The sequence below is a fragment of the Triticum urartu genome, chromosome 7A (genome assembly GCF_056163025.1).
Source record: "Triticum urartu cultivar PI428250 chromosome 7A, HENAU_Tu73, whole genome shotgun sequence".
Classification (NCBI taxonomy): Eukaryota; Viridiplantae; Streptophyta; class Magnoliopsida; order Poales; family Poaceae; genus Triticum; species Triticum urartu.
The window spans coordinates 457,337,617-457,409,422 of record NC_141879.1 but is presented as its reverse complement, the minus strand read 5'-3'; the positions used below and the strand labels follow the sequence as shown (position 1 = coordinate 457,409,422).

General features: G+C 47.8%; 2 protein-coding genes, 1 non-coding gene and 1 pseudogene across 4 annotated transcripts; 2 read left to right on the top strand and 2 right to left on the bottom strand.

The window, feature by feature from the left end:
• Positions 1-24,662: 24,662 nt before the first annotated feature.
• On the top strand, positions 24,663-28,250 carry LOC125524621 (kelch repeat-containing protein At3g27220-like; annotated as a pseudogene). The gene is made up of 7 exons (XR_015611582.1): positions 24,663-25,051; positions 25,146-25,349; positions 25,932-26,161; positions 26,615-26,785; positions 27,015-27,120; positions 27,429-27,636; positions 27,758-28,250. The product of XR_015611582.1 is annotated as a kelch repeat-containing protein At3g27220-like (transcript).
• Positions 28,251-30,293: 2,043 nt separating this feature from the next.
• On the bottom strand, positions 30,294-32,098 carry LOC147959929 (uncharacterized). The gene is made up of 2 exons (XM_087533043.1): positions 30,848-32,098; positions 30,294-30,686 (listed from the first exon to the last, which is right to left on the bottom strand). The coding sequence occupies exons 1-2, from the start codon at positions 32,096-32,098 to the stop codon at positions 30,294-30,296; spliced, it is 1,644 nt and encodes a 547-aa protein (XP_087389169.1).
• Positions 32,099-40,405: 8,307 nt separating this feature from the next.
• Positions 40,406-43,423, top strand: LOC125528716 (zinc finger CONSTANS-like protein (DUF3537)). The gene is made up of 4 exons (XM_048693149.2): positions 40,406-40,997; positions 41,803-42,234; positions 42,330-42,642; positions 42,810-43,423. Exons 1-4 carry the CDS (start codon positions 40,479-40,481, stop codon positions 42,980-42,982), a joined length of 1,437 nt encoding a protein of 478 aa, XP_048549106.1. The 5' UTR covers positions 40,406-40,478; the 3' UTR covers positions 42,983-43,423.
• Positions 43,424-43,696: 273 nt separating this feature from the next.
• Positions 43,697-46,709, bottom strand: LOC125528717 (uncharacterized). Its single transcript, XR_015609973.1, has 3 exons — positions 46,628-46,709; positions 45,039-46,241; positions 43,697-44,958 (listed from the first exon to the last, which is right to left on the bottom strand). It is a non-coding gene; the product is annotated as an uncharacterized LOC125528717 (transcript).
• Between the last annotated feature and the right edge of the window lie 25,097 nt (positions 46,710-71,806).

Sequence of the window (71,806 nt, the reverse complement as noted above, 5' to 3'; positions counted from 1 at the left end):
TTTCTGAGCTTCTCTGATTCTATCCATCAAAGTTGACTGAATCTCCAATGCTGCTACATAGCCTCTCGGAACTATTTCCAAACATAGTTCACGAAGATTTTCGGCTAACTCCCTTGGTATTTCTCCCATCATTAATGTATTGACATGGCTCTTACGGCTTAATGCGTCTGCTACTACATTAGCCTTTCCGGGGTGATAATGCAATTTCATATCATAATCCTTGATAAGCTCCAACCATCTCCTTTGTCTGAGATTTAACTCCTTCTGTGTGAAAATGTACTTCAAACTCTTATGATCCATGTACACCTCACAATGATTTCCAATGAGGAAATGTCTCCATGTTTTCAAAGCATGCACTACGGCTGCTAACTCCAAATCATGCGTAGCATAATTCAATTCATGAGGCTTCAGTTGTCTTGAGGCATATGAAACAACTCTCCCTTCCTGCATAAGCACTGCTCCAAATCCTCGACGTGAAGCGTCGCAATACACCTCATAATCCTTGGTCTGGTCTGGCAAAATCAACACTGGTGAAGTAACCAAACGTTTCTTCAACTCCTGGAAACTAGCCTCACACTCCTCTGTCCATGTGAACTTGGTATCCTTCTTCAACAACTCAGTCATAGGCTTCGCAATCTTTGAGAAATTCTCAATAAATCTCCGGTAGTATCCTGCGAGTCCAAGAAAACTCCGGATCTCTCCAACTGTTGTTGGGGCTTCCCACTTGGTCACGGTTTCAACTTTAGCGGGATCTACTGTTATACCTTCTCCAGATATAACGTGTCCGAGGAATCCTACTTCCTTCAACCAAAACTCACATTTGCTGAACTTGGCATATAATTGATGTTCTCTGAGCTTTCCAAGTACCAAACACAAATGTTCCTTATGCTCCTCCTCATTCTTCGAATAAACCAGGATATCATCAATGAACACTATGACGAACTTATCCAAAAACTCCATAAACACTTTGTTCATCATGTTCATAAAATAGGCAGGTGCGTTAGTCAGACCAAATGACATAACGGTATACTCATACAGCCCATACCTGGTAGTAAAAGATGTCTTCGAAATATCCTGTTCTCGAATCTTCAACTGGTGGTATCCTAATCGCAGATCGATCTTGGAAAATACCTTAGCTCCTTGCAATCGATCAAACAAATCATTGATCATTGGTAGTGGGTACTTGTTCTTGATTATTACTTCATTCAATCCTCGATAATCAACAACCATCCTTAACGATCCATCTTTCTTCTCCACCAGAAGTACTGGCGATCCCCAAGGCGAAGAACTTGGGCGAATATATCCTTTATCCAGTAACTCCTTAATCTGCTTCTTAATTTCCATCAAATCCTTTGCTGGCATCCTATATGGTCTCTTTGAAATTGGCCCTGTGCCTGGCAGTAGCTCAATCAAAAACTCAATATCTCTATCCGGTGGCATGCCTGGCAACTCCTCCGGAAATACATCGGGAAAATCCCTTACCACTGGTACTTCCTCCTGCACAACTCCTGTTAGGCAATTTACTTGAGTCCTCTTTGGCACATGCCGGGATACATACTTGATCCTTCTCCCTTCCGGTGTGGTAAGCAAAATTGACTTACTAGCACACTCAATATTCCCTTCATACTTTGATAACCAATCCATGCCTAATATCACATCCAATCCTTGAGATTCCAATACTATTAGGTCTGAGGGAAAAACATAGTTACCAATCCTTAATGGTAACCGATCACACCATAGACTAGCCACATACTCTGCTCCAGGCGAGGTTACTAACATGGGTGACCTAAGGGCTTGGGTTGGTAGGTTATCCTTATCCACAAATCCCCTTGAGATGTATGAATGCGATGCACCAGTATCAAAAAGAACGAGTGCAGTAAATGACTTAACCAAAAACTTACCTATTACTACATCGGGCTGAGCTTCAACCTCCTCCACGCTAACGTGGTTCACTTGTCCCCTGTTAAAAGGGTTCGGCTTCTTCCCAGAACTTCCATTGCTATTTCCATTTTGTAATTCAGGACATTCATTGGCATAATGTCCGGTCTTCGAACACTTAAAGCAATTGACTTGGCTTAAGTCCTTCTTGGCTGGGGTTGATGGGTTGGTGCGGTTCTGGCCGTTGCTTCCTCCATTGCCATTACCATTTTTGGTGCCATTGTGATTGTGCGAGCTACCTCCTCCATGGGTATGCTGAAAATGTCCTCCCGGTCTAGGGGTAAAACGTGGCTTCTGCTGAGCTCCTGAATTGTACTTTCCTTGTCCATACTTCCTCTTGCGATTCTCAATTTGCTGCTGCTTCCCTTCAATCATAAGAGCACGATCTACCAACTCCTGGTAGTTGTTGAAAGTTGCTACCATCAACTGCATGCTCAACTCATCATTCAGTCCTTCCAGAAACTTCTCCTGCTTAGCTGCGTCCGTAGCAACGTCATCTGGGGCATAGCGTGCTAGCTTACTAAATTCCTCCACATACTGGCCAACTGTCCGTCCTCCTTGGCGCAAGTTGCAAAACTCACGCTTCTTCATGGCCATAGCTCTTGCTGAAACATGGGCAGTACGAAAAGCCTGCTGAAACTGGTCCCATGTGACAGTGTCGACAGGGAAAGTGGCAGTGAAATTCTCCCACCATGATGCTGCGGGTCCTTCTAACTGATGTGCGGCAAACTTCACCTTCTTCGCATCTGTGCATCCTGCTGTGGTCAACTCCCTAGCTGTCTTGCGGAGCCAATCATCTGCTACTATCGGCTCGGTGCTACTAGAAAACACCGGCGGATTCAGCCTAAGAAAATGGGCTAAGTGGTCAACAGGTGGTGCTGGTGGTGGTGGGTTGTTGTTGTTCCCCTGATTCTGATTCTGGACTAGCAACTGCATCAACGTGTTCTGCTGCTGGATCAACTAGGTGAGCTCCGGTGGGAAGGCAAATCCGGGGTCACGTCTCGGAGGCATCTGAGGGTTTAGAAAAGATGAGATGTAAGAATAGAGGGGGTCTAAAGAGAAAACACTACCCATATGCACATGAGGCAAAACAAACAATTCACTTCAATCAATCAAACAAGGGCATACAATCGATCTATCTATCACAAAAGTGCTCGGACTACTATATTTACATGGTGGGCTACTACTACTGATGAGGTGGTCTACTAGAAATATTCTTCGGTCGTTGACTCCATAATATCTGCTCCAGCCTCATCAACATAGTCATCATCGCTACTATCTGGTTCCGAGTCGGTGCCGTCGATGATGATGTAGTCTTCCGGGCTAATCTCCTTGGGTTCTTCGTCTTCATCTACTGGTGTAGGGCCTCCCATAAATATTCCAATCTTCTTGATCATGTCGTTATTCTTCTCCACCAATACTTCAATTTCCTCTTCATAATCTTCACGTGTAGCCTTGAGTTCTTCCTCCAGTTCCTTGATTCTTGTCTTAGCCTTCTTCAGATCTATCATGTCGGCGCACATCTGGTTCTCCTGTCGCCGAATGTGCTGGTTTAACTCCTGGATAAAAGCTGCAATTGATCTATCCTTTCGGGTGCTGATCATCTCCCAGTGCTCATCTCGGCGCCCACAAATCTGGTAGATAGTATCCTTGAGATCCTTGCGGTAGACTTCTCCAATGCGTCCCATGGCGATGTGAGCTGCCATGCTCTTTCCTAGACTCCAAGTTGGTGCATCAAAAGAAAACTCTATGGGCTCGGTGACTGGCATGAACGTCCTTCCTGGAACTTGAACTTGAATCATCCAACGCTCTTCTTCAGGTAAAGTGGCGTTGTAGGTTCCTGTGAAGCTTGGTACTCCTATATTCAGGTATCTAGTGACTTCCTTCAAGTGTCGTCCAAAGGGTGTATCTTCATCCGGTTGTGTGAACTTGTTCCTTGCATCCGCCATCCTAAAGAGTAGAAAAGATGAGAGGTCAGAAGAGAAGAGAGTGAATAGTGATCTAGGTCTTTAGCTTAGTGGTCGTGTCCTACAGTCAGCGTGTGCTCTGATACCATCTCTGTAGCGACCAGACCTCAAACAGTCTGATCTCTGTGCTCCGGTGTCATCCCTGGATCAGTAATGCTGACACCACACAGTACTCGGAGGATTTATAGCAGAGTAGCAATCACACACTTATTACATCTAGTGTCTCAAAAGAGAACTTATTACAATAAATATGGCTTAAGGCCATCTAATAACGATAACAGCGGAAGGCTTGGAAGATAAGTGAGTCCATCAACTCCAACGGCATCACTGAGTATAGAACCACGACCTAAAAACTCCTTAATCGTCGTCTGAAAAGTCTGCAACATTAACGTTGCAGCCCGAAAACGGGTCAGCACATGGAATATGCTGGCAAGGTAACACATAGAGAATAATGGAATGAAACAGCTATACTATATGCATATTTGGCTGGTGGAAAGCTCTATGGTTATAGTTTTGCGTATAGCCAATTTTTCCCTACATCAAAGGAATAAATTTAATTACTATCATGGTGGTTGTTAAACATTGAGAATGGTTGACAGCATTCTCAATCCCAATTAAGCATCATCATTAAACAAACCCAACAAAATTTATTTAGAGTAACATGTTGAGATTCACATGATAATCCAGGTACTAGATACTCAAGATGTCCATAACCGGGGACACGGCTAACCATGATTAGTTTATTACACTCTGCAGAGGTTTGCGCACTTTCCCCCACAAGACTCGATCGCCTCCGTTTGGTTTCTCGCACTACATGGTGTTTGAGAAGACGGATGACCGAGACATAGTCTTTCAGAAGCGCTAGCACCTTACGATTGGGTAGACCGTGCCACCTACATCCCCTACATCTGCTAGTCTACCACTGTAAGAGTTCGCACGACTTAGTCAACTATGCTAGAGCCCATAATAGCTTGTGGCTACACACGGAAGTTTCTAGTATGAATAGTCTCATGATCCCTTTGAGCCTGGGTGGCGGTCCAAAAAAAATAGGCAAGTCCTGGAATACCCAGGTGCCTTAATCCACCCAGATGTGTGTTTAAGTTGCCACCTTAGATAAACCATTAATTAAAAAACTCACATCTGTCATGGATAACACTCACCCAATCCACGTCTACTAGCATAGCATGGCATAATAAGCAACGTAGAAGTAACTCCCAAAGGTTTGATAATAACAGGTAATAGGTGCTACCTCATCCACTTCCCATCCCACAATTTAATTAGATCCTAATCATGCAATGTGTGAGGATTGAACTAATGCAATAAAACTGGGTAGTAGAAAAGGTATGATCAAAGTGTTACTTGCCTTGCTAATGATCCGGGAAACCTAACGATTCGAAGTAACAGGCGGCGCACTCCGGGTATTCTATCGCAAACAAACAAACAAGCATACAATAAGTACTCATCTAATGCACAGGTAAAACTCAAATAAGAGATCTAACTAGAAGGTTCAACTTAAGAACTCTGGTTGGCAAAAAGAATCAAATCGAACGAAGCAACGAAAGTCAAACGGCGAAAGAAAACAACTTCGTTCTAGTAATCTGGATCTAGGGCAAATTTTACAGTAGCAAAATCTTGTTTAAGTTGGTTAAATGAATAGAGGGTTTCGAGACGAAACTCTAGGCGCTTGAATCGCCTGATTCCGATAAACGAGCGAAAAGTTATACTAAAACAAAAATCGGATCAGGAATCGCGATCAGAAAAATCGCGGATTTAATCCGAGAAAAAACGACGAACGCCGATATTTTTTTTCTCTTTTTTTGGCACGGAAAACGAGGCGCGACGAACCTCGGCGGCGGGATCCGACGGCGGCGGCGGCGGCGACTAGGGCGGCGGCTGGGCTGGGGGCTGGCTAGGGTTTCCCTCGGGGTGGGCTGCCTCAGCTTATAAAGCCCCCCCCCCCCCGGTCGGTGTCCAGGTCAGACACGGCCCGTTAAGTCGGTTCGTTTTTTTAAATTATTCCGCTCGAAATAATAATAAAAAGAAATACTAAACGGACTCCAAAAATTCCGAAATAAATTTTCACGGGCTTCTAAAATCAAGCCGCACAAGGTGAACATTTATTTGGGCCCTAAATGCAATTTTGAAAAACGCACTTTTTTCCTAAATTCAAATAAAACACCGAAAACTCCGAAATAAAATCTTATTTGATTTTATTATTAAATCCTCAATATTTCTTTATTGTGGGAAAGTCATTTTATTCCCTCTCTCATATTTTTGTAATAGAAATAATTGATGATAAAATAAATAAAATCAAATGAGCCTATTCTCAAAATTTGAGAAAACTCAAATATGAAAATAACGAAAACCCCAACTCTCTCCGTGGGTCATTGAGTTGCGTAGAATTTCTAGGATCAACCAAAAAGCAAACTAAAATATGATATGCATTGATGATCTAATGTATAACATTCCAAATTGAAAATTTGGGATGTTACACCCTTTTTGACAGCGCCACCCTTCGCATTGTTCTTCTTCTCCTTGGAAGCACTCTCTCCCTCCTTCACAAAAGTTTGCATGAGAGGAGGAGGTCGTTTGGTCTTGTCATTCTTCTTCTTGTTCTTGGACTCGGGCACATACCCAACCCCTTCCTTGGCCACAACTCCCTTTTGGTTGATCAAGAGGTCGTTGAGATTCTTCTTGCCTTGTATGCAAGTAGCAAGACCTCTCTCAAGTTGCCCCTTTAGCTTAGCGTTCTCCTCAACAAGATGCACATGCTCACAACACGGGTTAGTAGCATTTGCATTATCAATTAACATCATATGAGGAAAAGTGGCTTTTTCCTTGGTTAGCTTTACTTGAAGTTGATCATGAGACTCTTTGAGGCTAGCATGAGCACCCTTCAAGACCTTGTGAGCCTTGTCAAGTAGATCAAACTCCTCTTTGAGTCTAGCAAGATCAACCTCAAGTTCGGCCTTCTCGGAGTTTAGCACATGAGAAACAATGAGAACATGATCATAATCTTTCTTTAACTTAGCATGATCAACGTTGTGTGACTCCTCAAGAGCCAAACGAATACCACGCTCTTCCTAAAGAGAATTGGAAAGATCCGAAATCTCATCGGCATAGTCACGACTATGCCCTTCCATCTTAGTGATGGTATCTTCGTGAGCCTCGATCATGTCATTGGCTTCACCAAGTTGTTCCAAGAGAGCAACAAAGTGCTTCTTGGATTTACCCTTAAGTTTTCCCATAAAGGCCTCAAACTCATTTGCCTCCACATTAGCTCCCTCATGTTCATCAATGCTATCCGTCGAAGAAGGATGATTAATGATGGTAGTTTTCATGTTGGGGGTTACCTTGTTGGTGGCTTTAGCCATGAGGCACTTGGCGGTGATGCTCTCATTGGGTGAGTCGAAGAGAGACACCCGTGGAGTCATCACAATGGCAACTGAGGCCATGGCAGCCAACTCACCATCTTCATCATCGTCATCATCCTCATTGTACTCTTCTTGTACCACCAATGCCTTGGGAGGAGTCTTCTTGGTGAAGTTGCTCTTGTTGGGGAACGACTTGGCCTTGTCCTTTCGGATGAGCTTGCCACCATTGTCTTCACTCTTCTCATACGGGCACTCCGCAACAAAATGACTCACATTGCTACAATTGTAGCAAGTCCTTACACGTTGCTTGCTCTTCGTGCCACTTGAGTTGTTTTTGTTAAAGTTTGGCCTCGAGTTTTTCTTGCTCCAAAATTGCCTTGAAGCGAGTGCCATGTGTTCATGATATGCATACTTTGTATCTTCGGGGTTGCTCTCCTCTTCTTCCTCTTCTTCTTCAACGGAGAGCTTGGCCTTCAATGCAAGGTTGGGCTTCTTTGCCCTTTGAGAACAAAGCACCGCATTGTCGGCGGTCTTGTCCAAAATGTTCATGGCCACAAACTCATCCAACACTTCGCTTGAGGTCAAAGTGTGGAAGTCCGGTCTGTGACAAATGATGGAGGACATGGCCTTGTGGTAGGGCATCATTGCCTTGAGGAATTTGCGCTTGATCCAATTGTCATCCGTGTCCTTGCTCCTGTGATCTCGGAGTGAGACCGCAAGTTTGGTTACTCTCCGATAAAGCTCACGAGGTTCTTCATCTTCTTTCATTGCAAACTCATCGGCCTCATCTTGCACCACTTCATAGTTGGAGCGTTGAATGCTTGCGCTTCCCCGGTAGAGAGAGACAACACAAAGCCATGCGTCTTTGGCCAAGGCGAAGGGCCGAAGATGAGGTAGGTCTTCGGGTGGGATTGCATCTTGAATGATGAAGAGAGCATTCTCATTGAATTGATTATCCGCGGCTTCTCGAAGAGTGAAGTTGCTTGGATCATGCAGATAGAAACCTTCTTCAATGATTCTCCAAAGATTAGTGTTCACATGATTTAAATGACGTTTAAAGCGGTAAACCCAAGAATCAAAGTCCTCATTTTTCACAATCTTAGGGGCAGGACCGGCATGATTCAAATGAGTGGAAGGAACTGGTCCACCATAAACAAGTGGTGGTTCCACATGAGCAAAGATGCTGGTGCCATTCTTACCACTAGAAGAAGGAGCCTTTTCACTACTAGCTTCCCCCTTATCGGAGGTAGCATCCGTCACCTTGTCGGTGGGATTACCCACTTTCAATGGTGCGGTGGATAGTTTAAGCCCTTCAAGGAATTTAGTAAACATGCTTTCAACCTCGGTCGTCATGGAGGTTTTCAATGTCTCCAAGGCCACATTGAACTCCTCACGAGAGACCGAGGTTCCCCCATCGCCCGTAGACGAGATCGGATTCACATCGGAGTGTTCCTCCACACCATCTACGGTATCAAGCATACTCTTCGGACGGTAAAGTCCTTAATAAAGAGACGAGGCTCTGATACCAATTGAAAGGATCGATATGGTTGACTAGAGGGGGGTGAATAGGCAACTAACAATTTTTAGCTTTTCTTTAACAATTTAAACTTTGCATCAAAGTAGGTTGTCTAGATATGCAACTAGGTGAGCAACCTATATGATGCAACAAGGATAGGAACACAAGCAAGCAAGAGATATGACACAAATAATCTTGCACAAGTAAAGGCACGAGATAACCAAGAGTGGAGACGGTGGAGACGAGGATGTGTTACCGAAGTTCCTTCCCTTTGAGGGGAAGTACGTCTCCGTTGGAGCGGTGTGGGCACACAATGCTCCCCAAGAAGCCACTAGGGCCACCGTATTCTCCTCACGCCCTCACACAATGCAAGATGTCGTGATTCCAGTATTGGTGCCCTTGGAGGCGGCGACCAAACATTTACAAACAAGGTTGGGGCAATCTCCACAACTCAATTGGAGGCTCCCAACGACACCACGAAGCTTCACCACAATGGACTATGGCTCCGCGATGACCTCAACCGTCTAGGATGCTCAAACACCCAAGAGTAACAAGATCCGCAAGGGATTAGTGGGGGGAATCAAATTCTCTTGGTGGAAGTGTGGATCGAGGCCTTCTCAACCACTCCCGAGCAAATCAACAAGTTTGATTGGCTAGGGAGTGAGATCGGGCGAAAATGGAGCTTAGAGAAACAATGGAGCTTAGGGTTGGAAGAGATAAGTCAACGGGGAAGAAGGGGACCCCTTATATAGTGAGGGACAAAGATCCAACCGTTATCCACCTACCAGCCCGCGGCCAGCGGTACTACCGCACCAGGAAAGCGGTACTACCGTGGGGCCACACGGTACTTCCGCTTGCTGCCAAGCGGTACTACCGCAAGGTCACGCGGTACAACCGTGCAGGCCTGTGGTACTACCGCTGCACCAGCAACAGCTAGGGCAGACTTGTGGCACAAGGCTGAGGGCGGTACTTTCGCGGGCGCGGTACTACCGCTCCCCCCTTGCGGTACTACCGCAAGGCAGGAACCCCTAGCCAGGGAAGAGAGTGGATAAGGAAACATCCGTGCCTACTTCCGCTGAAAAACGGAAGAAGCAAAAACCCGACACAGTACTATCGCAGAGGGGCGGTACTACCGCCTGACAGCTGAGCATGGTACTACCGCGGAAGGAAAGCGGTACTACCGTGGTAGGCGCGGATGTAAAAAATTACATCCGCCCCTACTACCGCGGGGGAGCGGTACTAGCCTGGTGGGCCACGGTAGTGCAGCTCCAGGGGAGCGGTACTACCGTGGGCACCTGCGGTACTACCGCGCCGCAACACGGTACTACCGTTGGTGCCTACGGTACTACCGCTCACCTGGGAGCAGTACTACCGCAAGCCAACACAGCAGCCAGAAACAAGGTGACAAGATAAACAATGGAGGAAGCTCCAAGGTGCAAGGGAAAGGAGGGAACAAGGAAGAAACGTGTACGTGATGATTCCACCCAAACCTTTCCGACGCGGACCCCCTCTTAATAGTACGGCTTTCCTACGACTCAAATCCACCAAAAAGAAACGTAGAAAAGACGCCGTCTTCAACAGTCTTCGAGGGGCACCCAACCGTCTTGTGCCTAGCGATGAAATGTCTGGGATACTCAAGGCACACGATTAGTCCGCAAACGCATTGTCATCAATCACCAAAACACCTTAGGGATAAATATGCCCTTACAGCGAGTTCGTCGAGTTAGTTCGTAAGATCTCAGCTGAGTTAGAACGTGGATCGGTAGGGGGGAAATATTCACGTGCACCTCAGTGTTCGAACCTTAAGGGTTTTGCCGGAACCCGTGATCCGACATTTGGCGCGCCGGGTAGGGGTGCGCCGGAGTCTTTCTTCCGTCGATTCACGCTCCACCATCTCCACGCCCGCTCCCCCATGGTGGGCGCCCCTCCAGTCGGATCTACCAGGGCCCGCATTGGCGCTCGAGGGCTCCGAGCCCTTGTCCCCGCCTTGCGGCAGGTGCGGTAGCCACCCAAGTTCAAGTCGGAGATGCCGTCGCGCTACAACGGCGCGACGGACACGTCGGCTTTCCTGTTGGCGTACGAGGAGGCCATTCTGGAGGCCGGGGGCGATGCTAAGGTCATGGCCAACTGGTTCCCAATGGCCCTTGTAGGCGCGCCGCGCGCCTGGCTCCTCCATTTGCCGGAGTCTTCTGTCGCCACCTGGGAGGAGCTGCGCAACCTCTTCATCACTCGCTTCGGGGAATCGGCGGCCCCCATCATCGCAGCTCTTCTCGGCGGTTCGCAAGCACCACCCTCAGATCGGCATGTCAAGCCGTACTTTCGCCAGATCGGCGCCGCTTCCAAGCGCCCGGGGGCTCTGCCTGGCTGGGCCGCGCCTGAGGCCGACCTCACCTTTGACTCAGAGGATCATCCCGCCTCCATCGTCGGCTCGGGTGCGCTCCCGATGCTGTGCGCCCACCATCTGCCACGTATCCATCACCAAGACGCTCGTTGCCGGCGGCGCCGACCTCAATGTGCTCTCCGTCAAAGCCTTGAGCCTCCTTCACGTACCGTTCGAGTGGCTCTGCCCCGGCAAGCCCTTCTCGGGGGTGGGCGGGGGCTCCGCCCGCTCCATGGGGCAGATCCGCCTCCCCGTGACCTTCGGCACGCGCGATAACTACCACACCGAGCTCATCGACTTCGACATCGCCCGCATTGGCCTCCCGTACAATGCCATCCTCGGGTACCCAGCTCTGGCCCAGTTCATGGCAGCAACCCATCCTGCTTACAACCTCATGAAGATGCCGGGGAGCGAAGGTGTCCTCACCATCAATGGGGACGCCAAGGAGGCCCTGGCGGTGCTCAAGCTTGCCCTCAAGGCCACCGCGACAGCACGACCCGCCGACGCGGATACCTCCAAGGCCAAGGGAGCCGCACCAACCAAGAAGAAGCAGTTCTCCACTCAGGACAAGGCAGAAACCAAGAAACTGCCTGTTGATAACCCACAAGTATAGGGGATCGCAACAGTTTTTGAGGGTAGAGTATTCAACCCAAATTTATTGATTCGACACAAGGGGAGCCAAAGAATATTCTCAAGTATTAGAAGCTGAGTTGTCAATTCAACCACACCTGGAAACTTAATATCTACAGCAAAGTGTTTAGTAGCAAAGTAATATGATAGTAGTGGTAACGGTAGCAAAAGGTAACAGTAGTAAAAGCAATGTTTTTGGTATTTTGTAGTGATGATAGCAATAGCAACGGAAAAGTAAATAAGCGAAGAACAATATATGGAAAGCTCGTAGGCAATGGATCGGTGATGGAGAATTATGCCGGATGCGGTTCATCATGTAACAGTCATAACCTAGGGTGACACAGAACTAGCTCCAGTTCATTGATATAATGTAGGCATGTATTCCGAATATAGTCATACGTGCTTATGGAAAAGAATTTGCATGACATCTTTTGTCCTACCCTCCCGTGGCAGCGGGGTCCTTATGGAAACTAAGGGATATTAAGGCCTCCTTTTAATAGAGAACCGGAACAAAGCATTAAAACATAGTGAATACATGAACTCCTCAAACTACGGACATCACCGGTAAGTATCCCGATTATTGTCACTTCGGGGTTAACGGATCATAACACATAATAGGTGACTATAGACTTGCAAGATAGGATGAAGAACACTCATATATTGATGAAAACATAATAGGTTCAGATCTGAAATCATGGCACTCGGGCCCTAGTGACAAGCATTAAGCATAGCAAAATCATAGCAACATCAATCTCAGAACATAGTGGACACTAGGGATCAAACCCTAACAAAACTAACTCAATTACATGATAGATCCCATCCAACCCATCACTGTCCAGCAAGCCTACGATGGAATTACTCACGCACGACGGTGAGCATCATGAAATTGGTGATGGAGGATGGTTGATGATGACGATGGCGACGGATTCCCCTCTCCGGAGCCCCGAACGGACTCCAGATCAGCCCTCCCGAGAGGTTTTAGGGCTTGGCGGTGGCTCCGTATCGTAAAACACGATGATTTCTTCTCCTTGATTTTTTTCTCCCCAAAACTCAATATATGGAGGTGGAGTTGGAGTCGGAGAGGCAACAGGGGGCCCATGAGGTAGGGGGCGCGCCCCCCACCCTCATGGCAAGGTGGTGGTCCCCCTGGCCTTCATCTTTGGCAGGTATTTTTCTTATTTTCTGAAAAGTGTCTCCGTGAAGTTTCAGGTCGTTCTGAGAACGTTTTCTCCTGCACATAAATAACACCATGGTAATTCTGTTGAAAACAGTGTTAGTCCGGGTTAGTTCCATTCGAATCATGCAAGTTAGAGTCCAAAACAAGTGCAAAAGTGTTTGGAAAAGTATATACGTTGGATACGTATCACCGGTCGAGGAGGACGGGTCCTCAGGGGCAACCTTTACCATAGGCGCCAACCTTGAGCCTGGTCAGGAGGAGGCGCTAGTGAAGTTCTTGCGTGCAAACAAGGGAGTGTTCGCCTGGGAGCCCGATCAGCTGGTAGGGGTCCCAAGAGAGGTAATAGAGCACCACCTGAAGGTGTGCCCCAACGTACGCCCCGTGAAGCAGAAGGCAAGGTGGCAGTCCATGGAGAAGCAAGCTTTCATCATCCAAGAAACCCGCAAATTGGAGGCTGCGGGTGTCATTCGCGAGGTTCGGTACCCCGAGTGGCTGGCGAACCCCGTCGTCGTCCCCAAGAAAGGTGGGAAGGAGTGGATGTGCGTCGACTTCACCAACCTCAACAAGGCCTACCCCCAAGATCGGTTCCCGCTTCCACGCATCGACCAGATCGTCGACTCCACCGCTGAGTGCGACTTGCTATGCTTCCTGGATGCGTTCTCGGGATATCACCACATCAAGATGGCGGTAGAAGATGTGGAGAAGACAGCCTTCCTGACCTCGTGTGGGGTGTACTGCTACACTTGCATGCCGTTCGGGTTGCGCAACGCGGGCGCAACCTTCCAGCAGCTCATGCACATCGCCTTAGGGCGAAAGCTCAGGAGAAACACTGAAGCCTACATCGATGACATCATGGTGAAGTCTCGGGAGGCGGGGACCTTGATCCAACACCTGGAGGAAACCTTTGAAAGCCTTCACAGGTGAACTTGCGGCTCAACCCGGAGAAGTGTATGTTTGGCGTCCCTTCCGACAAGCTGCTGGGTTTTCTGGTGTCTCACACGGGGATCGAGACCAACCCAGAGAAGGTCAAGGCCATTGAAGACATGAGTCCACCGCAGACCCTCAAAGAAATGCAGAAGTTCGACTACATCGGGTGACTGCGTTAGGGCGCTTCATCTCCAAGCTGGGGGAGCGCGCCCTACCCTTCTTTAAGCCGATGAAAAAGAAGGGCCTGTTCAAGTGGACCCCAGAGGCCGACCAAGCTTTTTAAGACCTCAAGAGATACCTGACCAGCCCTCCAGTGATGGTGGCACCACGACCTCGCGAGCCCCTAGTGCTCTATCTTGCCGCCACCCCGTACTCAGCCAATGCGGCTCTCGTGGCGGTTCGGGACGAACACCAAGCCAAGGGCACATCATGTCGTGCCATGCCTAAAGCAGAGATGACGCAAGACCAGAAGGGCGCCACGAGGGCCGTAGCAGCAGCGGCAGAGGATCAGGCTCGGCAGGACAACGCCCCCCCAGACTCGCGAAGACTTCGGCAAGCGATCAAGCGTCGGGCACTCTACCACCTCAGGAGGCACCCCAGCTTCCGGAAGACGCAAACCTCATCAGCATGCCTACCCTCGTCGAGAACCCGGTATACTTCGTCAGCACGGTGTTGCGGGATGCAAGAGCATGGTACCCCATGCCTCAGAAGCTCCTACTCACGCTCCTGGTAGCCTCGCGAAAGCTGCGGCACTACTTCTAGGGCCACCCCATCAAGGTCATCTCATCTTACCCATTGGAGAGACTGCTCAGGAGCCCCAACTCTGCTGGAAGGGTCGCTGAATGGAACATCGAGTTGTAAGCATTCCAGTTGGAGTTCAGTACTACCAGGGTCATCAAGGGAGCCGCGCCCGCTGATTTCATGGCAGAATGGACAGACTCCCCGACGCTTGAAGTAGGCGAAGACCGGTCCCTCTCGCCGGGAAGCGAGGCGCCTGACGGCTGGGTCATGTATTTCGATGGTGCCTTCACGTGCCAAGGCACGGGGGCTAGAGCAGTACTCATCTCGCCCACTCAGGACAAGCTCTACTACGTCGTGCAGCTCTGCTTCCAGCAGGGCGAGAAAGTCTCCAACAACATTGCAGAATATGAGGGCCTCATAGCCAGCCTGAAGGCTGCTACGGCGCTGGGGGTGAAGCATCTCACTATCAGGGGCGACTCACAACTCCTCGTCAACTTCTTCAACAAGGTATACGAGCCGAAGGACGAGCACATGGAAGCATACCTCGCGGAGGTGCGCAAGATGGAGAAGCAATTTCTGGGCCTGGAGTTGCAGCATGTGCCCCATGGCACCAACAAGGAAGCTGACGACATCGCCAAGAGAGCATCCAAGTGACAGCCCCAGGAGCCTGGTGTCTTCAAGGAGCGGCACTTCACGCCATCAGCAACGCCACCGCTTTCAAGAATAGCTCAGCCTCGGGAGGAACTCCCGCAGCCGCCCTCCATAGGAGCCCCGGCCTGTGGCCCAACCTCGGGAGCGCGCCTACTCCTGGCGCTCGAGCCCAGGAGGGATGCTGGACCAAGGAATTCAAGGAATACCTGATGCAAGGGACGTTGTCGGAAAAGGAGGAGGATGCGGAGCGCGTGGCCCGTCAGGCCACAGTATACTACCTCCGGGACGGTGAGTTATACAGGAAGCGACCAAATGACGTTTCATTGCGTTGTATCTCCAGGGAACAGGGGAAAGAGCTAATAGACGACATACACGGCGGGGACTGCGGGCACCACTCATTGTCATGAACCCTCGTCGGCAAGGCATTCCGAAGTGGATTCTACTGGCCTACGGCGCTCAACGACGCAACTGAGCTGGTGAAGTACTGCGAGGCCTGCCAATTCCACGCCAAGCAGATCCATCAGCCAGCTCAGGGACTCCAGACCATTCCACTCTCGTGGCCGTTCGCAGTCTAGGGGCTGGATATTTTGGGCCCGTTTCCTCGGGCGCCAGGGGGCTATCGATACCTCTACGTCACCATCGACAAGTTTACCAAGTGGCCGGAGGTTGAAGCCGTCCGCGCCATCCCAGCTGGCTCTGCAGTCAAGTTCATCAAGGGCCTCGTGAGCCGTTTTTGGTCCCCAACCGCATTATCACCGATAACGGCTCGCGGTTTACTAGTAATCTCTTCAAGTCATATTGTGCTAACCTTGGAACGCAGATCTGCTACGCCTCGGTAGCACACCCAGGATCAATGGCGAGGCCGAACGCGCCAACGCGGAGGTCCTGAGGGGCCTCAAGACCAGGACCTTAAAGAAGAAGCTCGAAGCCTGCGGCAGGGGCTGGCATGACGAGCTCTAGTCCGTATTGTGGTCGATCCGAACCACCACCACCAAGCCAACGGGCGAAACCCCGTTCTTCCTCGTCTACGGAGCAGAAGCAGTCCTCCCTCGCGAGGTCAAGCATCGCTCCGCACGGGTCCTAGCGTTTGATGAGACGTAGCAGGACGCCACGCGGGGGATGGACCTTGTGCTGGGGGAGGAACGTCGCCATGAAGCTGCACTATGGGCGGCAAGATACCAGCAGGCGATGTGGCGGTACCACTGTCGCGGCGTCCGTTCCAGGACTCTTGAGGTGGGTGACCTCGTCCTGAGGCGGGTGCTCTCCAGGGAGGGGTTGCATAAGCTCTCACCCATGTGGGAGGGCCCATTCAAGGTCGTCCATGTCTCCAGGCCTGGCGCCGCGCGCCCGGAGACACAGGACGGGATACCCATCCAGAACGCCTGGAACATCCAACACCTCCGGAAGTTCTACCCATGAAGAAAGGCCCAGTGCCTGTGAAGAAGGCCCGATGCCTGTGAAGAAAGGCCTAGTGCCTGTGAAGAAGGCCCGATGCCTGTGAAGAAAGGCCCAGTGCCTGTGAAGAAGGCCTGGTGCCTGTGAAGAAAGGCCGAGTGCCTGTGAAGAAGGACTGGTGCCTGTGAAGAAAGGCCCAGCGCCTGTGAAGAATCACCGTCCGTGACACTCTCACGTAATAATGAGTGGGGCTGTACATGCCCCGGAGCCTCAGGAGTGCCACCCTTGGGCCTCGAGGGCTCCTTCCCACGCCGAGTGGCAGCACTTAGCTCCGCACTGGTGAGAAGATGTCAAAGACTAGACTAGGTGCCGGACGCGGCTTTTCATTTGCTTTCTGAAGTTGGCTCGCCCCTCTTTTAATTGAAATTTTCTTTCTGGTGTCTCTTGTTGGTCCCATTTTATCGCTTTCTGCCTCTGTTTCTGCCTTCGCCTCTTTGGTCGACCTGTACTCTCCCTCGCGTCCCTCGCGAGGGGGCTGAACAGGTAACTTCGTGAGCTTCCTCCTTCTGTCTTTTCACGAGGCACCCTTGTTCGAGCCCACAACCTGGCGCACCTCTCCTAATCCGTGCCCCACGGGTATCGCGATGCAAAGCATCGGGTCAAGGCCAGCGGCGCCTATGACCAAGCCCGGGTGAACGATAAACCTCTTGACGAATTTTTTGCAGTTCCTAAGCACATATCAGGTCAAGGAGGCCTCGACGAGTACTAGGAAGCAAGCGCCTCGTGAGGAGGAGGCCACTCAAAACAAATCAAGCTAAGTTATCCTTATATAAAACGACGATGTTGCGACACGGCACAGGAACGACAAACATAACATAACAATTGAGATCATAGTTCGATACACGCCCCTCCGGGGCCCATTTTGGTTTCTTTCTGATGCAGGAAGGAAAAGAAGAACAAAATAGAAGCGGCGCCTACAGCGGTCCATGGGGACAGGCCCCAGCGTCTTCCTGAGCTCAGCCACACCCCTCCTCGCGCTTCACGGAGGCGCGGCGACGAGACGACCCACCACCGTCTTCGTAGCGGGCACGGCAGCGTGGCGGCTGGTCGTAGCCGCCACTGCTGGAGCTGTCGCTGGCAGAAGAGCTGCCATAGCCGGATGAGATGCGGTCGGCACCAAGGGCGGGTTCACCCTCATCTTCGTCGCGGTCGTCGCCAAGGCCGAGCACCTCCTCGCCGTCATTCACCTCAGGGCAGCACCCGACGCGATGACCATCTTCCCCAAACACCCTCACATAGAGGGTCGCATTGTTGTCGTACTTGAAGTGGAGGGTGCACCGCCTGCCCAGACCGCGCGTGCGGGCAAACGTATGCCAATCGTGGGCCAGAGCTATATTGCCCGCGGTAGAGACCTCGACCGCGACCCAGGAAGCCCTGCTGCAGCAGTCATCTGCCTGTAGCCAAAGCCCGCCTTGACCTAAGGCCGGCAGCTCGTCGGCAAAGAAGCGCGGGAGCTGAAGCCAGTTGCCGGCCGGATTCTCCGACTAGACGACGAACTCCGGCAGCATCTTCACCGAGTGGAAGCGCGGCAGGGGAGGCCGCGCGACCACGGCACGTCTCCCTTCATCAACGGGACCACCACAACCGGAGCGACCCCTGCCCCACGAAGCGGCACCACCACGGACGCACGGGGCCGCGGCGGGGGTTGCGGTGTGCTTGCGTGGACAGCCACATCCACGCTTGGGCACCGGAGAGCCGGGCCCCTTGCGAGGGGCCTTCCCCTTCTCCGCGGCAGTGAACCTCCTCGGCGGCGTCACTGGTAGCAGGAGAGGAGCAAGGAAGGAGAAGAAGCGGAAGAGGCAGAGGAAGGATAGGCGGCGGGGGCTCTGCCCCCCTCCCATTTATACCAGGAGAAGGCCAACTAGCGCCCCCCACGATCACAGGTAATGATGGTTTTCCTTGCATGTCGCATGGACTTGTCAAGTCGGGCAGTTGTCGAGGGAGCGTGGGGAAGCGGGGACGCCCACGTCCAGTCAACCGCCATGTGTCGACCAAGGCCGCAAGCTATTGGGGCCCGCGGCGCTCCGCACTTGACCCTTGGCTTCGCCTCGAAGCCAATCCCGAGCGCGCCTTGGGCCCGGGGGCTACTGTCGATGTTCTGGGAACGGGGGTCCCCAGACTTGTGTAACACCCACGATGCGGCTATATCTCCCACGTGTCGGAGCACGACTTAGAGGCATAACCACATAGTAGGCATGTCGCAAGAGGGGTAATCTTTACACATCCCATGTACTGAACAAGAAAGGGATAAAGAGTTGGCTTACAATCGCCACTTCACACAATACATGAATATAGCATTACATCATCCAGATACAATCAAGGTCCGACTACGGCACGAAAATAAAAGAAGACCACCCCTGATGCTAGATCCCCAATCGCCCCGACTGGGCTCCACTACTGATCAACTGGAAACGAAACAACACAGCGAACACGATCTTCATCTAGCTCCTCCTTGAGCTCGGTTGCGTCACCTGCATGGGTATCAACGACACCTGCAACTGGTTTTGGAAGTAAACTGTGAGTCACGGGGACTCAGCAATCTCACACCCTCGCGGTCAAGACTATTTAAGCTTATGGGTAGGGAAAAGGTATGAGGTGGAGCTGCAGCAAGCACTAGCATATATGGTGGCTAACTTATGCAAAAGAGAGCGACAAGAGAAGGCAAAGCACGTTCGTGAACTAGAAGTGATCAAGAAGTGATCCTGAAACTACTTACGTTCAAGCATAACTCCAACACCGTGTTCACTTCCCGGACCCTGCCGAGAAGAGACCATCATGGCTACACATGCGGTTGATGCATTTTAATTAAGTTAAGTGTCAAGTTCTCTACAACCGGACATTAACAAATTCCCATCTGCCCATAACCGCGGGCACGGCTTTCGAAAGTTCAAAACCCTGCAGGGGTGTCCTAACTTAGCCCATCACAAGCTCTCACGGTCAACGAAGGATATTCCTTCTCCCAGGACGACCCGATCAGACTCGGAATCCCGGTTACAAGACATTTTGACAATGGTAAAACAAGACCAGCAAGACCGCCCGATGCGCCGACATCCTGATAGGAGCTGCACATATCTCGTTCTCAGGGCAACACCGGATGAACACTATGTACAGCTAAAACCATCCCTCAAGTTTCCTCGAGGTGGAGCCGCAAGTGGCTCTGTTTCGGACTAACACTTAGAGAAGCACTGGCCCAGGGGGGTTAAAATAAAGATGACCCTTGAGTCTGCAGAACCCAAGGGAAAAAGGCTAGGTGGCAAAAGGGTAAAACCAAAGTTGGGCCTTGCTGGAGGAGTTTTATTCAAGGCGAACTATCAAGGGGTTCCCATTATAACCCAACCGCGTAAGGAACGCAAAATCAAGGAACATAACACCGGTATGACAGAAATTAGGGTGGCAAGAGTGGAACAAAACACCAGGCAAAAGGCCGAGCCTTCCGCCCTTTACCAAGTATATAGATGCATTAATTAAATAAGAGATATTGTGATATCCCAACAATTATCCATGTTCCAACATGGAACAAACTCCATCTTCACCTACAACTAACAACGCTATAAGAGGGGCTGAGCAAAGCGGTAACATAGTCAAACAACTGTTTGCTAGGACAAGGTGGGTTAGAGGTTTGACGTGGCAATATGGGAGGCATGATAAAGCAAGTGGTAGGTATCGCGGCATAGGCATAGCAATAGAGCGAGCAACTAGCAAGCAAAGATAGAAGTGATTTCGAGGGTATGGTCATCTTGCCTGCAAAGTTCTCCGAGTAGACGAAAGCTTGAACCTCGTAAGCGTACTCAACGGTTCCTCGAACACGAACTCGTCTCCTGGCTCTACCCAAGGCAAGAACACAAGCAAAGGAAACAACAATCAACCACGGTGCAATGCGCAAGCAACATGATGCAAAACATGGCATGATATGCGGGATGTAATATGCAATGCATATGCGTGCTCTGGAAGGAAAAAGGTTGAACCAGGCCTCAACTTGGCAAACCAAGAGTGCCGCTGGAAAGATGAGTTGATTTCGGTCGAAATTGATATAAAGATCACCGAAATCGGATGCATGGTTTGCAAATGGCAAGCAAGACAAGAATGGCACAATCCTGCGATTAACAACATGATGCCATCTAAAATGCAACAAGAAACTAAGCTACTACACTCCAACATAGCAACAAAGCACATGGCAGTGATCCACTCAAGATTCTTGACAAAAGATGAACACTGAGCTACGGCTAAATCACACAATAGCAGGTTCAAACAAGCATGGCAAAAATGCAAAAGATAACAACATCTCAGACTTAGTGAAAATAACATGTCAGGAATTAACATCAGGAAGCAATGTTTAGAGCAAGATAACATCATGCTACAGGAACATTACATGGCAAAGCAAGGCATGGCATGAAACTACTCAAAGCATATAACAAAAGTCCCTTACTGACCATAAGCCAAAAAGGATCAGAAGATATGATGGAACCCATGTAAACATAGCAAGTTCCGTTAACAGATTCAGACTTAGCAGAAACTGGACATGGCATAAACAGAGTTATGAAGGCATGTTAACGAGCTCGATGCACTCACCACAAGGCATTTCATGACAAACTAAGCATACACCCAGCAAGAAGACATGATCAAGTAGCTAACCATGGCAAGAACACTCTCATAGCATGCATAGATCAACTACAACAACCTCGGCAAAATTGATTAACACGTAAACAATCTGCCAGGAACATTTTATAGCAAAAGTAGAGCAAGATTGAGTCATGCTATGGCACTCCATAATTGCAAACAAAGACATGGATGGATAGAACATAACAATATCTCAAAAACATCCTTACTGAACATGCTCAAAAGAGGCATGGATCACTCTGTAGCAATATGAATACATGGCATAAAAATAACATCAGGGAAATGACTTGGAGGAATTCTAAGTCCCTGAAATCAGCAACATCACGAGAGCTACTTTGCATGCTAGTGCTAGTCACCACATTGATCACAAAAAAACATGGCATACACCCCTGTAAAGATGGCATGGCATATAACAAAACACATGTAGAGCTCATACTCATATGCAGCACACATTAATCATGGCAAAAATGACAAATGTCCATAAACTGATAAGAATCAGCACCTAACATTACATAGCACTCTTGCAACAGCATTTAGGGCATCAAGATGAACTCAAATGAACATGGTGCAATGGAATGAAATGAAGTGCACATCCAGACGAACAATTTGATATGCTACACGCCCAAAACGGAGCTACGGATGCAAAGTTATGATGCGATGAATATGGGCACATGAATCTAGAAACTTCGGGGACAGTGAAAATTATACCCTCTGAGAAGTGGACGGGGAGATGCGGGACGAGGCGATCCGGGACGGGCGTGGGCGCATTTGGTTCGCCGAACTGGTGGATCTCATCCGCCCGGGAGGATCTCGCCGGAGGATGGCCGGAGTTGGCGGGGGTGGCCGGATTCGGCGAGGGGAGACCGGATCTGGGGCGAGGACGAGCTCCGGTGGCCGGAGCTGGTGCAGCCGCGGCGCGGGGAGGCCATGGCAGCGGGCGGCGCGGCGGGGAACGGCGGCTGGAGGCGCGCGCGGGCGGCGAGCGGCGCGAACCGCGATGGGGCAGGCGCGGGGGCGCGGCGGAGGAAGGGGGCGGGCTTCGGCGGCGGCGTGGGGCGCTCGGGTGCACGGCGCGGGGCCAGGAGTAGTGGAGCAAGGCGAGCTCCGGCGAGTGGTAGCGGGTGGCGGCGCGAACGGGCCCCGATGGGCTCGAGCGGGCTCCGCGCGGGCCTGGGCGGGCCGCGGTGGCTGGCGCGGTGGAGGAGGAGAGAGAGGGCGGCAGCGCTGACGTGGCGGACGTTGATTCGTCGGTCGGCGTCGGCGGACATGTCCGGGCGTCTCGGACGCGTCCGGTGGCGGCGGGGGAGGCTAGGCTAGGGTTTCATCCGCAAAAATGGAGGGGGAGACACCTATTTATAGGTAGAGGGAGCTAGGAGAGTCCAAATGAGGAGCGGTTTTCGGCCACGCGATCGTGATCGAACGACCGAGAGGATGGAGGGGGTTTTGGTCCACTTTGGAGGGGTGTTGGCTGCAACACACACAATGCCTTTACAGTTCCTCGGTTAACCGTTGGAGTATCAAACGAAGTCCAAATGGCACGAAACTTGATAGGCGGTCTATCGGTAGTGAACCAAGGTCGCTTGGCAAGTCTCGGTCCAATCCGAGAACGTTTAACACCCGCACACGAAAAGAGGCAAAAGGGGACGCCGGAGGACATAGGAGTGCCGGAATGCAAAACGGACAACGGGGAAAAGCTCGGATGCATGAGACGAACATGTATGCAAATGCGATGCATATGATGACATGATATGAAATGCATGACACGCATACACATGACAAGGCAACGACAGTGAAATAACTGGAAGACACCTGGCACATCGGTCTCGGGGCGTTACAACTTGCCTGCCTGCGGCCCACGGCGTGGCTTTGCTAGCAGGCCTGTACGGCCCATCCTCATCAATAAGGCATTCAAGACCTTCGCGAGGGGCCAAGCCTCGCGAGGCGGACGATGCAAGACCTTCTCAGGAGCGGCCTCGCCAGGCAGGCTCACGAGGGGCGGAGAGATCAAGGCACGACAAACCTCGTGAGGTTCTCATGACGTAAGCAGTGACGATCGAGACCAGGCGGGCACCAGCGCGCACAGCGTCCTTGTTTTCTCTTTGGTGCTAAGGGGACAAGCGCGGGCGCGGAGTACCGAGGCATCAAGCAAAGGTTTCCATATCGGTGCAACAAGACCAAGATCAGAAGGACGGCAAGACGGAGGTCACCATGGAGCTCAAGGCGGCGTCACCACCAGAGCCTTTTGCAGGCGAAGACCACTTTTGTCAAGATAAACTGTACTAGTTGTCCCCTTTCAAATTGGCCGTTGTTGGCTCCCATCCCGCTCAATATTTGGGAAGAGAACCAGAGCCTCTATAAATAGGGCTAGCCACCACCATCGGTGGAGAGAGGGTGAATCAGATCCTCACACACACAAGTTCACCAAGCACAAAAACACCTCAACCTCAGGAGGCTGTTCTTCCCCTTGTACTGTTCATCATCAGCCCCAAAGGCAATCCACCATCACCACACTGGGGTAGGGTATTACACCACAACAGTGGCCCGAACCAGTATAAATCATATGTCCTTTATGTTGCGAGTTCGTTGAGTTAGTTCGAAAGATCTCAGCTGAGTTAGGACATGGATCGGTAGGGGGATCTTCGCGCGCACCCCAGTGTTCGAACCTTAAAATTTTTGCCGGAACCCGTGATCCGACAACATTTATGTGCATATTTTTCGTGTAGAGCTTATCTTGAATCGAAACATCGTTATATAGATCGGAAGAGACAAGAATTAGAAGGTTACCAGAGGTAGGAGAAAATATCAGATGCTCACATCCCTCTTGTATTCTCTTGTGCAATGGAACCCACTACATACGCTCGATCTAGCTCATCTTCATTAAAAAAAAATGACCGATTCGGTCGTTTCTAATGGGCCTGCCTAAGAAATGTTTTAAGATTCGTACTATGCAGACCAAACAGTGAACGTAAAGCCCATTTTCATTCCACACGGATTTGACTGGCAACCGCAACCACGAACCAACCTCTGGTTGAGATCGTTAGGTGAACAGTGATATCATTAACCCATCAGGGTTCAAATCCTGGTGCTCGCATTTATCCTGGATTTATTTCAGAAATTCCGGCGATACGTTTTCAGTGGGAGGAGACATTTCCGTCGACTACGAGGCGCCTACGATGACTTCGTAAAATCTCAAGATGATATGCCGGCTCAGTCTTTCGGAGGTGCTCATAGGAATAAGGTGTACGTGTGTGTGTTCATAGGGATGAATGTATGCGCGTGTATATGAACGCTTAGGTCTGTACTGATTGCTAAAAAAAAGACTGGCAACCGCAACCAAATGCGTCCTTAGAGTTGCCCTAACAAGGAAACCGCGGGCTCACCCGCCCACGCTCCGGCGGCCGCCAACGATTTTCCCCTCCTCTCACACCGGGCAGCGTCTCTCGCTCCGACCGCCTTTATCTCGCCAATGACGCCGGCTCTCCCCTCCTACACGGCACACGCCGATTCCTTTCCACCATGGCTGCGCCGGCGCCGCCAACCACAAGCTCCAAGCCGCCCCTCCCCCCGCGGCTCGCCGTGCCGCTCGCCCTCGCGCTCCTCCTCGCTCTCGCATTCGTCGCCGACTTCCTCTCCTATTCCTCCGCCATCAGCCCGGCCGTCTCCTCCTCTTCCAAGACGGTAGCTAACCACCCTCCCCGCCCAACTCTACTTGGGTTCTCATCGACGTTGCCTTGACATGGACGCGCGCCACCGTTCAATCTCTCGTGTGCAGGTAAAGGAGGGTAATATTGACGATACGAAGCTTCGCAATGGATCACCGACGGTGAGACACCTCAACGCCACGTTCTCGGACCTGCCGGCGCCGCACTGGGAGTGGGAGGAGATGCCGCCGGCGCCCGTTCCCCGGCTTGACGGGGCGTCCGTGCAGATCGGGGACCTCCTCTACGTCGTCGCAGGGTACGGGAGCCTCGACCATGTGAGTAACTCAACTCACTCACTTCGTGCAGACTGCAGAGTTGTTGCCTCGTTGTTCCTTAACCTATATTTATATATATATATATATATATATATATATATATATATATATATATATATATATATATATATAGCGAGTAGGATTTCACACTTGAGAACTGAGATGAGATGATTACTTGTACTCCTAGCCGCCGCTGGTAAATGCTCAGCAGTGCCCTGTTATGGATGAAGCAAGCAAATCATATAGCTGAGCAATCTCATATCCTGCGACCGCCCTACTCTGGAGTTGAATTCTAACGCAGGATATTACGAAGGACGGTTAACAACTTAACATTGCAAGTATTAGTTGTAAATTAATTTGATCTACTCCAGACTTTTGCTGAAAACTGCTACTACCAGTAGTGTAAAGGTTAAAATAGTAGCTGACTAACTGTATATTTGGATTTGAATCACAAGTTTACAACTGATGCTTCAGCAGAAGTAAAGCAAGTCTGATTATGTTTTGTTTGGCAAATGGTTACCGCGGCCACAGGCTGACACGAACCCCATTTGTGATATTTTGCTTTGCTTCACGCCATTTCAGGTCCATTCTCATGTGGATGTGTACAATTTCACTTCTAACACATGGACTGGAAGGTTTGATATGCCCAAGAAGATGTCATATTCACATTTAGGGATGGCCTCAGATGGGAGATACATCTATGCAGTGTCTGGACAATTTGGTCCACAGTGTCGGCCAGCTGTGAGCCGTAATTTTGTTCTAGACACAAAGTTAAGGAAGTGGGACGAATTGCCTCCTTTACCTGTTCCTAGGTATGCATTTCAGCCTATAATTACCTGTTCAATAGACTCAAAATGGTGCATATGCGTTGCTGTAATATTCGTTTTGGCTGCTATCAATATCTATATGTTCCTTCTGACTTTATTCTGTTCAAGCATTGCTTATCCAGTTTACTGTTTATCACACACAAGAGGCAAGACAGTTGCATAATCCAATAGTGGCAATCATGTTCGTTTGTAATTTAGTGCCATGATAATGCCGTAACTGATATTCGCTCATATCCCGTGAGTCAAATTGTACTACTGTATTCTTAGCTTGATATTGTTAACAGTTTGTTCAGACATACTCCTAGAATCTCATTCAATATGCTCCATTGGCCCTGTTTTGACTGCAGCTATAATGCTGGAGCTATGAAATGGTCCATGCTTATACTATATGCTGTTATAACTATCAAGATCCGAAGCTTACTCTATGACATGCTGTAGGTATGCACCAGCTACTCAACTTTGGCGTGGGCGGCTTCATGTGATGGGTGGTGGCAAAGAAGACCGCCATGAACCTGGATTAGAGCACTGGAGCCTTGCTGTGAAGGATGGCAAAGCATTGGAGAATGAGTGGCGAGCTGAAATACCGATACCACGTGGTGGACCTCATAGGTGAATTTGTGTGGCTATTGTGATGCATTATTTATATGCAATTGCCCATTGAGATATTCACCTCTTTCTAAGCTTTCTAAGAATAAAAATAGGTGTCCTGTGCTTGAAGACTAAATATCCATTGATTTGTAGTACTATTGGCACCCTCTCCGTGGATAGGGGATACTTCTTAGAATTATTTTCAGATGAACAAATATGTCGATAATTTCTTACATCCATCTTTTGGCAGGGCATGTGTTGTTGCTAATGACAAACTCTTTGTGATTGGTGGTCAAGAGGGAGACTTCATGCCTAAACCAGGGTCACCTATTTTTAAATGCGCAAGGAGGCATGAGGTATGTATGTGCATGCTAATATAACATCAAACCTTGAAATATAAGAGTGCTTCCTGTACACGACATTTCTCTATTTTGCAACCAAGATATGCATTTTTCCATGCTTAGTAACGTACAATATAAAGCATACACGGGAAAGTTGAATACTCATACGTTTTCTCTAACAAAAAGCGTTGCTGCACCTAGTAAATGTGCTTTCTTGTATTCAGGCTTTAACCTATTGTTGTGCAATAACTGATAGTCTTGATTCACGGTCTGTCGCTAAAGTTTTTACCAGAAGCATGATTATGTTAGATATTGTTTTGCAGGTTGTTTATGGTGATGTGTATATGCTAGACAATGAAGCTAAATGGAAGCAAACTGTCTCCAATGCCAAAGCCAGATTCCCACATAGAATTTGCATGGGTCATTGTTAATAACTCCATAGTAATTGTTGGCGGAACTACCGAGAAGCACCCTATCACCAAAAAGATGATTCTTGTTGGTGAAGTCTTCCGGTTTGATTTGGAAACATTGGTGTGTTCTATCTCATATGTAAATTATTTTGCTTGTTCATATTAGCTATGTTATGATTATTTTCCTCTGAATATTAGGACATGACTAAGTGGCTTAACATTTGCCATGCCATTTTTTGCAGAAATGGTCAGTCATTGGTCGTATGCCTTTCCGGATCAAGACAGCCTTAGCTGGTTATTGGGATGGTTGGCTCTATTTCACTTCTGGGCAGAGGGATAGGGGACCTGATAATCCAAGTCCTAAGAAAGTTGTTGGTTCTATGTGGAGAACGAAACTGCACGTCTAGTGTCCAATGTTTGAACCAGAGGTTTCTGTATATTCTTAACCTACTCCCTCCGTCCCAAAATCAGTGTCTCAAGCTTAGTACAATTTTGTACTAAAGTTAGTACAAAGTTGAACACTTACTTTGGGACGGAGGGAGTATATGTGTTCCCATTTTCGAGCAGCTAGAGTTCCTACGAGCTGACTTGTATTCTGCTTCACCATTGTGAATACTGTACCTATCTTGAGTATCACTACAAATCTGAATTTCTAGGAAACCGGCTTCAAATTTGGCAGAGGATTTTAGCCTTGTAAGCAGTGCTGCCTTATGCAGAAGTTCCTTGTGGATCATATATGTGTGCCTGTCTCCATTTTCTAATTGATATGGCGTTCCCAGCAGTCCTTGCAAACTTTCTGCTGTTCAGTTCTTAATGTTGTTTACTTGTTGTGGTTCTCACGTTTGGAATTGGAAGCTGGATTTTGGAGATGTGTTTCATTCAAACAACCGAAAGCAGCCTTTGGCAACAATCTTGCCGTTCGGTAGAGGTTATCAACTAGCAACTTTTGTGGAGGATATGTTCTTCGCTGGAAATATTTAATATTGAATGGATGAAAGCTATTATATGACCAAGTTTCTTCCTAGCTGTACAAACAGAATGGTGTTGAATTTGCTTCTCCCCTTTGCTTTTTGGCTAATCTGTAAACGTTATGATGCACTTTGATCTAAATACCTCAAGGCCACCGATTTGAATAGCACGCCATAGCGTTCTGACTTCTGAGCAATGTCCCGCTAAGTGAAATTAGTGTACAATCATCCTCTATTGCATGACATGGCTTCGCTATAGCGGATTTTAAGAGCTACGCTATTTTGACATAGCATGCTATTTTTTTTTCATTGCTCAAGACACATCCATTACTGTTGTTCATACATGGTTGTGGGCTGTGGTTGCGTACTTGCCTTTAACAATTGAGATAGCTAGCTGCCTTTTACAATTTGCTATTGAAAATGAATCATTTTTTGCTGATATTTTCCTCGCACGTTTGCCTTGAGACAATTATTACAATTGATATGGCAAAGATCCTTTTTTTGTCTTACTGCCTTTTACAAATTATGAAGACTCTTCCCATTTTCTGACCATGTCATATATCTCTCTTTTGGAATTTAATTCTTCAAGCACACATAAGCAATGATCGTTGATTTCAATCTTTCTGTAAAGATAATGATTTGAAAAAGGTAACCATGACAAATTATTTGCATATTTAATTATTTGTTTAGGGCGGCAGTAGCCTTGACAACACAATTCCAGCACCAACCATTGCTGCACCTTTTCTTCAAGAACTAGTTTGCCCACTAGAACAATTATTGGACCAATAATAACATTACTAATTTTTTGTTACATTATACTTTTCCTAGTGCAGTTGGCGGATGACGCGCTGGCTGGATGACAGTGACCGAGGCATTCAGGCCTAAACTTTGCCAGCATTCGCAGGGCACTGGCATGCGCTTAACAATGACTCATCACATGGCGAGACCGACTGGGCTTATCACCTTCATTAGTAAAATCTGACCTCCTTTGTGCCCTAGACGCCCGGCCGGTTTGGCGGTGGCGCGCGTCTGGCCGCCGACGAGCCGTCGTTGTCGTCGCTGGGCAACTTGCATGGCCACCAACTCCCACCACAGAGATGTGTCGACTTCATTTTGCAAGTACTGGTACAAGTATGATCGTAATTCCATTTGAATGGTCGAAATTCCCATTTGAGACCAAGTTGATCTTCAAGACGGACACGAGGGGCAACTGTTACACGCAGCACAGGCCAATTAATTTGTTCATTAAATTAGGAAGGGGATTTTACCGGCAGCACAGGTCTACATCGAAATCATACGTGATCATGGCTAACTAATGCTTTCCCCTCGACCTTAGGCACGCTGCCGTGGTGTGGTTCATGGCGGGCAATGGCAAGCTGGGTGTGTGCTGGCTGCTCCTTTTCTGAACACTTTTCCTTGGCAGTTTCTTCACGTGGCGGAACCAATCAAACACGGTTGATCCTCAGTGGGTATTCTTTTCAGTGTATATTTTTCTTCTTTCTTTTATTTTGTCAAAATGGGATCTGCTTTGACTCCAGACCCGATCACCCGATACATTCGTCATGGCAGCACATGACCCAAACGCAACCATTGAGAAAATAATTAACTGGTTATTTGGATAATGTAGACAAAGAAAGAGCCAGACGCTACTAGTGTTCTTTTTTTTTTGAATTTTCACCGGGGGCGAGGGGGGGGGGGGGGGGGGGGGAACCCCCTCCGCCACCTGAATATATTGCGTAAAGAGGCATAGCCCTTAAAGTCAGATTACATAGAGACGGAGAGATATACAGGGGAGAAGAGGAGAACTACATCAGACTACCTCACCCCTTGTTCGAAGCACCGACAACCAAACATCTATGTGGGAGCGATCGGCAACTTTCAGCCGAGCACGCCAGAGCACCGTCTCATCTCTGCAGGCCTTCAACGTAGCAACAAGGGACTGCGGATCCTCTCTGAAGACGACAGCGTTCCGTCGCTTCCAGAGCCTCCAGCAGCAGAGTAGGACGAAGGCAGCCGGCGAGGCATCACCAACCGCCGGAGAGACATCCAGGCGATGAAGAGACCCAACCACAGCCCCATTTGGCGACACGCCGATGCTACGCCAAAACTGCACCGCGAACGGGCAGCCAAAAAAGAGATGGTTGGCGGTCTCCAGAACAGCATCACAGCAGGGGCACCCTGCCTCCGCCGCCGTGAGGATGGTCTTACGGCAAAGCACATCCCGTGTGTGGATGCGAGACATGGAAAGCAGCCACCCGAAGAATTTGACTCGCGATGGCGCCCGGGACGACCAAAGGAAGGATGCCGACGGAGACTCCACCCCACCGAAGCGTGAGAGGGCGTAAACACCACGGGACGAGAGACCTCCACCGGGGGCAGCGCACAGAGCGGCGACTCGGGAGTCCGGTCCACTTGCTGGGGGGAATCATCCATCAGTAGTTGGACAACAGCGCACTCCTCCACGGCCCTAGGGGTGAGCCGGGGCACCAGCAAGGCACGCACCCCTTGCCTACGCGCCGCCCACACCGAGGTCTCCGAGCAGGCCGCGTGGGTGTAGAGGGCAGGGAAGGCAACCCGGATCACCCCACAGGCGAGCCAGTCGTCGTGCCAGAACGAGGTCGCTCTCCCGTCCCCAACAGCGCCCCTGGTGAGGGATCGGTAGATGGGCAGCAGACCTAGGAGGGCACCCCAATGCTCGCCTTGGAGGGGGAGCGGCCGCGCCCAAGGAGGGCCCGTCCATCCAGCTGGCCCCAAACCCAGGCGGCCCATCGGGACGGCACACCGGAGTGAAGGCGATGGAGCAGCTTGAGGAGGAGGCAATCGTTCTGGACTCCAAGCGCCCGGACTCCGAGCCCTCCCTCCGCCTTGGCCCAGCAGACGCGGTCCCAGGCGACGAGGCATTGAGCACCAGAAGCCCGGTCTGCAACATTCCAGGAACGCCCGGCGTAGCCCGTCCAGCCTAGAGATAATGGCCGGCGGAAGGCGCATGGCAGCCATGGCATAAGTGGGGATGGAGTCCAGGACCGCGTTGATGAGCACCAAGCGTCCTGCTGGGGATAGCAGCCTCGCCCGCCACCCCGCCAAGTATCGATCAACCTTGGCGAGCATGGGAGCAAAATCTTCGAGCTTGAGCTTGTCGCAGGAGAGCGGCAACCCCAGATAAGTTTGTGGGAAGGAGCCCACCGTGCACTCGAATGCAGCCACTACGGCCTCGAGCACCTCCGGGGCAACATGCATGGGGACGAGAGTGCTCTTGGTGAAGTTGATGACGAGGCCCGTCGCGGAGGCGAAGAGGTCAAGGGTGCCACGCAGCCGAGTCGCCCCCTCCGGGCAGGCGCGCATTATGATCAGAGTGTCGTCGGCGTACTGGAGCACCACAGGCGGCGCCCCCTCACATAGCGGATGTCGCAGAACCCCGTCCGCCCGGATCATGCGCTGGAGCACGTCGGCGACCAGGAGGAACAGGTATGGTGAGACAGGGTCCCCCTGCCGCAGCCCCTTGCGGACCGCGAACCACCTCCCAGGCACCCCATTCAGGAGGACGACAGCCTTCGAGGACTTGAGAATGAGATCCATCCAATCACACCAAGCTGTCGGGAACCCCCGAACCTCCATGATCCGTCGAAGGCTGGGCCAGGCAATGGAGTCGAAGGCTTTGGCAAAGTCGAGCTTGAACACCAGCGTCGGGCCCCCCCCCGCTTGCAGCAGCACTGCACGAGCTCCGCCGCATAAACGAAGTTCTCCGAGATGCTGCGCCCGGTCAGGAAGCCGGACTGGTCCGCGTCGATGAGGTCGCCGATCTGACGCTGGAGGCGCGAAGTCAGCCCTGGACAGAGGATTTTAACGTCCCCGTTCTGAAGAGAGACGGGGGAAAATCGCCAGGTGAAGGCACGCCCTCCTTCTTGGGGAGCAGAGTGATGAGGGCCCTGTTTATCCCGTCGAGGCACGCGGTGCCGCCATGCACCTCGTCAAAGAAGCACTGAAGGTCTCCAGAAACCGCCGACCAGGCGGCCTGGTAGAAGGCGGGGCCAAGCCCGTCCGGGCCAGGGGCGCTAGTCCGGTCAAGCACGAAGACCGCGGCGCGGATCTCCGCCCTGGAGAAGGGCGCCACCAGCGGCGCATCGTCGATCGTAGGCACGCCGGCGTACAGGGACGCCAGGTCGAACCCCTAGGAGGTGCGGGGGGGCCGGCCCAGCAGGTTGGAGTAGAACCGCCGCAGCGCCGCCTCCTTGGCGCTGTGATCAACCAGCTCAACAACCGTCGACTGCAAGCACCCGGATGGCGTTCCCCCGATGCCGCTGAGACGCCCGGGCATGGAAGTATCCGGTGTTCTCGTCACCTTCCGCAACGCCCCGGCACTTCCCCCGATGTCGCCAGTAGGCGGCTTGCCGTGCCACAGAGCCAGCCAACGCAAGGCGGGCATCACTCCGCAGCTCGGATTCGGCCAGGGAAAGCCGCCGGTGCTCCTCCAGGTAATCTAACAAGTCAATCAAGAACTGGCAGTTGTTATCAAAAACAGGAATGAACTTGTGTTGTCGTTTCCAAACCTTGGCCGCAGACCTGGGACATTTCTTCTGGCGGGCAAGGCGAGTCGCAGCACAGGGAGAGCTAGGGGCACGCGACCAGGACGGCAAAACCGCAGGGAGGAACAGAGGGTCCAGCAGCCAGGAGGTTTCGAAAAAGAAACGCCCCGCCGGCGGGATGCGGGTAGAGACGGAGACAACCAGGGGGACGTGGTTGGAAGTGATTCTGGTGCGAGAAGCAAGCGTGGAGTCCGGGAAGAGGGAGTCCCAGGCTGCGTCGAAAAAAGCCCGGTCGAGCCGGGCGAGAGTGGGAGGATCACGTTTATTAGACCAAGTGTACAAGTGATCAGTGAGAGGGAGTTCCAGCCATGCCAAGGCGTTGATCATGGCGTTGAAAGCGGACGCGCGGCTGGCGTAAAAACGATCGTTGTTCTTCTCCCTAGGCAGGCGGATGAGATTGAAGTCCCCCACGATCAGCCTTGCCCCATCAATGGCTGGCGACAAGGAGAGCATATCATCAACAAAGGTCGCAGTAAGAGAGTGGTCAGCCGGGGCATAGACGTTAGTTAGGGAGAAGGAGAGGTCGGAGACCGTGGAGGCAAGCTTAGTGGTAAGAGAAAAACACGACCGAGCGCAACTGACAAGGGACAGCTTACGGGGATCCCAAGCCGTGATCACCCCCCCTCGAGACCCATCGGCGTCCTTAGTGACAAACTCAGAGAGATAGGGGGGAGGAAGGACCGAGCTTTGAACACATCAAGAGCCGCGAGCTTGGATTCTTGGAGACACACCACAGTGGGGGACGCGGACGAGATAGAGTTACGAACGAGATCACACTTATCAGGGTCCCCAAGGCCCTGAACATTCTAGAAAAAGAAAGACATGCATTGAACGCGGCTAGCCATGGACACCAGCAGGCACCCAAGGGGGGATACAAACACACACGCTACAACGGGAGTAAGACACCACATCACCCAACCTGACAGCGATAAGGGAAGAACGAAGAAGCAACAAGCCTCGGGCAACACAGCCAGCAGCGGAAACAACCAGGACTCTAATCATGAAGAGGAGCCGACACCGACGAAGACTTGACAGCAGCCGCCGCACGCAGCCCCGCGACGGACGCCGAGGACAGAGGCCGCACCACCGCATCGATGACACGGTCACGCGCCGCCTTGGCCTGGAGACGGGGAGAGCACCCAATCAGGGCGTCCTTAAGAGCACGATGCTTGGCCGCCTTGTCCGCAATTGGAACGAACGCACCCGTGTCAGCCAGAGCCAAACGCGCGCTGCGCCGCTCCGCCTTCTCCCCCAGCCCCGCAAGCCGCGAGCCCGCGCCAGGATCCGCTGCATGGCTATCCATGCAAGGCGGGCCCGCGCCCCCCGCGCCATGCAGGCTACGTCGTCGGGCAACTCAGTGATTTGCACCGAGGAGGCAGAGCGAGGGGAGCCCCAGGCCACCACTGGGGGGCCGTCCTCCCCCACCCCACCAGCGAGCGCCCGGCGGGAGACGGCACCGGGAAGGGGAGGGGCGCCCAGGACCCGCAGGATGGAGTCAAGGGCATCGCCACCGCCCCGGCTGCCGAATCTGCCAACCGGGTGAAACGCCGGGGCCGCGATGTCGCCGTGACGGCGCCGCCCATCGGGCCGGTTGTGGGCGAAGGGGGGAAAGCTGAAGAAGGGCACGTACTCGCCGTTCGCGTCGAAGGAGCGAGACATGGGCCAGACCGCGGCAGGTTCGATGGAGATGGCGCGCGCCTCGAACGGCGCTCCCCACGGCCAAACGTCACACGGGATGTTTCGTGTGCGCTCCAGCAGAACGACGACACGGATCGTGGCGAGCTCGTGACCGGAGAGGGCGCGGGGGTCGATCTCCAGGACACGCCTGAACCCAGAGAAGGCCGCGGGGATGCAAGTCGGGGTCACGTACTCCGCAGGGAAGCCCGTGGCCGGCAAGAGGGCGCACTGCCCAGCACGCTGTGGGACGCGCCTGTACAGCTCCTTGCGATGGAGGTCGATGCGGGCGCCCTGGAAAGGCAGCGGCTGGTTGGCGATGGCCTCCTCGCGATCAGCCCAGGAAGCAAAACGGAGGTAGCAGACGTCGACCGACGAGGGCACCGTGTCGAAGGAGAGGTGCCCTAGGTCGCGCAACATGGCCGACTGCACAACCGACGTCGCGTTGACGAAAGCGTTAGGGGGCTCGATGGAGAGACGGCAAGACGGCGCGCGGCCTCGAGGTTTCCGGGAGGCATAAAAACATCCATGGCAACGGGCGCTGGGATTCCGCCGCAACGGACACCCCACTGCCCGAGGAAACCTCAGAGCCGGAGGAGGTGGAGAGGCGCGAAGAGCTATGCGGCGACGGCGGGTCACGAGGAAGAAGCAGCTCTGGTGGCGCCGCAGGGGCCGCAGCGGCCAGGACGACCGGCTGCGGATGGCCGAGCTCAACCAGCGCATGAGGGGGGGACAGCGGTGGTGAGCGGACCACCGCGTTCAGCGAGATATCACGCGGCGATGGCGAAGGGGAGCGGGCCCGCGAGCTGGACTCACCCACCTCAAGGGCCTCGGAGCGAGGGCCGACGGCAGAGGGCGACGAGCAGCGGAGGGGTAGGGGGTTTGGCGACGGGGGGGAGGTGGAGGCGGTGGCGGCGGGGGGGTGGGGCGGAGCGGGGAAGCAGCACGGCTTGGCACGGCGGACGGGCGAGGAGGGGCCATAGGACAGGAACGGGAGCGAGCGCGGTGGCTGGAGCGGCGGCAACGGCGGCAGCGCACCGGGTCCCGACAATCAACGACGAAGTGCCGCGTCGAGAGGCAGCGAAAACAGCCGCGGAGAGAGAGCGGGGGGGGGGGGGGGGGGTAGGGTGCGACTGCGGGCGGGGGGCAGGGGTAGAAGGGGATAACAGCGCGGAGCGATATGGGCTCTTGTCCCTAGCCCCGGGAGCAGGAGAGGGCGAGTTAAGGCCAAGGGCCCCCACATCCAACGCGCCAATTAACGTGTCATAACTGCATAGGACGGGCGACGCGGCGTGGACCAGCTCCACCCCTCCTGGGCAGAGATAGCTGGGCTACCCGCTCCCCCCCAGCGACCGGATTAATGGAACCCAGCATGGCTTCAGCAGGGACGGGGCAATCCGGGAGCGAAACGTGGCACGCGATGGGACGGGGCAGAAGAGCGGGAAGGCATGACCTAGGCGGAGGCAAGCGGCTACGAGCCGAAAGGCTACGGCGGCGCCCATGCGCATTAACCGAGCGCTTGAAAGCGGTAGGTGGGGCGGACGCGCGGGACTCGAGGGCGATCGAAGCCAACGCGCGCCTCGGCCACCGACAGACACAGCTTGAGCTGCACCGCTGCCGACGCGCCGACGCGGGACTCGACCATGAGCTTGGCGACGGCCTCGCTAGCCACTTGGATGGAGAAAATCAGGGGCTCCGTCTGCACCGCAACAAGGCGAGCGGGGCGTGCGCGGAAGAGGATCAAGGCAAGGGTGGAGAGAGAGACAGCGGAAAGAGGGGGGGCCCGTCGGGGGGACGACCACCCACACCGTCCCAGGACTGAGAGGCGAGCCAGGACGAGGGTTGAAGACGACACTGGACCGAAGGGAGGAGAAAACACGGTCTTGGAAGGCTTTACCTGGACGAGGCACGACGCAGAAAGCTCTACCCGAAACGTGAGACTTCTTGCCGCCGTCAGAACCGCCAGGTCGACGGCCAAGAGCTGGAGCAGACGGCGCGGTGGGCAGCAGGGGGTGGGTGGGTGGGGGCGTGAGTGGCGGCGGGCGGGGTTGAGATGGGCGGGGCGACGGTGGGGCGTCGGCGGGATCGCCTGGCCTGTCGCCAGAGTTCACGCCCGACTCCATCTCTCCTCCGTACACTACTTGTGCCCGCTACTAGTGTTCTCTATATCTGGGCACAAAGTTGGGAGTGATCACTAAAGGATCAGACAACGGTAGTTGTTTGTGACGTGGCACATACTCCATATTTTGTTGGAAGAAGCCTCTACAAGTCACTCACATGCAGTGGCGGATCCAGAAATTGAACTTAGTCGGGGCGGAACATTTGAGGTATAAATTATTTGATTGACAAACGCAAGTCCGCTGAACCAAAACTCATAAAATTCAAATATGAAGCTAGATGCACTCAGAAATTAACATAACCAATGATTAAGAACAGTTTGAGATTCTCAACAACTAGGCGATGTTCCATCAAAAATCACAAAATCTAACATGAATGTCATAGAGAACTACTAACATGAGAGCACCTTCGGGAATCCTACCTTGTGGCCGCCTCCTCCCAAAAAATTAGGGATCTCTGCCTCCCGCCGGCGCTGTCGACGTTCCGCCTTGTTTCCAATGGTCTTAGGGCCATGAGGGTGTCGTGGATCCCGCCTTTACCCATGAGAGGGTTCCGTTTTTAGATGTGTCTTCGAGATTTATTAGGGGTTTGTGTCCTGCTTGGAAGGCGGGACGGCGGCGGCTGGCTGAAGATGAAATAAGGTCCTCCCTGCCTAGCCCTCATTCCGGTGGTGCATCTAGCATTGTCGGTGGGCGTGTGGAGGCGTGTCTCTGGCGGATCTATGTTTGATGGATTTGCTCAGATTTGTTCATGTTTATCTATGTTTGTGTGTTTTCAGGTTGGATCACTCCGATCTACGGTACTTTTCATTGACGATGGTGGTTGTTTGGTGAACAAATTGGATATCAATATAGAATATGTCTTGAAACAAGTATTGGAGTTGGACTACTTGCTGATTGTCTGATTGCGCTTGGAGATGGACTACATACAGAAATTGAAGGTCAACAACATAAGGAAATGGATTGGCTCTGGACCAGGTGCCCGGTGGCCGGCGGCCGGGCCGCCGCCGAGGCGGAGCTCTGTGGCAGCTAGGTTAGTCTCGCTAGTCTCTGGCTGCGTGGCTCGATTTGAGAATTGGGGTGTGGACTGCTATTGGGCTTGTGCGTGACCGTGGAGTACAAAACGAATCGTATTATTCGTATACGGGATTTCGGCTACCCGGGGCGGCCGAACATAGTCGCCCCTACCGTGGCGCCGTCACTGCTCGCATGTCAAGTACCAGCTCAAAGAGATGGTTGAGGTCATATACGATAAGCACATGTCTTTTGTACGAACATTTTTTTAAATTTCATTGGGAGTAGAAAAAAATCAGATTTATTATAAAGATTCACTTGAAATACAAAGTATCTATCGAGGTCAATGAACCACTGAAGGACCATTGTTGCCGCCAAACGAGCCGCCGACTCGCGATTGTTGCCGCTCTTGTACTGAAGCCGGACTGACCTTATCGATAACAGCCGGGAAGTCAAGGACTAGCGCCCCGGAGCTGCAATCATCGTCGTTGAATTCTTGAATCGATCTAAAGAACCTTAGACCAAATATAGCCGTCGCGTACGAATGACGAGAAACTCTAACCTCGTCGCCTCAAGGAGCTAGCAGGCATCTAGCTGGAGCTCCGTCTAATCCATCCCAACGAACAAACTTGAGGAGGATCGAAACCCGAAAGACTGACTCGAAGAAGGAGCGCCGCCATCCTTCCAAACGCCACCCCTGCGTGGACTAAAACCCTACCGATCTATCGAGATTCTAAGACCACTGAACGACCACTATTGCCGCCAGAACGAGCCGCCGACGCGCTGCTGTCGCCGCTCCCTTATTAGAGCCGGCTTGACCTTGTCGATGATAGCCGGAAAGTCTTTGTGCATGTGCCCCTAAGGACCAGCGCCCTAGAGCCGCAATCATCGTCGTTGAACTCTTGCATAGATCTGAAGCACTTGAACCAGATCTCGTCACATGACGAAAAACCCTAACCTCACCGCCCCAGGGAGATGGCATGAATGTAAGTTGGAGCTCCATTGACTACGTACAGATGGACGGACTCGTATCCTGAAAGATAAACTCGAAGAAGAAGCGCCGCCATCCCTCCGAGCGCCGCACTTGCAATGACTAAAAAACCTAACCTAAACTACTAGCCGGAGCGGAGGCACTGGGATTCGCCTCCTCGACACCAATTGTCGGAGCGGCAGGCAAAGGGAAGCCGAATCCACGGGTTGGCCGATGAAATTTGGAGGGGAGAGTTCGCCCTAGCAATCAATGGTTAGGGAAGGGCAACGAGAATGCAACAGGATTTTATGATTTATATGTCACAAAAATTACATGATTAGAATCTTCTTTCGAATAAAAATTCAACCATAGACTTTTTATAGCATACTATAAGGGGCGTGCTACACGTCGGTCGGCGAAATCCGCCACCCGTCCGATTTGTTGATGCAGCATGTCCATATCGTTCCTCTTGCAACAAGACCTTTGTTGCAAAACCTTCACTTCTCTAATTTTCTATAACACAATCCTTATTGCAAAACCTTCTCTTCTCTAATTTCCTGACAAGACTCATGTTGCGCAAACATCTTTTTCTCTAATTTTCTGCAACAGTACTCTTATTGTAGAAGTTGTAAACGTATATCCGACACATCTAATTTTCTGCAACAAGACCTATGTTGCAAAAGTTGCAACAACATCTCCGGCCCTGTCTCGCACTTGCACAGTCGTCGTCCGCTGCCACCATTCTACAACACCACCGCTGTTGCAGAGATGAGATGAGAAAGAGAGATGTGCTCATGTAGACCACGTGTTGAGCAAGGGAGGCGGCGGACGCCCTGCGCTAGATCGGCCGACTGATTAAAATCATTTTCCATAATATAAATCATATGTTGTTAGTTATATACTCCCTCTGTTCATGAATAAGTACTTCTACCTTTTGTGTTAAGTCAAATATTTTTAATTTTGATCAACTTTAGAAAAAAGCAGTAGCATATATGAAATCAAATTGACATATTATGAAAGTACATTTTAAAATGAATTTAGTGATACTAATTTAGTGTCATGTTGTTATTATTTTTCTATAAAGTTGATGCAGATATACATTTATTCGTGGACGGATGAAGTAAATAGTTAAAATTTGATTCAAAGTACGAAGGAGTCTAATAAACCCGGAGACGGCGAAAGTACAATATAAAAAAATGCGTATTCCTCTGAGATTTTACGTAGTTTTGTAAAATAAAATTCGATTTTGCTCCCTGTCCGTGAGGCTACGAACCGTAGCCAGCCATGTGGAACCTTTCTGGCATCCTTCACACGCAAATCGAAAGGCACCTTGCAAAGGCACCTACACCGTCCTGGGATCCCCGCCACGTGTCCCTTCACTTCCCCGGCGTCGCACGCAACACCGGAGATACCCAAAGCACAGATCTCTTCGCTCCCTCGCCACTCCAACCTGCTCCCCCACCGTTCTGTAAAAAAAAACACCTGCCCCCCACCGACATGTGGGCTCGCCGCTCACCAGTGCGGCCCCACGTGCCCCCGAGCAGAATAAAAGGGCCCACTTCCTCGTCCCCGCCTTCCAACCGCCGGCATTTTACACCTGTGCGGCGTACCCCTCCTTCCTCCCCTTTCCCGCCCTCATGGCCAACGGCGACCGCCTCGCCGGAGCACCGTCCCCGCCGCCCATGCCGCCGCCGCTGCCTCCGTCACTAAGCAGGCCGCCGAATCGGCCACTGTCGGAGAACCACCTGGCGATCTCCGTGCCGCTGCTCTCGCTCGCCGGCTCCGGCGCCGACGCAGACGCGCCGCTGGCGCGGTGGCTCCGGCGGCTCGAGGCGTTCCTCGCGGTGTCGGGGCTCTCTGCCTCGACCCCTCTCGGCGTGGCCTTCGCGGCGTCCGCGCTGGCGGTGGTGGGCGTCGCGCTGCCCGCGATGGCCGTGAGCCTCTCCCCATGCCGCAAGCACGAGCGGGTCTGCGACGACTTCGAGGTTGAGATGTTCGAGGTGTGCGTCATGATGTCGCAGGCGGCGGCCGCGGCCGTCGCCGTCGCCTGCGTGTCGCGGAAGATGGCCATGTACGGCCTCCGCAAGTTCCTCTTCGTTGACCCGGAGCTTGGCATGCGGATCCGCTTCCAGAAGGAGTACGTCGTCAGGATCCAGGTGCTGTCTCGCAGAGCTCAATTTTGGCGTGTGCTTCCATGACTTGCGGACGAATGCCTAGTAGTAACTTTTCCATATGGCCCGTTGATTGGGGGAATTTTTGTGAGAGCTTTGGTATCCTGATTTAGCTGTGAAATGAGGCAAGGAACTTGTCTGGATTCATCTTCAAAGCGAGCAGCCGGATGAATTTCTTGTTATACTGACTAGTAGATGATCAAGTGCAACCGTGCTCCGCGCCATTTTGTCGAAACATAGTGCAACTGAATGATAAATTAAGTGAAATCAGGGAGCATATGATTGCTTTGCGTTGTGCATGGATTTAGGAAGAAACAATACATTGGGAGTCTTGAGACTGTGGATGTAAGATGGTGCTTAGATTCAGGAGGTTTCCTTGTTGCAGCCCATCTGCTAACCTACTGAAAATCTGAAACCTCCTGTCTGGATCCTTTTTTTAATATATATTTCTGCCGCCCTGGATTCATGGGCCTGTCCTTACTTGAGGGCGGGTCGAGGTGATCGATTCTCGGTTATATATGTTGTATATGCATGTCAGCATGTGCCTGCTTGTGTCCGCATGTGAGCGGGGCCATGGGTGTGTTGCAGTCTTGCACTAGCAGGTTTGTGTTTGTGCCACATGTCTGTTTGATTAGTCTCTACTAGTCATAGGTTTAGTTATTTCTAGTGGAAATTTGAATTATGAAATTCCGTGACTAGGACTGCAAACATTATTCATTCATCACTCATAATGTGTATGAGTTTTGTCATTCGATTTTTGTGTTGACAAGTGCTGCGACCCCAATGACAGGACTTCTTCCGAACACTTATGTGGTGGATATTGCCATGCCTTGCTGTGAAGGTCACTCGAGAGATGTTCCGCTTTTCCCACATGTTCCATCAGTCAATTTGGAGGTCATGCATTGTGCTATTTGCTTCCATCATGTCATGGATGTATTTGACCACAATTGTGTTGTCTTCCTGCATGCTTTTCAACTTGGTTTGCAATCTACAAGTTATACACTTTGATGATTACGGAAAAGTTCTAGAGCAAGACGCGGATCCTCTAGTCTATTTGAAAGAGCACCTGCAGCTCCGCCATAATCTCTCCAAAATCAGTCACAGGTTCCGCATGTTCCTTTTGCTGCTCTTCTTTTCTGTTACAGCAAGCCAGTTCGCCATTCTTTACAAGACAACAGCATACAACGGGCCAATCAATTTCACCAATGGTGGTGATATAGCTGTGAGTACCATATGTTCGTTTATTCCAAAAACATCATAAACTTCCCCTTCTGTATGTGGTGTAAATAATATCAGATCATAAATTTTCTGCTGCAGGTATCTTCAGTTGTTCAAGTTGTAGGCCTTGTCCTTTGTTTACATGGAGCTGCTAAAATTTCTCACAGAGCTCAAAACATTGCCGCAATAGCTAGTCGATGGCATGCTTTAGCGACATGCTCGAGTGATTCTACATACGTGAGCACCCCAAATGATTCTGGGAACCTTGTGCCCTTTCCAGCGCATATGTTTCTGAGAGATTACTCGGAAAGTGACTTGGAGTCTATGGAAAGTGGCTCAATGCAAGGCAATTCTCATAACACAGCTCAATTGGCATCTTATATGTCTTCATACCACAAGAGAGAATCGCTTGGTTAGTAAGCTAATGCTTCCTTTAAATTTTGCATTGATAAACCTCGCTTTAAAGCTTCCTTCAAGTTGTGTCGCTAAATCTTTTTTTTATGCTAGCAGTACATGCATAATGTTTTATTTTCCTTCATACAGTGCTCATGCATTTTATTCTACACTTGTGCACTGCAGTGCTCTATCTGCTAACCAACCCTGGGGGCATCACACTATACGGTTGGATTGTCGACCGGACATTCCTCAACACGATCCTGATGCTCGAGCTAACCCTTGTGCTGTTTGTGCTCAGCAAGACCGTTGTGATCCCAGCGAAAACGTTAGTCAACAGTTACATGAGTTTCCCATGAATGGAGTTTGGCGCAAGCTTTAACATTCCGATTTTGGTTTGAAGAGTGTGACACCCAGACACATAGTAGGGTTTGTACACCACACTGGCGAAGATCGGTGCCACCATCGGCAAAGTTGATCCTTCTTGAAGACTAAAATGAACCCGGATCTGAGAACAGCAAGGTTGGTGTTTCTTGATGATTCCCTGCTTGGAGCTTGATCTTTGGGGGCAATGTCTCTTGAACACAAGATTCCGGCTAACGCGAAGCATGCAATTGTTAGACATGGGTTCCCTTTGATCATTGGACTGTATGTAGGATGTTGGGCTCGGTTGTGTTGTGTACAGTTTTTGGACCCGAAGCCAGCATCCCTCTCCCTCCCCATGTGAAGTGATATGGCTGTGCATATGTACATCTGCTCTTGTATTACCACTTGATATCTATGACAAATTCTTTTTTTAACAGTTTTGTCAATGCTACTGGATTGTGTTGCTGCATATTTTTCTTGGCGTAAAGTGGAAAACAATCGAACAAATAATCTACTGTATATGTTATTGAAGCAAACTTTAGGGAGAACGGTCGCTCTGAAAGCACATGAATTCCCACGTTAGTGACAAGAAAAGGGGATTGAAGAAACATTTATGCCTATAGATATACTTCCTTTTGGCACCATCGATCAGAGATTCCAAAGGCGCACAATGTTTCAGCAGAGCACGCAGAACGACAGTCATCATGGAAATTAAACTAGATAACCAGCGAGCATTAGAACATTTCTCAAAAGGTACCTAACATAGCATCTTACTACAGGCAGAAGATCAGAGAGGTCATTAAAAATCACAAGTTGGCATGCAGCATCTGGAGTTCGAAATCAGCAAGAGATCACAACCCTAAGATCTAACACCCCATGTTTTGGATTTCAGGCTCTTGTGCTTCAGAACTGGCCATCCGTTCTACCCCAGCTCTTAGCTAATGTTGGATCCATCTGAATAGCCACCATTCACAACATCCAAAGGTTATCCAGGACAGATTAACCTAAAGAAGAAGTCAACAAAACTGTCATGAGTGTTAGGTTGACACTTGAATTAGATAGATCATTTAATACTTGCTGAAGTAGAACAGAGAAATTGAATATTAACATGAATAGCAACCCGCTTTGCTGGCAACTTCTAAACAGAATTTCCTGCCAGCAAAAGGCTAGAGGCTGGAGAGATCCTTCGTCTTTTTCCTAGTAGACATTCCGTGCAACGAACCATTATTATCAGTAGCCATCTTCCCCCTTTTCCTCTTTTGCTTCCTGCTGGAGAGGGTGCAGTTCCTCTTCAATTCCAAAACCCCGATTGGCTTGTCAAGGACATCTTCACTTGATTTCCCTTTGCATAACATACCAATCACAGCCCTAGATGGTGTAGGGAGATCACATTCATCTTTTTCATCCAGTGAAGTCAAGGATGCACTCCCGGGGTTTTTCAGCCAATCCATGATAGGGTTTTCTTGATCATATAGTGCAACATCCATCATCAATCTGCAAAGATCGAGCTCTTTTTTCCCCTTGCCATCCTTTTCTTCCTTATCTGTTTTAGATTGTTCGAACCGCAGGTTAAGATTGTATCGGACATAGACCAACTTGTGAAGCTTTTCAGAGGTAAGCTGATTTGTCGCTTGTGCATGCATCAATGCATATGTGCTCCAGTTTCGCTCGCACCTACTAGAGGACATACATCGGGACACAATTCGGATCGCATAGCCCTGAAGGAGTTTTACTTCTCCTCCAAAATACGACCACCAAGAAGCTGGGTCCAATGTGCTAGCACAACGTCGAGCAATATCTTTGTCAAACCTCCCGCTAGAAGAACGAAAAGTTTCGAACTGGTCCAGTGCCGCCACTGCATTTGCAGGTGACTCTGCAACCTTCTCAATTGCCATCGTGAATGCTTGCATGTAATCTGGATTGCTTGCAAGATCATGCTTGTAGTGGGCTTCAGGATCAAGCACACCAGCTGTAGAAGAAAGAGAGTTAGATAAATTCACAATGGATGAAGGCCATTAAAAATAAGACACACAGTAACTTAGTCCTTACCTGCAATCATAAGAGTGCCATCATATAGATCTGCAACCCTCCTGTCAACCACATCCATGAAATCGTTCAAATCTTCTGAACCCTCCGGGAAAAGAGATTGTAATTCATCCCTAGCGGCAATCATTCTAGGCATAAATCCAGAAATTGACCTAGTCTTAGGTGAGTCTGCGTGCTGAAGTATGGCATAAAGTGGTCGGATTCTATCTAGTACCCATTTGACATCTTCCCACCAGGAGCAGCTTATCAAGCAGTCATACGTGTAATCATAATCTGCCTCCCTACTCCAAGGGCCATCTTCCCACTCATTCGAGATCATCCACTACCTGAGCTTGTCTTTGTTATCCCAGTAACTTTGTAGACACATAAAGTCAGTTCCGAACCTTGCGGCATTGGGTGGGATCAACTCTCCACCAATCTTGGTTTTCATTTGAGCGTGCAGAGGTTCAGAATAACTATAGAAAAACCTACATATCCGCTTGGCACTGGAGAGCACCGCATCAACCTTGGGGATATTTCCAATTTCCATCAGCATGAGATTAACAGTATGAGCTGCACATGGCTGCCAAACAATGTGCGGATACTCCTTGATGAGTTGCCCGCACGCTTCCTTGAAGTTTGATCCATTCTGTGTCACAATTTGAACTACGAAGCCTTGCCCAATCTCCTCCACAACCACCTTCCTAATCAATTCATAGAGATACGGAACACTCTGCATGCGTCCGGTGGCATCAACAGACTTGTGAAAGTACATGCACCTATCGCAGGAGATCATGAAGTTTACGATGGTTGTCCCAGTAGGTCCTATCCATGAGTCACACATCACAGTAACACCATACAGATCCCACCAACCTTTCCATTCGGTCACACGCTCCATCAATTCGTCATACTCGGACTGCAGGCATGGCCAATCAATTTCTGAACCTGTAGGAACGTCCTGAACCACCGGACCAAGTTGTTGCGTCAATCTCATGGCCTCTTGGAAATGCGGGCAGTCGGCTTTCTCCCCAGGAATGCCATTGGCATGGAAAAACTTGGCCCAAGCCTGCCCAAGCTCCTTAGCTGAATCCTTTTGGAGAACCCCCTGGAGCCGAGGTGGGGCGGGTGCCCTGCGGCAGGAAAGGTCTGAATATATGCTTAAGTCAGTAGTCACTCTCTGCCTACGACTTGGTGCAGACTTGTTCTTTCCACCAGCAACAGTACGACCTGCAATCCGTGTAGGTAAAATTTTCTTAGACCGACATATTCCACCATAGCAACAATCTGTTAGGGGGAGGAGGGATATACCCCATCATATGAACATCCTATCGGAGACAGGAGGCATGTTGCATCACAGATTATGTTCTCGGAGAAACATTACACATTTCCACCACAGATCAAGAACCATACAAGTGGTACGTATCATAACCTAGTGCATTTCGTAGACTGAACCAAACAATGCGGCGATCTACAAGTAGGAGTAGGGAGGAAAGCAAAAGGTGTTGGCACTGCCGCAACCCTAACGCCGTTTGAACCCCGACCCACAACAGATGGATGAGCTCTACAGATCGTTCGGGGACGAGTTCGAGTAGAAGGCTATTAATTAACAGTACCTGAGCGCAAGGCCGCGATGCCGGGGGGGGGGGGGGGGGGGGGGGGGGGGGCAGCTGCTGCTGCTGCTGTTGCTCCCGTCATCAGAGCCCGACTCCATGCGGGGATTGGAGCTCTTGGTCTGGTTCTGGGGAAGACGAAGAAGCCGCCGCCGGATTGTTGGGGGATGTTCTGTTTCTGAGCGTATTATTGGGCCGTTGGGGGATTTTGGGGGGAGAAGCAAGCAGCAATAATACGGCCCAAGTGAATTTCATGAGGTGGAAAGGCTGCATGAAGGTTTGGGAATTTCCTATTTGCCGCTCGTTGCGGCAAGTTGTCGGAGAAACGCACAGGCGAGCGGGCCAACCGACGCGACTGGGCCGGCCCAGAAGGTTCCCTGAACCGGTTTTTTGTTTTTTATTTTTCTTTGTGGTCAGGTTTTTCTTTTTCATTTTGCTGTTTTCATTTTTTTTTCTTTTTCCAGAAATGTTCAAGATTCAAAAAAGTTCAAATTTTGAAAAAAATTTCTGTTTTAAAGTTTTGTTCCTAAATTCAAAAAAGTTTCTTATTTACAAAATATTTCTGTTTTCAAATTTTGTTCTGAAATTTCAAAAATTGTTCGCGTATTTTCTAATTATTTTTTCAAAACAATGTTCACGAATTTTCGAAAATTTTCATTTTTTATATTTTATTTTTCAAGTTAATTTTTATTTTTGAACTTGTTCGAAAATTTCAAAAATTGTTCAGATTTAAAAATATGTTATCATTGTGAAATTTGTTTACAAATTCAATATGTTAGGGGGGGGGAGGGATATATCCCATCATATGAACATCCTAACGGAGACAGGAGGCATGTTGCATCAAAGATAATGTTCTTGGAGAAACATTCCACATTTCCACCACAGATCAAGAACCATACAAGTGGTACGTATCACAACCTAGTACATTTCCTAGACTGAACCAAGCAATGCGGCGATCTACAAGTAGGAAGGAAAGCAAAGGGTGTTCGCGCTGCAACCCTAACGCCGTTTGCCCCGACCCACAACATATGGATGAACTCTACAGATCGTTCGGAGACGAGTTCGAGTAGAAGGTTGTTAATTAGCAGTACCTACACGCAAGGCCGTAATGCCGGGGGGGGGGGGCAGCAGCTGCTACTGCTGTTGCTCCCGTCATCAGAGCCCGACTCCATGCGGCGATTGGAGCTCTGGGCCGGTTTTGGGGAAGATGAAGAAGCCGCCACCGGATTGTTTTTTTAGTGTTGTAACAATTAACAACTCGGAATGTTTTCAGAATGGCTCATGGAAATTCAGTCTTCTATGGATGAAAGTCGCCGCCGGATTGTTGGGGGGTGTTTTGTTTCTGAGGGTATTAGTGGGCTGTTGGAGGATGTTGGGGAGAGGAGCAAGCAGTAATAATACGACCCAAGTGAATTTCATGAGGTGGAAAGGCTGGATGAAGGCTTGCAGCGAGGAGAGCTCCTGTTCGGCGCCTTAGGCGCCCGAACAGGTGGCTGATGCCCACTGTAGCTCCTTTCTGGGCTGGCCCGTGATGGCAATGTTGGGGAACGTAGTAATTTCAAAATTTTCCTATGCACACACAGGATCATGGTGATGCATAGCAACGAGAGGGGGGGTGTTGTCTATGTACCCTCGTAGACTGTAAGCGGAAGCGTTTATCAACGCGGTTGATGTAGTCGTACACCTTCACGATCCATCCTGGTCAAATACCGAACGTACGGCACCTCCGCGTTCAACACACGTTCAGCTCGATGACGTCCTCGCCTTCTTGATCCAGCAAGAGGGGCGAAGTAGTAGATGAGTTCCCGGCAGCACGACGGCGTGGTGACGGTGTTGGTGAAGAACAATCTCCGCAGTGCTTCGCCTAAGCACTACGAAAACTATGACGGAGGATAAACTAGAGGGGACGGGGTAGCCGGCACACGGCTTGGTGTTTCTTGATGTGTCTTTGGTGCTAACCCTGCCCCTCTATTTATATGTTGAGCCCTGGGGTCGAAACTTGGAGCAAAAGCCTCCTCAAAGTCAGTTTTGCCCGAAAGGCAAGAGTCCCACTCGGACTCCATGACCAAACGCCACACTCCTTGTCGTCTGACCCAGGGCCAGACGCCAGGGTCTCCGGCGTTTGGGCCCCTGGCCTCCGCAAAACTCCTTTTGCACCGACTTATAGCCCCGTGGGCCTGACCCCTTGGCCTAACCATATCATCCAATATATGAATCTTTACCTCCAGACCATTTCGGAGCTCCTCGTCATGTCCGTGATCTCATCCGGGACTCTGAACAATATTCGGTTACCAACATACATAACTCATAAATACTATATCGTCAACGAACGTTAAGCGTGCGGACCCTACGGGTTCGAGAACTATGTAGACATGACCGAGACACTTCTCTGATCAATAATCAATAGCGGAACCTGGATGCCCATATTGGCTCCTACATATTCTACGAAGATCTTTATCAGTCGAACCGCATAACAACATATGTTGTTCCCTTTGTCATCGGTATGTTACTTGCCCGAGATTCGATCGTCGGTATCTTAATACCTAGTTTAATCTCGTTACCGGCAAGTCTCTTTACTCGTTCTGTAATACATCATCCCGCAACTAACTCATTAGTTACAATGCTTGCAAGTCTTATAGTGATGTGCATTATCGAGTGGGCCTAGAGATACCTCTCCGACAATCGGAGTGACAAATCCTAATCTCGAAATACGCCAACCCCACAAGTACCTTCGGAGACACATGTAGAGCACCTTTATAATCACCCAGTTATGTTGTGACGTTTGGTAACACACAAAGTGTTCCTCCCGTAAACGGGAGTTGCATAATCTCATAGTCATAGGAACATGTATAAGTCATGAAGAAAGCAATAACAACATACTAAACGATCAAATGCCGAGCTAACGGAATGGGTCAAGTCAATCACATCATTCTCCTAATGATGTGATCCCGTTAATCAAATGACAACTCATGTCTATGGTTAGGAAACATAATCATCTTTGATCAACGAGCTAGTCAAGTAGAGGCATACTAGTGACACTATGTTTGTCTATGTATTCACACATGTATCATGTTTCTGGTTAATACAATTCTAACATGAATAATAAACATTTATCATGATATAAGGAAATAAAAAATAACTTTATTATTGCCTCTAGGGCATATTTCCTTCAGTCTCCCACTTGCACTAGAGTCAATAATCTAGTTCACATCGCCATGTGATTTATCACATCACCATGTGATTAACACCCATAGTTCACATCGTCATGTGACCAACACCCAAAGGGTTTACTAGAGTCAATAATCTAGTTCACATCGCTATGTGATTAACACCCAAAGAATACTAAGGTGTGATCATGTTTTGCTTGTGAGAGAAGTTTAGTCTACGGGTCTGCCACATTCAGATTCGTATGTATTTTGCAAATTTCTATGTCAACAATGCTTTGTAAGGAGCTACTCTAGCTAATTGCTCCCACTTTCAAAATGTATCCAGATTAAGACTTCAAAGTCATCTGGATCAGTGTCAAAATTTGCATCAACGTAACCTTTTACGACGAACCTTTTGTCAGCTCCATAATCGAGAAACATATCCTTATTCCACTAAGGATAATTTTGACCGCTGTCTAGTGAACTACTCCTAGATCACTATTGTACTCCCTTGCTAATAGTGTAGGGTATACAATAGATCTGGTACACAACATGGCATACTTTATAGAAACTATGGTTGAGGCATGGGGAATGACTTTCATTCTCTTTCTATCTTCTGTCGTGGTTGGGCTTTGAGTCTTTACTCAACGTCACACCTTGCAACACAGGCAAGAACTCCTTATTTGTTTGTTCCATTTTGAACTAATTCAAAATATTGTCAAGGTATGTACTCATTGAAAAAACTTATCAAGCGTCTTGATCCATCTCTATAGATCTTCATGCTCAATGTGTAAGCAGCTTCATTGAGGTCTTTCTTTGAAAAACTCTTTTCAAACACTCCTTTATGCTTTCCAGAAAAATTCTACATTATTTCTGATCAACAATATGTCATTCACATATACTTATCAGAAATGTTGTAGTGCTCCCACTCACTTTCCTATAAATACAGGCTGCACCGCAAGTCTGTAAAAAACCATATGCTTTGATCACTTTATCAAAGCATATATTCCAACTCCGAGATGTTTGCACCAGTCCATAGATGGATCGCTGGAGCTAGATCACTTTGTTAGCACCTTTAGGATTGACAAAACCTTCTGGTTGCATCATATACAACTCTTCTTTAATAAATCCATTAAGGAATACAATTTTGACATCCATTTTCCAGATTTCATAAAATGCGGCAACTGCTAACATGATTCAGACAGACTTTTAATCATCAATACGAGTGAGAAAACCTCATCGTAGTCAACACCTTGAACTTGTCGAAAACATTTTGCGACAATTCGAGCTTTGTAGATAGTAACACTACTATCAGCGTCTGTCTTCCTCTTGAAGATCCATTTATTCTTAATGACTCACCGATCATCGGGCAAGTCAATCAAAGTCCATACTTTGTTCTCATACATGGATCTCATCTCAAATTTCATGGCCTCAAGCCATTTCGCAGAATCTGGGCTCATCATCGCTTCCTCATAGTTCGTAGGTTCGTCATGGTCTAGTAACATGACTTCCAGAAAGGATTTCCGTACCACTCTGGTGCAGACCATACTCTGGTTGTCCTACGAGGTTCGGTAGTAACTTGATATGAAGTTTCATGATCATCATCATTAGCTTCCTCACTAATTAGTGTAGAGATCACTAGAACTGATTTTCGTGATGAACTACTTTCCAATTCGGGAGAAGGTACAATTACCTTATCAAGTTCTACATTCCTCTGATACATCTCCAACGTATCTATAATTTTTGATTGCTCCATGCTATACTATCTTCTGTTTTGGATGTTTATGGGCTTTATTAAACACTTTTATATCATTTTTGGGACTAACCTATTAACCCAGAGCCAAGTGCTAGTTTCTGTTTTTACCTTGTTTTAGGGTTTCGAAGAAAAGGAAAACCAAACGGAGTCCAATTGACCTGAAACTTCACGAAACCCATTTTTGGAAGGAAAGAAGCCCAGAAGACTTGAAGTGCACGTAAGGGAAGCTTCAAGGAGGCCACGAGGTAGGGGGCGCTCCCACCCCCCTAGGGCGCGCCCTCCACCCTCGTGGGCCCCTCATGGCCCCCCTGACGTACTTCTTCTGCCTATATATCTTCATATACCCTAAAAACATCCGAGAGCACAGTAGATCGGGAGTTCCGCTGTCAGAAGCCTCCGTAGCCACCGAAAGCCAATCTAGACCCGTTTTGGCACCCTGCCGGAGGGGGAATCCCTCTCCGGTGGCCATTTCATCATCCCGTACTCTCCATGACGAGGAGGGAGTAGTTCTCCCTCGGGGCTGAGGGTATGTACCGGTAGCTATGTGTTTGATCTCTCTCTCTCTCTCGTGTTCTTGATTTGGTACGATCTTGATGTATCGTGAGCCTTGCTATTATAGTTGGATCCTATGATGTTTTCTCCCCCCTCTACTCTCTTGTAATGAATTGAGTTTCCCCTTTGAAGTTATCTTATCGGATTGAGTCTTTAAAGATTTGAGAACACTTGATGTATGTCTTGCCGTGCGTATCTGTGGTGACAATGGGATACCACGTGATTCACTTGATGTATGTTTTGGTGATCAACTTGCGGGTTCCGCCCATGAACCTATGCATAGGGGTTGGCACATGTTTTCGTCGTGATTCTCCGGTAGAAACTTTGGGGCACTCTTTGAGGTTCTATATGTTGGTTGAATAGATGAATCTGAGATTGTGTGATGCATATCGTATAATCATACCCACGGATACTTGAGGTGACATTGGAGTATCTAGGTGACATTAGGGTTTTGGTTGATTTGTGTCTTAAGGTGTTATTCTAGTACGAACTCTAGGGCTGTTTGTGACACTTATAGGAATAGCCCAACAGATTGATTGGAAAGAATAACTTTGAGGTGGTTTCGTACCCTACCATAATCTCTTCGTTCGTTCTCCGCTATTAGTGACTTTTGAGTGACTCTTTGTTGCATGTTGAGGGATAGTTATGTGATCCAATTATGTTATCATTGTTGAGGGAACTTACACTAGCGAAAGTATGAACCCTAGGCCTTGTTTCCTATCATGGCAATACCGTTTACGCTCACTTTTATCATTCGTTACCTTGCTGTTTTAATATTTTCAGATTACAAAAACTATTATCTACTATCCATATACCACTTTTATCACCATCTCTTAGCCGAACTAGTGCACCTATACAATTTACCATTGTATTGGGTGTGTTGGGGACACAAGAGACTCTTTGTTATTTGGTTGCAGGGTTGCTTGAGAGAGACCATCTTCAACCTACGCCTCATACGGATTGATAAACCTTAGGTCATCCACTTGAGGGAAATTTGCTATTGTCCTACAAACCTCTGCACTTGGAGGCCCAACAACGTCTACAAGAAGAAGGTTGTGTAGTAGACATCAAGCTCTTTTCTGGCGCCGTTGCCGGGGAGGTGAGTGCTTGAAGGTATATCTTTAGATCTTGCAATCGAGTCTTTTAGTTTCTTGTTTTATCACTAGTTTAGTTTATAAAAGAAAACTATAAAAAATGGAATTGAGTTTGTCTCATACGCTTCACCTTTTTAATATCTTTCGTGAGTATGATGGAAAGGATAATTGTGCTCAAATGCTAGAAGAAGAAATCTATAAAATGTTTGGCACTAAATATTTGAATGATGAGCATGATTGCAATGTTGTTAGTATGAATTCCATGAATATCCATGATACTAATGATATTCAAAGCCACAAGCTTGGGGAAGCTATGTTTGATGAAGATGATATTTTTTGTCCCCCAAGTTTTGAAGAGCAAATTTATTATGATGAAAGCATGCTTCCTATATATGATGATTATTGTGATGATATGTATGCTTTAAAGAATAATGATGAAAATTGTCATCTTGATTTCAATTTTCAATCCCATGATAGTTACTTTGTTGAGTTTACTCCCACTATTCCGAATGAAAAAAAATTGCTTGTGTGGAGAGTAGTAAATTTTCTATACTTGTAGATCATGAAAAGAATGCTTTAGGTGCTGGTTATATTGTTGAATTCATTCATGATACTACTGAAAATTATTATGAGGGAGGAATATATGCTCGTAGGAATTGCAATAATATCATGTTTCCTCTCTGTGTGCTTAAAATTTTGAAGTTATGCTTGTTTTACCTTCCTATGCAAGTTGATCCTTGTTCCCACAAGTTGTTTGCTCACAAAATCCCTATGCATAGGAAGTGGGTTAGACTTAAATGTGCTAGTCATATTCTTCATGATGCCCTCTTTATGTTACAATTCTTATCTTTTATGTGAGCGTCATTGAAATCATCATGCCTAGCTAGGGGCGTTAAACGATAGCGCTTGTTGGGAGGCAACCCAACTTTATTTTTATTCCTTACTTTTTGCTCCTGTTTAGTAATAAATAATTTATCTAGCCTCTGTTTAGATGTGGTTTTATGCTTTTAATTAGTGTTTGTGCCAAGTAGAACCTTTGGAAAGACTTGGGGAAAGTCTTGTTGATCATGCTGTAAAAAACAGAAACTTTAGCGCTCACGAGAATTGCTGCCATTTTTATTTGGAAAGTGATATTGAGTTAATTATTTTTGAAGATGATTAATAGATACATTACTCACGTCCATAAATTTAGTTTAGAATTTTTGGGGTTCCAGAAGTATTCGAAACCTACAGATTACTACAGACTGTTCTGTTTTTGACAGATTCTGTTTTTCGTGTGTTGTTTGCTTATTTTGATGAATCTATGGCTAGTAAAATAGTTTATAAACCATAGAGAAGTTGGAATACAGTAGGATTAACACCAATATAAATAAAGAATGAGTTCATTACAGTACCTTGAAGTGGTGTTTTGTTTTCTTTCGCTAACGGAGCTCACGAGTTTTCTGTTAAGTTTTGTGTTGTGAAGTTTTCAAGTTTTGGGTAAAGATTTGATGGACTATGGAATAAGGAGTGGAAAGAGCCTAATCTTGGGTATGCCCAAGGCACCCCAAGGTAATATTCAAGGACAACCAAGAGCCTAAGCTTGGGGATGCCCCGGAAGGCATCCCCTCTTTCGTCTTCGTTCATCGGTAACTTTACTTGGAGCTATATTTTTATTTACCACATGATATGTGTTTTGCTTGGAGCATCAATTTATTTTGTTAGTATTTTCTTGCTGTTATTTAGAACAATGTTTTGCATCTCTTATTTCAATAAAAGTGGCATTGATAGCCTTTACTAGGCCTATTTTAGAAGTCCACATGTTGCTGTTTGAAAACAAAAAGTTTATCGCTGTTGCAATAATTCCCTAGAAAATTCAGAATGTGATAAAATGTTGAAACCTTTTGAATATTAAGCTTTGATAAATTTACTACAGTGGGAATTTTCTTTCATAATTTTTGGAGCTAGGTAAGTATGGATGTTGTTGCATTCTTTACAGACTATCCTGTTTAGGCAGATTGCTGTTATGTTTGCATTGTTTGCATATGTTTGCTTCTTTAATGATTCTATTTGAGGATAGGACTATTAAATATGCATAGGCATTTAGTATGCAATGTTGAATAATAATTTTAGTGATTTGCTATAGTAGAGTATGATAAGGTTTTTGCAATGGTTTATACTAACTTATCTCATGAGTCCTTGTTGAGTTTTGTGTGGATGAAGCTTTTGATATTTAGGGAGACTGTGATATGAGAGGAATTAAGGAGACACAAAAGCTCAAGCTTGGGGATGCCCAAGGCACCCCAAGATAATATTTTAAGAAGTCTCAAGCGTCTAAGCTTGGGGATGCCCCGGTTGGCATCCCACCTTTCTTCTTCAACAACTATCGGTTAGTATCGGTTGATCCTAAGTTTTTGTTTCTTCACATGATGTTTGCTATTCTTAGATGTCATTTTATTTTGTTTTGCTTGCTGTTTGAATAAAGTATCAATATCTAAAATTATTAAATGTTAGGGAGTCTTCACATAGTTGCATAATTATTCGACTACTCATTGAGCTTCACTTATATCTTTCGGAGTAGTTTGTTGTTGCTCTAGTGCTTCACTTATATCTTTTTAGAGCACGGTGGTGATTTTATTTTGAAGAAATAGATGAACTCTCATGCTTCACTTATATTATTTTGAGAGTCTTAAATAGCATGTTAATTTGCTTAAATAATCTTAATATGCTAGGTATTCAAGATTAGTAAAACTTTCTTATGAGTGTGTTGAATACTAAGAGAAGTTTGATGCTTGATGATTGTTTTGAGATATGGAGGTAATAATATCAAAGTCGTGCTAGTTGAGTAGTTGTGAATTTGAGAGATACTTGTGTTCAAGTTTGCAAGTCCCGTAGCATGCACGTATGGTAAACGTTATGTAACAAATTTGAAACATGGGGTGTTATTTGATTGTCTTCCTTATGAGTGGCGGTCGGGGACGAGCGATGGTCTTTTCCTACCAATCTATCCCCCTAGGAGCATGCGCGTAGTGCCGAGGTTTTTGATGACTTGTAGATTTTTGCAATAAGTATGTGAGTTCTTTATGACTAATGTTGAGTCCATGGATTATACGCACTCTCACCCTTCCATCCTTGCTAGCCTCTTCGGTATCGAGCATTTCCCTTTCTCACATTGAGAGTTGGTGCAAACTTCGTCGGTGCATCCAAACCCCGTGATATGATACGCTCGATCACATATAGACCTCCTTATATCTTCCTCAAAACAGCCACCATACCTACCTATTATGGCATTTCCATAGCCATTCCGAGATATATTGCCATGCAACTTTCCACCATTCAGTTTAGCATGACACATTCATTATTGTCATATTGCTTTGCATGATCATGTAGTTGACATCGTATTTGTGGCAAATCCACCGTTCATAATTTTTCATACATGTCACACTTGATTCATCGCAATCCCGGTACACCGCCGGAGGCATTCATATAGAGTCATCTTTTGTTCTAGTATCGAGTTGTAAATAAATAGAAGTGTGATGATCATCATTTTCTAGAGCATTGTCCCAAGTGAGGAATAAAAAAAAGAAATTCCATAAAAAAGAGAAGGCCCAAAAAAAGGAGAAAGGCCATAAAAAAGAGAAGGCCCAAAAAATGAAAAAAAAATGAAAATGAGAGAAAAAGAGAGAAGGGACAATGCTACTATCCTTTGCCACACTTGTGCTTCAAAGTAGCACCATAATCTTCATGATAGAGACTCTCTTGTTTTGTCACTTTCATATACTAGTGGGAATTTTTCATTATAGAACTTGGCTTGTATATTCCAACAATGGTCCTCCTCAAGTGCCCTAGGTCTTCGTGAGCAAGCAAGTTGGATGCACACCCACTTAGTTTCTTTTGTTGAGCTTTCATACATTTATAGCTCTAGTGCATCCGTTGCATGGCAATACCTACTCCTTGCATTAACATCAATCGATGGGCATCTCCATAGCTCATTGATTAGCCTCGTTGATGTGAGACTTTATCCTTTTTGTCTTCTCCACATAACCCCCATCATCATATTCTATTCCACCCATAGTGCTATATCCATGGCTCGCGCTCATGTATTGCGTGAAAGTTTATAGGTTTGAGATTACTAAAGTATGAAACAATTGCTTGGCTTGTCATCGGGGTTGTGCATGATGAGAGCATTCTTGTGTGACGAAAATGGAGCATGACTAAACTATATGATTTTGTAGGGATGAACTTTCTTTGGCCATGTTATTTTGAGAAGACATGATTGCTTAGTTAGTATGCTTGAAATATTATTATTTTTATGTCAATATGAACTTTTATCTTGAATCTTTCGGATCTAAATATTCATGCCACAATTAAGAAGACTTACATTGAAATTATGTGTAACGCCCCGAGACCGATGTGCCAGGTGTCTTTCAGTTATTCGCTGTCGTTGCCATGTCATTTGCTTGCGTGTTGCATTTCATCATGTCATCATGTGCATTGCATCATCATGTTTTCAAAACTTGCATTCGTCCGGGTTCTCCTCGTTCCTTCCGTTGTCCGTTCTGAGCCCAACCACACTTGCACGCGCCCGCGGCACGTCCGAAATATTATTTTATAAGTGGCCGAAAAATATTCTCGGAATGGGTTGAAAGTTGGCATGTGGTGTTGTTATGTTGTAGGTAGGCCGCCTGCCAAGTTTCATCACATTCGGAGTTCGTTTGATAGCCCAACGGATAACTATAGCGGCAATATAGCCGATCAAACGTCGGACGTTTTCGGTCTCCGGAAACAGTTGCCGGGCTGCACTCCTCTCCTCTCATCTCAGCCCAACCTCTTTTCACAACCCACTTGCAGCCCACCTAGGTCCAGCCTACCTCTCCTCACGTCCGGAACTGCCCGATCGCGATCGGAGGGTCCGAAAACCCCCCTAAACCCCCTAACCCTAGAACCTGCCCTATATAAACCTCCTCCCCTTCCATTTTGGGCAGCTACCTACCCCTCCTCCTAAATTTCCGTGCCCCAATCATCCTCCAGCCGCCTCCCACCTCCTCTCCTTGAAATCCGTGCGTGCCCGCTCCCCCGCCGCCACTTGTCGCCGCCCCAATCACCACGCTGCCACCAGTACCCAACCTTAAATTATGCACATGAGGAGTTTCCGGATTTGTTGTTCGTTGCTTCCGGCCTCATTTAACCTTGACTAGATAGGTAGTTTTCTTTTGCTTCACCTCTTGCCATGCTAACAACATTTAATCTTGTTGGGTACATAAACGAGAGAGAACTAAATAAGTCACGTGGTGTTTTCGTCAATATGAAACGGAGTTGCATATTGTGCTCCACTTAATTTGTAGAATTGTTTGTGCATTTTTGCCATGCCATGCTTCATTAAACCGGACATGCATCATACTTGATTGTGCATCATGCCATGTTCATGTCGTGGTTGTTTACTATGTTGTTTGCTTCTTTCCGGTGTTGCTTCTTCGGGTTGGTTCCGGTAACGTCGTGCTTGTGAGGAACCGTTCGTCTACGTCCGTTTGTCTTCTTCTTGGACTCGTTCTTCTTCCTTGCGGGATTTCAGGCAAGATGACCATACCCTCGAAATCACTTCTATCTTTGCTTGCTAGATGCTCGCTCTTTTGCTATGCCTATGCTGCGATACCTACCACTTGCTTATCATGCCTCACATATTGTTGAACCAAGCCTCTAACCCACCATGTCCTAGCAAACCGTTGATTGGCTATGTTACCGCTTTGCTCAGCCCCTCTTATAGCGTTGTTAGTTGCAGGTGAAGATTGAAGTTTTGTTCCTTGTTGGAACATGGAGATGTTGTTCCTGGTTGGAACATGTTTACTTGTTGGGATATCACTATATATCTTATTTAATTAATGCATCTATATACTTGGTAAAGGGTGGAAGGCTCGGCCTTATGCCTGGTGTTTTGTTCCACTCTTGCCGCCCTAGTTTCCGCCATATCGGTGTTATGTTCCCGGATTTTGCGTTCCTTACGCGGTTGGGCTATTATGGGAACCCCTTGACAGTTCGCCTTAAGTAAAGCTCTTCCAGCAATGCCCAACATTGGTTTTACCATTCGCCACCTAGCCTTTTCTTTTCCCTTGGGAGTCGCGCTCCTAAGGGTCATCATTATTTTACCCCCCCTGGGCCAGTGCTCCTCTGAGTGTTGGTCCAACTTGTCAGCCGCCAGTGGCCACCAGGGGCAACTCTGGGCTGGCCTACCGGAAGTTTAGACAATCCGGTGTGCCCTGAGAAAGAGATATGTGCAGCTCCTATCGGGATTTGTCGGCACATTCGGGCGGTGTTGCTGGTTTAGTTTTACCCTGTCGAAATGTCTTATTGTACCGGGATACCGAGTCTGATCGGAACGTCTCGGGAGGAGGTCTATTCCTTCGTTGACCGTGAGAGCTTGTCATGGGCTAAGTTGGGACACCCCTGCAGGGATTTGAACTTTTGAAAGCCGTGCCCGCGGTTATGGGCAGATGGAATTTGTTAATGTCCGGTTGTAGATAACTTGAACCTTAACTTTTAAAATGAATCAACAGCATGTGTAACCGTGATGGTCTCTTTCCGGCGGAGTCCGGGAAGTGAACACGGTTGTTGGAGTTATGCTTGACGTAGGTTGCTATAGGATCACTTCTTGATCATACTTTTATCGACCGTGCTTTGCGTTCTCTTCTCGCTCTCATTTGCGTATGTTAGCCACCATATATGCTAGTCGCTTGCTGCAGCTCCACCTCATATCTTTACCTTACCCATAAGCTTAAATAGTCTTGATCGCGAGGGTGCGATATTGCTGAGGCCCTGTGGCTCACAAATACTTCCAAAACCAGCTTGCAGGTGTCGATGATGCCATTCCAGGTGATGCAACCAAGCTCAGGCGGAGCTCGATGAAGATCTTGTCCTTTGTGTTGTTTCGTTCTAGTTGATCAGTAGTGGAGCCCAGTTGGGGTCGATCGGGGACCTTTGTCGCATTTGGGGTTCTTCTCTTATTTTGGTTCCGTAGTCGGACCTTGAGTGTATTTGGATGATGTAATGCTTTATTCATGTAATTGTGTGAAGTGGCGAGTGTAAGCCAACTATGTATCTTTTCCCTTATTGTATTACATGGGTTGTTTGCGAAGATTACCTCACTTGCGACATTGCTTTCAATGCGGTTATGCCTCTAAGTCGTGCTTCGACACGTGGGAGATATAGCCGCATCGAGGGCGTTACAAGTTGGTAATCAGAGCCTTCCCCAACCTTAGGATCCCCATTGCTTGATCGTTTTTAGCAGCCGTTGTTGAGTCTAGAAAAATGTTTTGAGTCATTTAGGAATTATATATCGGAGAGTTTAGGAATTCTTTTTACTTCCCAGTCTCCTCATCACTCTGGCAAGGCATCCTAACGTAGAGTTTTGACTCTTCTCTTCTCAAATTTCACTAAATTTTTTTTAGGATCACGCGGGTATCTTGGAATCGTTTCGATGGTTTTATGATGAGAACATTGTCTTGTTGCCTCCTGTTAGGGGTTTTGTGGAAGTGTCCCGGGGAGTTGAGCTATGAGGTGTTATCGTCATAATTTTATCGTTGCAGTTCTGGAATACCTGAGTTTAGTACGCCGACATCGAAAATCTCTTTTATGCAGTTCGTTGGTGAGATAACCTCGATGCCACCCAGTACTGGGGCGGGAGTTCGGGAGTATTGCCATAACTTATATAACAGATGCTTTTTGAAGGTTGAGGTAGACGATTTCCGAAGGTTTCTTGGTTATGTGTTGAAGGATGGATACAGCTGGATGTAGGATTTGCTAGTTTGGGTGAGATATTATGCTTCCCCTGTATCCCCAACACCTGATTGCATAACTGGGAAAATTTCGGGAGTTTATAAGTGGGAATTCAAGTAGCTCTTAGGATATCTTTCCGACAGATGTATGATTTGAAATTGGGGTTCGACGTCTAGTGGTCCGCCTATTCACGGTCGGTTTTACAGTGGTCTCGTTGTGTCTTAAAGAGTCCTTGGCTATGCCGACTCGGAGACGCTTCTTATGTCATGTGCACTGCCTTGTACATGATGGTGCTGTACGATCGAGCCCGTGTAGGCCCCACCACGAAAACTTCGGACGGAATCTCTATCATATGTTTGTTCCAGCTTATTCTGCAAGCCAATCCTTTGTTTTGTTTTGAGTTGTGGTATTCGAGTTGCTTTGAAGTAAAATGTTGATTCCATACCTTTTCCAAGTGGTGTTCTCATATTCCTATGTGAATACTAATCCTTCTTGATCATCAAGATTGTTTTTGTCAATCCCTTTTAACCGGTGTGTCTCTCCTCAAGTGGATCCGATCACTTCAACATTCGCAAGATCTATTATCACTTCTTCTCAACGGTGTTTGTTTCATCCGTCTCTAAGTTGCCTTTGTTTTTCCCGCCCACCCACCCTTTTTCTTCGAGGACTCGAACTTCTTATTCAAGTATCCTTTTATTGATGCGAAGTCTCTCCATTCTTTTCCTTCAATGTTCTTACCCGGTGATTCTCATGAAGATTCTAACGGAACCTCAAGTTCAGCATTTTTCATTCTCTTTCTTCTCCGGTGGAACCAATTCAAGCTTTCGGTGTTGATCTCATATCCCTTTTTCCTCGTTTCAAATACCTTCTCATACCGTTACACCTCATAATAATTCACTTCTCGCTATTCTTTTGTTCCGGAGTGCTGAAGATATCTCAGAAGATTCATATTTTCATTCCTAATTCGTTCAAGATATCTCGAGGTTGTTATCTCATTCTAGCCATTTAATTCAACCGGTGCATTCTCTCTTTTAAATTGTTCTACAGTGTTTCTTTTGAGTGGGCCCTAACCCACAGGTCTTTTCCCAGGATCTTACCTGACTCTTCTATTTTCCCGGTGCTATCCTAAATTCTTTTTGAAGTTTGACGTAAGAATGAGTTATCATCAGTCAAATGCCTTCTCCAAGATCTTTCACACTATTTTCATCGTTGGCTCAACCTTTTCCATTCTTCATTCCGGAGTGCCTCAACAATTCTTGGTGGTGTTTCTCGTCGTCATTCTCAACATTTGAAGACCAAAGAAGAGTTTACCTCCTTATCTTATCCGTTCTTTCAGAGAATCGTGGTTCTAATTAGAGGTCATCCTCTCATAATTGTTTGATTGTGAGAATTCTTTTCACCCATCCGAAGCAAGTTCAAGAGTCTTCTCAATCTGATTCTCCGGAGCCCATCATCTCATAATTATTCATTCCCAGCCTTCAGTTATCGTTCTCTAATCTTACCGGTGCATCGTTCAAGTGATCTTTAATCGGCTCGTGATCTCTTCGTTCTCATGTTTCTAAATCCTCTAAATCTATGTTCATTTTATAATTCTTCCCGGTGTTTTCTTTACCTTTACTTCAATCGTTTTCAATTCTTACGGTGGTTCGTTCTAGATCTCTCTTCCGTATCAATTCATTCGTTCTTTCAATCCCGACGGGTGATTTGTTGAAGACTTTCTCAAGTTGGCGCTATATCTGTCTTAATGCTCGCTACGAGAATAAGTAGTATGTCAAATCCATTGTTTGTCATCAATTGAATTGGTGAAGGATAAACATAACGTAATTCTTATTCTTGTTCATCCAAGCGATTAATTCCTTATTCCAGAGGTGCATCAACTTCTTGATTCCAATTGTGTTCAACTTTTTTCTTTTCCCGGAGTTCCAACCTCTTTCAATTATATCACCACGGAGATCCATCTAATCATTGCAAGGATTCAACTTCTCTTTCCTTTCGATTGGTCATTCTTTTGTTACCAGAGTTCTTCATGGAGGCTCTACATGATGGTTCATCAAGGATTTAATTCCTTCTCGAAGTGTTCATTGAGATTCTTTTCAGAGGAGCTCAAGCATTCTCCATCTTGCAATCCGAAGTGCAATTCTTTCTTCCGTATTATTCGAGGTGGTATTATGTCATTCTTGATAATTTGAGTTCATGTCTCATGATTCACATGTGGTCAAGGATGAGGTATTTTAAATCCATCAATCTCTTCTTTCGAGTTATCTTGGGTTATATTTCTCCTAAAGCTTTCCTTTAAGGATGTCACTCTTATGGTGTTTATCAATGATCCAAGTTCTTCATTTATCCTCCCGGTGAAATAAGCTTCTCGTCTCCTTGTTCATATCAATCCAATTCTTTTTCGTGAGTGGCAAGTTGTAACCTCATAATTTTGAGATGTCTCCTATAAGTCCATATCAAGCTTATTCTTTTCGTTGTTGCTTTTCTCAACAACTCCGTTCTAGCATTTGTGGTAAGCGTGCTTCCTCAAGACCTTGTTTCCCTTTGTTCATTCCATTCCATTCTTAATTTTGTTCCGGAGGCTTTGTGATGTTGCTCCCTTCAACCCATCTTCTTGTTTTGTCAGGATCGTGTTCTTTTCGTCCTTATCCTTTTAACCGGAGTGTCGTGCCTGCTTTTCAAATTTTTCCCATTCTGCCAAGTTTTGCCTCCCTTCTCAGACGGAGTGCTGCTCAAATTATAACATTCTTAATCCTTCTCTATCTTGTTTTAACCGGAGTGGTTTCAATATTCATCTTTCCCTTCAACCTCAAGGTTTTTCGCAATGTTCTTTGTCCCTCTTTTCTAACGGAGTGTTTTCAAATTTGTCATCTCCGTTATTCTTTTTCTCCAAATGGCTTAACCTTTTCAAGGTTCTTTGGTCTCACTCGTTTGTCAAAGAAGCAACTTAGTTTTACCTCTTCTCTTTCTCTTCCGTTTTTCCCTCCGGTGCCATTCTAGATCTCGGGACGAGATCCTCTCGTAGTGGTGGAGTGTTGTAACGCCCCGAGACCGATGTGCCAGGTGTCTTTCAGTTATTCGCTGTCGTTGCCATGTCATTTGCTTGCGTGTTGCATTTCATCATGTCATCATGTGCATTGCATCATCATGTTTTCAAAACTTGCATTCGTCCGGGTTCTCCTCGTTCCTTCCGTTGTCCGTTCTGAGCCCAACCACACTTGCACGCGCCCGCGGCACGTCCGAAATATTATTTTATAAGTGGCCGAAAAATATTCTCGGAATGGGTTGAAAGTTGGCATGTGGTGTTGTTATGTTGTAGGTAGGCCGCCTGCCAAGTTTCATCGCATTCGGAGTTCGTTTGATAGCCCAACGGATAACTATAGCGGCAATATAGCCGGTCAAACGTCGGACGTTTTCGGTCTCCGGAAACAGTTGCCGGGCTGCACTCCTCTCCTCTCATCTCAGCCCAACCTCTTTTCACAACCCACTTGCAGCCCACCTAGGTCCAGCCTACCTCTCCTCACGTCCAGAACCGCCCGATCGCGATCGGAGGGTCCGAAACCCCCCCTAAACCCCCTAACCCTAGAACCTGCCCTATATAAACCTCCTCCCCTTCCATTTTGGGCAGCTACCTACCCCTCCTCCTAAATTTCCGTGCCCCAATCATCCTCCAGCCGCCTCCCACCTCCTCTCCTTGAAATCCATGCGTGCCCGCTCCCCCGCCGCCACTTGTCGCCGCCCCAATCGCCGCGCCGCCACCAGTACCCAACCTTAAATTATGCACATGAGGAGTTTCCGGATTTGTTGTTCGTTGCTTCCGGCCTCATTTAACCTTGACTAGATAGGTAGTTTTCTTTTGCTTCACCTCTTGCCATGCTAACAACATTTAATCTTGTTGGGTACATAAACGAGAGAGAACTAAATAAGCCACGTGGTGTTTTTGTCAATATGCAACGGAGTTGCATATTGTGCTCCACTTAATTTGTAGAATTGTTTGTGCATTTTTGCCATGCCATGCTTCATTAAACCGGACATGCATCATACTTGATTGTGCATCATGCCATGTTCATGTTGTGGTTGTTTACTATGTTGTTTGCTTCTTTCCGGTGTTGCTTCTTTGGGTTGGTTCCGGTAACGTCGTGCTTGTGAGGAACCGTTCGTCTACGTCCGTTTGTCTTCTTCTTGGACTCGTTCTTCTTCCTTGCGGGATTTCAGGCAAGATGACCATACCCTCGAAATCACTTCTATCTTTGCTTGCTAGATGCTCGCTCTTTTGCTATGCCTATGCTGCGATACCTACCACTTGCTTATCATGCCTCCCATATTGTTGAACCAAGCCTCTAACCCACCATGTCCTAGCAAACCGTTGATTGGCTATGTTACCGCTTTGCTCAGCCCCTCTTATAGCGTTGTTAGTTGCAAGTGAAGATTGAAGTTTTGTTCCTTGTTGGAACATGGAGATGTTGTTCCTGGTTGGAACATGTTTACTTGTTGGGATATCACTATATATCTTATTTAATTAATGCATCTATATACTTGGTAAAGGGTGGAAGGCCCGGCCTTATGCCTGGTGTTTTGTTCCACTCTTTCCGCCCTAGTTTCGGCCATATCGGTGTTATGTTCCCGGATTTTGCGTTCCTTACGCGGTTGGGCTATTATGGGAACCCCTTGACAGTTCGCCTTAAGTAAAGCTCTTCCAGCAATGCCCAACATTGGTTTTACCATTCGCCACCTAGCCTTTTCTTTTCCCTTGGGAGTCGCGCTCCTAAGGGTCATCATTATTTTACCCTCCCCCCCCCCGGGGCCAGTGCTCCTCTGAGTGTTGGTCCAACTTGTCAGCCGCCGGTGGCCACCAGGGGCAACTCTGGGCTGGCCTACCGGAAGTTTAGACAATCCGGTGTGCCCTGAGAAAGAGATATGTGCAGCTCCTATCGGGATTTGTCGGCACATTTGGGCGGTGTTGCTGGTTTAGTTTTACCCTGTCGAAATGTCTTGTTGTACCGGGATACCGAGTCTGATCGGAACGTCTCGGGAGGAGGTCTATTCCTTCGTTGACCGTGAGAGCTTGTCATGGGCTAAGTTGGGACACCCCTGCAGGGATTTGAACTTTCGAAAGCCGTGCCCGCGGTTATGGGCAGATGGGAATTTGTTAATGTCCGGTTGTAGATAACTTGAACCTTAACTTTTAAAATGAATCAACAGCGTGTGTAACCGTGATGGTCTCTTTCCGGCGGAGTCCGGGAAGTGAACACGGTTGTTGGAGTTATGCTTGACGTAGGTTGCTATAGGATCACTTCTTGATCATACTTTTATCGACCGTGCTTTGCCTTCTCTTCTCGCTCTCATTTGCTCATGTTAGCCACCATATATGCTAGTCGCTTGCTGCAGCTCCACCTCATATCTTTACCTTACCCATAAGCTTAAATAGTCTTGATCGCGAGGGTGCGAGATTGCTGAGTCCCTGTGGCTCACAGATACTTCCAAAACCAGCTTGCAGGTGCTGATGATGCCATTCCAGGTGACGCAACCAAGCTCAGGCGGAGCTCGATGAAGATCTTGTCTTTTGTGTTGTTTCGTTCTAGTTGATCAGTAGTGGAGCCCAGTTGGGGTCGATCGGGGACCTTTGTCGCATTTGGGGTTCTTCTCTTATTTTGGTTCCGTAGTCGGACCTTGAGTGTATTTGGATGATGTAATGCTTTATTCATGTAATTGTGTGAAGTGGCGAGTGTAAGCCAACTATGTATCATTTCCCTTATTGTATTACATGGGTTGTTTGCGAAAATTACCTCACTTGCGACATTGCTTTCAATGCGGTTATGCCTCTAAGTCGTGCTTCGACACGTGGAAGATATAGCCGCATCGAGGGCGTTACATTATGCCAAGTAGCACTCTGCATCAAAAATTCTGTTTTTATCATTTACCTACTCGAGGACGAGCAGGAATTAAGCTTGGGGATGCTGATACGTATCCAACGTATCTATAATTTTTGATTGCTCCATGCTATATTATCTTTTGTTTTGGATGTTTTGGGGCTTTATTAAACACCTTTATATCATTTTTGGGACTAACCTATTAACCCAGAGCCCAGTGCCAGTTTCTGTTTTTACCTTGTTTTAGGGTTTCGAAGAAAAGGAAAACCAAACGGAGTCCAATTGACCTGAAACTTCACGGAACCCTTTTTGGAAGGAAAGAAGCCCAGAAGACTTGAAGTGCACGTAAGGGAAGCTTTGAGGAGGCCACGAGGTAGGGGCGCGCCCACCCCCCTAGGGCGCGCCCTCCACCCTCGTGGGCCCCTCGTGGCCCCCCTGACGTACTTCTTCCGCCTATATATCTCCATATACCCTAAAAACATCCGAGAGCACAATAGATTGGGAGTTCCGCCGCCAGAAGCCTCCATAGCCACCGAAAGCCAATCTAGACCCGTTCCGGCACCCTGCCGGAGGGGGAATCCCTCTTCGGTGGCCATCTTCATCATCCCGATGCTCTCCATGACGAGGAGGGAGTAGTTCTCCCTCGGGGCTGAGGGTATGTACCAGTAGCTATGTGTTTGATCTCTCTCTCTCTCTCATGTTCTTGATTTGGTACGATCTTGATGTATCGCGAGCCTTGCTATTATAGTTGGATCCTATGATGTTTTCTCCCCCCTCTACTCTCTTGTAATGAATTGAGTTTCCCCTTTGAAGTTATCTTATCGGATTGAGTCTTTAAAGATTTGAGAACACTTGATGTATGTCTTGCCGTGTGTATCTGTGGTGACAATGGGATACCACGTGATTCACTTGATGTATGTTTTGGTGATCAACTTGCGGGTTCCACCCATGAACCTATGCATAGGGGTTGGCACATGTTTTCGTCGTGATTCTCCGGTAGAAACTTTGGGGCACTCTTTGAGGTTCTATGTGTTGGTTGAATAGATGAATCTGAGATTGTGTGATGCATATCGTATAATCATACCCACGGATACTTGAGGTGACATTGGAGTATCTAGGTGACATTAGGGTTTTGGTTGATTTGTGTCTTAAGGTGTTATTCTAGTATGAACTCTAGGGCTGTTTGTGACACTTATAGGAATAGCCCGACGGATTGATTGGAAAGAATAACTTTGAGGTGGTTTCGTACCCTACCATAATCTCTTTGTTCATTCTCCGCTATTAGTGACTTTGGAGTGACTCTTTGTTGCGTGTTGAGGGATAGTTATGTGATCCAATTATGTTATCATTGTTGAGGGAACTTACACTAGCGAAAGTATGAACCCTAGGCCTTGTTTCCTATCATTGCAATACCGGTTTACGCTCACTTTTATCATTCGTTACCTTGCTGTTTTTATATTTTCAGATTACAAAAACTATTATCTACTATCCATATACCACTTGTATCACCATCTCTTCGCCGAACTAGTGCACCTATACAATTTACCATAGTATTGGGTGTGTTGGGGACACAAGAGACTCTTTGTTATTTGGTTGCAGGGTTGCTTGAGAGAGACCATCTTCATCCTACGCCTCCTATGGATTGATAAACCTTAGGTCATCCACTTGAGGAAAATTTGCTACTGTCCTACAAACCTCTGCACTTGGAGGCCCAACAACGTCTACAAGAAGAAGGTTGTGTAGTATACATCATCCTCCCACTCACTTCTTTCGAGAGACACTTCTTCTCGAGAAAGGATCCACTCTTAGCAATAAAGATATTGTCTTTCGGATCTGTGATAGAAGGTGTAGCCAACAGTTTCTTTTGGGTATCCTATGAAGACACACTTTTCTGATTTAGGTTTATGCTTATCTGGCTGAAACTTTTGCACATAAGCATCACAACCCCAAACTTTAGGAAACGAAAGCTTAGGTTTCTAACCAAACCATAGTTCATACGGTGTCATCTCAACGGATTTAGATGATGCCCTATTTAACGTGAATGCAGTTGTCTCTAATGCATAACCCCAAAACGATAGCGGTAAATTGGTAAGAGACATCATAGATCGCACCATATATAGTAAAGTGCGATTACGATGTTCGGACACACCATTACGCTGTGGTGTTCCAGGTGGCGTGAGTTGCGAAACTATTCCGCATTGTTTCTAATGAAGACCAAACTCGTAACTCAAATATTCTCCTCCACGATCAGATCGTAGAAATTTTATTTTCTTGTTACGATGATTTTACACTTCACTCTAAAATTCTTTGAACTTTTCAAATGTTTCAGACTTATGTTTCATCAAGTAGATATACCCATATCTGCTCAAATCATATGTGAAGGTCAGAAAATAACGATACCCGCCGTGAGTCTCAACACTCATCGGACTGCATACATCAGTATGTATTATTTCCAACAAGTTTGTTGCGTGCTCCATTGTTCCGGAGAACGTAGTCTTAGTCATCTTGCCCATGAGGCATGGTTCGCAAGTATCAACTGATTCATAATCAAGTGATTCCAAAAGCCCATCAGCATGGAGTTTCTTCATGCGCTTTACACCAATATGACCTAAACGGCAGTGCCACAAATAAGTTGCACTATCATTATTAACTTTGCATCTTTTGGCTTCAATATTATAAATATGTGTATCACTGCGATCGAGATCCAACAAACCAATTTCATTGGGTGTATAACCATAGAAGGTTTTATTCATGTAAACAGAACAACAATTATTCTCTAACTTAAATGAATAATAGTATTGCAATAAACATGATCAAATCATATTCATTCTCAATGCAAACACCAAATAACATTTATGTAGGTTCAACACTAATCCCGAAAGTATAGGGAGTGTGCGATGATGATCATATCATTCTTGGAACCACTTCCAACACACATCATCACTTCACCCTTTAACTAGTCTCAGTTCATTCTGCAACTCCCGTTTTAAGTTACTACGCTTAGCAACTGAACTAGTATCAAATACCGAGGGGTTGCTATAAACACTAGTAAAGTACACATTAATAACATGTATATCAAATATACCTTTGTTCATTTTGCCATCCTTCTTATCCGCCAAGTATCTAGGCGCAGTTCTGCTTCCAGTGACCAGTCCCTTTGCAGTAGAAGCACTTAGTCTCAGGCTTAGGTCTAAACTTGGGCTTCTTCACTTGAGCAACAACTTGCTTGCCGTTCTTTTTGAAGTTCCCTTTCTTTCCCTTTGCCCTTTTCTTGAAACTAGTGGTCATGTTAATCATCAACACTTGATGCTCTTTCTTGATTTCTACCTTCATCGATTTCATCATCATGAAAAGCTCGGGAATTGTTTTCGTCATCCCTTGCATACTATAGTTCATCACGAAGTTCTACTAACTTGGTGATGGTGACTAGAGAATTCTGTCAATCACTATTTTATCTGGAAGATTAACTCCCACTTGATTCAAACGATTGTAGTACCCAAACAATCTAAGCACATGCTCACTGCTTGAGCTATTCTCCTCCATCTTTTAGCTATAGAACTTGTTGGAGACTTCATATCTCTCAACTCGGGTATTTGCTTGAAATATTAAATTCAACTCCTGGAACATCTCATATGATCCATGACGTTCAAAACGTCTTTGAAGTCCCGATTCTAAGCTGTTAAGCATGGTGCACTAAACTATCAAGTAGTCATCATATTGGGCTAGCCAAACGTTCATAACTCTGCATCTGCTCCTGCAATAGGTCTGTCACCTAGAGATGCATCAAGGACATAATTCTTCTGTGCAGCAATGAGGATAATCCTCAGATCACGGATCGAATCCGCATCATTGCTACTAACATCTTTAAACTTAGTTTTTCTCTAGGAACATATCAAAAATAAAATAGAGGAGCTAAACGCGAGCTATTGATCTACAACATAGATATGCTAATACTACCAGGACTAAGTTCATGATAATTTAAAGTTCAATTAATCATATTACTTAAGAACTCCCACTTAGATAGACATCCCTCTAATCATCTAAGTGATCACGTGATCCATATCAACTAAACCATGTCCGACCATCACGCGAGATGGAGTAGTTTTCAATGGTGAACATCACTATGCTGATCATATCTATTATATGATTCACGCTCGACCTTTCGGTCTCAGTGTTCCGAGGCCATATCTGCATATGCTAGGCTCGCCAAGTTTAACCTGAGTATTCTGCGTGTGCAACTGTTTTGCACCTGTTGTATTTGAACGTAGAGCCTATCACACCCGATCATCACGTGGTGTCTCAGCACGAAGAACTTTCGCAACGGTGCATACTCAGGGAGAACACTTTTATCTTGAAATTTAGTGAGAGATCATCTTATAATGCTACCGTCAAACAAAGCAAGATAAGATGCATAAAAGATAAACATCACATGCAATCAATATAAGTGATATGATATGGCCATCATCATCTTGTGCTTGTGATCTCCATCTCCGAAGCACCGTCATGATCACCATCGTCACCGGCGCGACACCTTGATCTCCATCGTAGCATCGTTGTCGTCTCGCCAACTTATGCTTCTACGACTATCTCTACCGCTTAGTGATAAAGTAAAGCATTACAGGGCGATTGCATTGCATACAATAAAGCGACAACCATATGGCTCCTGCCAGTTGTTGATAACTCGGTTACAAAACATGATCATCTCATACAATAAAATATAGCATCATGTCTTGACCATATCACATCACAACATGCCCTGCAAAAACAAGTTAGACATCCTCTATTTTGTTGTTGCAAGTTTTACATGGCTGCTACGGGCTGAGCAAGAACCGTTCTTACCTACGCATCAAAAACACAACGATAGTTCGTCAAGTTAGTGATGTTTTAACCTTCTCAAGGACCGGGCGTAGCCACACTCGGTTCAACTAAAGTTGAGGAAACTGACACCCGCCAGCCACCTGTGTGCAAAGCACGTCGGTAGGTCCGGGCCGCTTCATCCAACAATACCGCTGAACCAA

What these genes read in the sequence shown, in the direction of transcription:
- LOC147959929 (XM_087533043.1), bottom strand. Translation starts at nt 32,098, where the DNA reads ATGGAGGTTCGGGGGTTCCCGACAGCTTGGTGTGATTGGATGGATCTC. An exon ending in GTGCGCTGCCCCCGGTGGAG is followed by an intron (nt 30,687 to 30,847) that starts GTCTCTCGTCCC and finishes CTTTGCCGTAAG; the next exon opens with ACCATCCTCACGGCGGCGGA.
- LOC125528716 (XM_048693149.2), top strand. Translation starts at nt 40,479, where the DNA reads ATGGCCAACGGCGACCGCCTCGCCGGAGCACCGTCCCCGCCGCCCATG. An exon ending in AGTACGTCGTCAGGATCCAG is followed by an intron (nt 40,998 to 41,802) that starts GTGCTGTCTCGC and finishes CCCCAATGACAG; the next exon opens with GACTTCTTCCGAACACTTAT. An exon ending in CCAATGGTGGTGATATAGCT is followed by an intron (nt 42,235 to 42,329) that starts GTGAGTACCATA and finishes TTTCTGCTGCAG; the next exon opens with GTATCTTCAGTTGTTCAAGT.